Raw genomic sequence first — 72,089 nt, 5'->3', positions numbered from 1 at the left:
TTGGATGCTTAGATGAATAGATTTATAGATGGATAGGTAGTTGAATGTTCGGATGGATGGGTGTATGAATTTATAGATGTGTACCATACCACACTGCACGAGTTTACAACCATTTATGAAGGATAAAATTAAAAAAAATTTGTTTAGATTTGACATCAACTACAACATATTTGAGTATTAGCCAATTTGACCGGAAACAAATTTCTCTACATTTTGTGCGGGGTCCTTTGTTTCGTTAAATTTCCATAAAACTTGTTTCTTGTTTTTTAGCCCAAGTGGAAAAGTTCCCGGTAGTGACTACCGGTAATTCTTCTGGGAATTACAACAAATTTTGGTTGCGATTCTCGAAAAATTACCGGTAGTTACTACCGGTAGTCACTACCTGCAACTTTTCCACCTGGGTGTGGCCGTTGAATACGAATCTGAAGTCAGTTTTTATACATTCAGTATAGGAAATCCAATATGGCGGACATTAAATTAAAAAATTAGCGGATTTTAATGAAACATGATATTCAAGGTTGTTTCGAATCGCTGATAACGAATTTGAAGTCAGTTTTTAAATAATTAAAATGACGGGTCCAATATGGCAGCAATCAAGTTTAAAATTTAGTGAATTTTAATGAATCTTTGTAGAAAAGGTTTTTTGGGTACGTGGTTATAAATATGAAGTCAATAACTTCTTTTAGAATCTTGTAGAAATGTAATGAAATATTTAATTACAAGAAATAAAAAAACAAGTGTTTATTGCATATAGATAAACATTTTAATAAAAATAAATGGCCATTATAAAGAATTAAATTCATTTAATAATATTTTTGTGGTTACGTTGGTGTCTCTTTTGAAAGTATGTCATAGTTTCCTTTTGAATTAAAAGCTCTTTTGGTTAGAATCTATTCTAAATTTACCCATTTCAACACACATATACGTTATTATAATAATGTACTTATATATATATATTAGAAGTGCTTTTAACTACAGGTTCTTATAAACGTTCATTCACGGAGCAGACACACCATTTTCAATGATGTCTTTTGTTAATTACTTCTTGTTCAAAATTACCAAACATCATTTATATAAATGTGCAAAAATAAAAAGCAATTTCCTCTATTTTTAATATCAGAACAAAAGGAAAAACATTAACGTATCATCTAAAGTCAAACATTTAGGTCGGGAGTAGAAACTTTAATCCTTTCTACATTTTCTGATGAAACCTACCAATACTTACAATCAGTAATTGAAATACGCACCCTTAGGGCTAAACTATGTTTAAGCTTTCAGTCCGAGGTAATTTTCTTTCAATTGCATTGCTTAAGAAATTTTGCATGATATAAAAACATAATATACAATCATGTATATTTTCATTTAAATATATGTTTGAAACTTTTTGTTATCGAGCAGCACTAGTCAGTAAAGTTACCATGCATCGTAAATTGAAAAGTAACCATTCAGTAAAATTTGTATATATTAGTATTTATTAATTCAGAAGATAAAATAATTTGAGAAGCGTACTTCGCCTCACATATTTTTACCTCCAGAGTAACAGAAACAAGAAATGGGATCCAAATTTTATAAGAAAATTCCCTTATTTCTCGACGGCATAAAGTCGTAATGTGATTGATATTTATGCTGAATTCAATACAGCGAGATGTCGAAACGAATATCAATGGCGTGCGGATCAAGCGTTCTGTAAAAGCATTATGTAAATAGGAAAGAAAAATTGAGATCTGATTTTACCCTTCGCTGAATAAATCCAAGATAGATGTGAATATTTTTATGTTTATCTTTGACTTTATAGTCAAGGATCGTTAAGTTTTACAACAAACTACAAGGATTTTATCAAAAATTGTACTTCTTTATTCTCTTTTAGGTTTAATTAAACAATATCTAATTAGTTTAATTGTTAACAGATTTTCATCCATAGAATAACGTGAAGATTTTTTTGTGATTTAGTGAACTAATGAAAAATAATATACTGGATGAAATATTTAAAGAAATAAGAGTGCGTTTCTCTCCGAGTGCAATGAATTAAAAAAGTTGCTGACATGGTAGTTCCCGGGGAATATAAGTTCACTTTCCGAGCAGATAATAAGTGGACTGGAGTTAGAGTGATGGGGAAGAACTCTTCACGCCGTCCTTCATAGTACTATACCAACCGTCACTGACATAAACCTGCTAGCCAGAATTCCTTTACTCACGTGTTAGAGCATCCCTCCTGCTGTATAATTTCCCATGTCTTTGCTTTCATAATCGATATTGCACAGTTCTACAAATTCTTTTCCCTCATGTGGCTTCAAAAATTTCACTGTATAACTCGTTAAAACTCAGAGAGAAAACATGATGATTTTCCCGGTCTGAAACAAAATTATACTGGGAAAAATTTATTGAAAATTATTATTTTCAAGAAAAATTTATTATTTTAGGAAACTGGCTATTATTAAATAGTAAATGATCATCGTTAAAATTTAATAGGGAAAGACCTATTAAATAAATACGATCGTGACAACGACGATTTCTTATAACCCTGTTGAAAATTCCGACCTCGTTTACGACGTCGTATTCTAAGTAGTTTGCGACGTAGTAAACGACGTAGAAAACGACGTAGAAAACGACATAGTAAACGACATAGTAAAAGATATAGTAAACGACGTAGTAAATGAAAGCGGAATTTGGGATAGCAAATGACTTCGTTTACTACGTCGTTTACTACGTCGTTTACGATGTCGTATACGATGTTGCAATAATTATTTTAATATTATTTATTTAGTAATTTAGTAAGTACCCAATGGGAAAAATACCATAGGCGTATTAATGCAAACCACCATTTTATTATTTTTTAATAGGTATTATTATTATTTTATTTTTAATAATTACATTAAAATAAAAAAATGGTCATCAAAGTATTAGGGAAATCATTTCTTCCAAAAAAGAATTTGTCTCAAATCCAAAAAATAGGAGAGACATAGGGTAGAAAAAATTTCGACAAGAAAAAAATTTTCGATCACTGCTTATATACCAATCTAATGGCACCTCAACTGCGAGAAACAGTTATGATGTTCGCCCTCCCTGTGGCGTTGAGCGAACTAAAGTCCAGAGCTGAGCCATCAGCGCAGCGCGGAAACATTTGAAAAATTTGATTTTATTCCTTTTTTTATTTTATTTTAAATATGACAAATAATTAACTTAATAAATAATTAATGTCATAAATAAATATTAATAACATAATGTCATACTTAATAATTCATTAATTACTTATTTTTAACGAAAATTTGACAAAAAAAAAATTTGTGGCCAAAAAAAATATTACGATAAAGAAAATAATTTTTTTGTTAAATTTTCGTAGTAAAAAAAATTTTTCACAATTATTTGTGACCTAAAAAAATATCACGATGAGACACCCAGAGAAAAAATTTATTAGTTTTGAATAAAAACGTATATTTAAATCATTTTTATTTATTTCAAATAAATATTTTATTTAAATTAAATAAATAAATGTTTGTTTGAAATTGTCGTATATGTTTCTTACAAATAAACAATTTTATTAGTACTTTTTAAAAAGGTACATTTGTGGCAAATAAATAATATATTTAATTCAAATAAAAGTTTATTCGAGTTCAACGCAAGCATGCGAAAAATACTGTATACGATATAACTTTAAAGATGTCGGACGTAATATCACGATGAGAAAATAATTTTTTTTGTCAAAATTTCTCTGTAAAAAAAATTAATTAAATAATTGGGGCGGTTCAAGTTCTACACATTTAGATTCTATACCGTATAAATTCTACACGTTAAATTGTACAATGTTGTATTCTACACAAGTTCAATTTTGCACAATTTATTTGTTAAATTCTACACAGTTAAATTGCACACCGACAAACTCTACATACATTCATATTTAACAATAAAAATTAATTCGTTAAATTCCACACAGTTAAATTGTACACCGTTAAAGTCGACACACTTTTATATTTAAAAATAAAAATAATTTTGTTAAATTCTACACAGTAAAATTGAACACCGTTAAACTCTGCACAAATTTGTTTAAAAAAATGATAGTTATTACTATAAAATTCTACACAGTTAAATTGTACAAAATAAATTTCTTCGCAGTTTATTAGTTGTGTTAAATTCTACACACGTTTATATAATAAAAAATATTGATTTTGTTAAATTCTACACAGTTAAATTAAACACCGTTAAATTCTGCGTTATAAATTTATTTTGTAGAATTTAACTGTGTAGAATTCTACAGAAATAATTTTCATTTTTTAAACAAATTTTTGCAGAGTTTAACGGTGTTCAATTTTACTGTGTAGAATTTAACAAAATTATTTTTATTTTTAAATATAAAAGTGTGTCGACTTTAACGGTGTACAATTTAACTGTGTGGAATTTAACGAATTAATTTTTATTGTTAAATATGAATGTATGTAGAGTTTGTCGGTGTGCAATTTAACTGTGTAGAATTTAACAAATAAATTGTGCAAAATTGAACTTGTGTAGAATACAACATTGTACAATTTAACGTGTAGAATTTATACGGTATAGAATCTAAATGTGTAGAACTTGAACCGCCCCAATTATTTAATTAATTTTTTTTACAGAGAAATTTTGACAAAAAAAATTATTTTCTCATCGTGATATTTTATTTAGGACACAAATAATTTTTTTACTGAGAAAATTTAAAAATAAGTAAATTTCTCAACCTGATATTATTTTTGTGTTACAAATATTTTTTTTGTTACATTTTCGTCGTAAAAAATAAGTAACTAATAATTACGTCATTTAGTTAATGAATTTATTTACAGAGAAAATTTGACAAAAAATTATTTTCTCATAGTGATATTTTTTTTGAGCTACCAATAATTTTTTTACAAAGAAAATTAAAAAAAAATTGTTTTCTCATGGTGAAATTTTTTTTGTGCTACGAGTAATTTTTTTTGTTAATTATATTCCACCCAGAGAAATGTTTTATTTGAATTAAATAAAATATATTTGACTTAAATAAAAATGGATATTTGTCTCAGAGCCTACTAAAGTTTTCTTTGTCTCAATTAAATTTTTATAAATTTGAGACAAATAAATTTTTATTTGCTACAAATATATTTTATATTTAGGACAAATAAATAAAAAGTTTTTAATGTAATATATTTAATTGCAAAATTGCCTGGTATTTAGCAAAATATTCTGGAATTGATATAATTAAAATTTATGATTCAAATTGAAAATCTTAAATTTTTACATTTCGTGGTTATTTTTTTGTATGTTCCGTGGATATTGTTGAAACATAACAATTTCCATTTCTCTGTGTCAATGATAAGTTGATTTGAATTCTGCTTCACATTTGAGACACAACAGGGAGAAAGGCACACAAAATAAAAGGATAGTGTGATTTAATTAATAAACACTCGCGAATAAAAACATTCCTTTAATTATCCAGAAATTAGTATTTGTTTTAATCAAATAATAATCAATCCTTGTACAAACAACTGCTTGGTCGCGTTAATCTGTCACCTCGTTTTCACTACGTCCGACATCTTTAAAGTTATATGGTATACAGTATTTTCCGCATGCTTGCGTTGAACTCGAATAAACTTTTATTTGAATTAAATATATTATTTATTTGCCACAAATGTACCTTTTTAAAAAGTAATAATAAAATTGTTTATTTGTAAGAAACATATACAACAATTTCAAACAAACATTTATTTATTTAATTTAAATAAAATATTTATTTGAAATAAATAAAAATGATTTAAATATATGTTTTTATTCAAAACTAATAAATTTTTTCTCTGGGTGTCTCATCGTGATATTTTTTTAGGTCACAAATAATTGTGAAAAATTTTTTTTACTACGAAAATTTAACAAAAAAATTATTTTCTTTAACGTAATATTTTTTTTGGCCACAAATTTTTTTTTTTTTTTGTCAAATTTTCGTTAAAAATAAGTAATTAACGAATTATTAAGTATGACATTATGTTATTAATATTTATTTATGACATTAATTATTTATTAAGTTAATTATTTGTCATATTTAAAATAAAATAAAAAAATGAATAAAATCAAATTTTTCAAATGTTTCCGCGCTGCGCTGATGGCTCAGCTCTGGACTTTAGTTCGCTCAACGCCACAGGGAGGGCGAACATCATAACTGTTTCTCGCAGTTGAGGTGCCATTAGATTGGTATATAAGCAGTGATCGAAAATTTTTTTCTTGTCGAAATTTTTTCTACCCTATGTCTCTCCTATTTTTTGGATTTGAGACAAATTCTTTTTTGGAAGAAATGATTTCCCTAATACTTTGATGACCATTTTTTTATTTTAATGTAATTATTAAAAATAAAATAATAATAATACCTATTAAAAAATAATAAAATGGTGGTTTGCATTAATACGCCTATGGTATTTTTCCCATTGGGTACTTACTAAATTACTAAATAAATAATATTAAAATAATTATTGCAACATCGTATACGACATCGTAAACGACGTAGTAAACGAAGTCATTTGCTATCCCAAATTCCGCTTTCATTTACTACGTCGTTTACTATATCTTTTATTATGTCGTTTACTATGTCGTTTACTATGTCGTTTTCTACGTCGTTTTCTACGTCATTTACTACGTCGCAAACTACTTAGAATACGACGTCGAAAACGAGGTCGGAATTTTCAACAGGGAAGTTATTGGGTATGAGATGACTAACAACATACATAACAAAATGACTTACAACATTATGCATAAGGCACAAGATTTGAACTTAGGCTTAATACATAGACATAGGACTTAAGGAGTAAAACATTTACATTTTAGATCCTCTATCATACAACTTCCATACATAGTTCTATGTAACATTCGAAATGTGGCATTTTCTTGGCCACGGAACTATAGATGTAGTAAAATTGTATATGATTACTTTTTGCTTGTATCCTAAAGCCAAGACTGTGTTTTATATGATCTAATAGTTTCTAATTACAATTTGATGCAACTTAGCGACTCTTTGACGCTTATAGTGCGCTTTATGTATAAATTAAAAGACGACTTTCTTACTTTCGATTATGCTTTTCACTCTGTTTCCCTTACTTTCTACCTGTTTTCGTATGTAGATAATTCTGTCGACGTCATAGATGTTTTATATTCTAATAACGAATGATGATCGCGCAACGCGGAAGAACAAGAGAGTTTGTTGACTTAGGGTAAGAAGAAAAGGGTCAGCAACTTTAGCGGTACTGCGACCCTAGACGATCCTTTACACATGACTGTACAACAACTCTACTACCTTTCGCCATTAAGCAGTATGACGACAAATTTTTGTTTTTAATAATTATTTATTATTATGTGTGTTCAGTCATTAAAAAATCTAAAGTGTATTTCTTATGTTATCAATATTCCAAAAAAGCGTTATGTAATTCAAGTATGGCTCCTTATGTGCAAAAAAATGTTATGCGACAAGAACATATATAGGGTAGCATCGATAGATGTTGGCCACCGTGAGAAGTGGGCCACTAGCTATTTTTATTTTCACAATTGACATATCTGTCAACCGAATTTTTTTCTTATAATTATTGACAGGAGGTGAGTTTTCAGTACACATTCAAGTGTGCAAACGCACATTTGTGTTCTCCAACAATTAGTGCTAAAAAATACATACTTTTTTCCTTTTTCCTTAAGTTATTCATTGAATTTAATCGGGTAAGTAGCCTTTTTTATATTAATAGACCTAATCTTAAAAAGTGTAAAAAAATTTTAGCATATTGTCGCATGATGTTTTCGCCACGTTATTTCGCTTAAAATTATGCTTGTGGACAGAAGTGGGGCACTGCAATGACGTACTGTTTCGACAATTAGTGTTTTTGTATAAACTAAGGAAGTAGTTTTTTTAATTTTTTAGTGATTATGCCACCAAAGAAAGATAAATGGACTGGCTATGAGTCCATCAACTTCGATAAATTGCTTGGTGCTGTAAAACAACTAAAAATCAAGAAAATTTCGGAACGCGCTGCTTCTGTTACTGCCGGTATAAACCGATCAAGTTATCAACGGCCATTTATTGGAAAAATTAATCATTTAACATAACAATCATAATTCTTGATACTTTTACTTATTTTAGATGAAAAACTTGGGTGGCCCACTTCTGTACAAAAAATCGTGAATTTCTCTTTTTTACATAATGATGTAAAACAATATGTTAAAATTTTTAATTTTATGCTTGCAAAACATTAGGTAATCTCTTTCACTACAAATAGACGCAAAATTTTTTCCAAATTATAATTTTTTTAACATTCTATAGCCTAAAATCCAAAGTATGGCCCACTTCAGTCGGTACTACTCTATTGTTTATTAAATTTGACAATAAGGTTAATTGATCGAGGATTCAAGGATTAGTCAAAGAAATTTGTTATCTATACTTTGAGGTTATTATTGATTATTATTATTTCTTTTATTTTTTGAGAAAAATTTATTTTTAGGGCCAGGATATTTTAAGTGAAAATATCCAAAATCAATTTAATTAACTTCCAATAATTACCAGACTAGTTCAGAAAAATGTTAAGAAAAACTTCCTAACAAACCGCGGAGAGGGGAAAGGTAAGGAGAAAAAAAACATTAATTATAGTCACTGAATTTAATTTTACTGAAATTTAAATCAAGTGATTAATTTATTCGGCACAACGCCGAATTTACAAAAGAAAATTTTCGCATACTTTGCGGTGATCAAACACCACTTTTCACGATTTTCAAAAATAAACTTTATATGCCAAACTGGCGACAAAACTCAATCTTAATTTACTAGGACTCACCATCAATGCGATGCCGACTTCTCATTGCGCCTCGTCCCGTCACAGTACCATTTTTTAAAATTATAATTAATAATTTTATTATAAACTGATAATTGGCGTGATGCCTCTTATGACCATCAAAACAAGAATAATCAAAAATGTCTAACTACAGAAAAAGTGCGTCTCTACATGCGCGTTTTGTTTTTGTCATAGTGAGTCCCAGTTGAACTAATTAATTCTTTTTTACATTTTTACTTATCCAAAAATTACAAATTTGTCGGTCGATAAAGAAGAGCGCATTATTATCTAAAATCGCTGGTAATCTACTCAGGGTCTTTAATTCAAAATGGCGACTGCCAATGTTTTGACAGGAATGTGACGTCCTAAATTTAAAGGAACTATATTTCCGTTAGTAACTACTACCCCAAATGGGAGCTGCATATATCATAATAGGTCTTATTATCATTTTAAAAACTATTTCTTTATTTCGGGGACTCATGTTGCTGCTTCTGTTTAAAAGACAGTATAGCGATACAATGACTTTAAATGTTTTGGTTCTAATTTCTGTAATCTGTTTTGTGTAAGTAAGTTTCGTATCGTGGATCATGCAGAGATATTTAACTTTAGATGTAGGTAAGATTTCCTCGTCGTATAGTGTTAATTTGGGTATGAAGTCGTATTTGTCTTTGTGAGAGAAAATTATGAATTCAGTTTTATCCGTGTTAATCTTAAGCTTCCATTGTAGGTAGTACTTTTCTAGAATAAGAATAAATTTTTGGAGGCTTTTTCCTAATTGCTTCTTTTGCCATGACGAATTATACAATGCAGTATCGTCAGCGAAGATGGCAAGTTTGACTTTGTTGTCCTTTGGCATATCATTTATATATTATAGGAATAGAATTGGGCCTAATACTGATCCCTGTAGTGGGATTACGAATAGCGCTAGTCGCTATGTAGTGCTTTTCTATATTTAGGGTTAAAATTTTTGTTAAGTGAATGTAGCTTCAAATCGCTACGTAGCCAAATCTTCGTAGCGCTGTTGTAATCCCACTCCTGTAGTGGGATTACGAATAGCGCTAGTCGCTATGAAGCGTTTTTCGCTATTTAGGGTTAAAAACTTACATATTTTTAGTGAAATTTGTTCTAAATGATGTCCAAAATAAAATAGCGTTGACAGTTTTTTAAAATCTTAAACTGCAAGATCGTAATTCCAAAGAGAATATAAGCATAACCCCAGTAGATAAGACCTTTGACATAGAATTCATGTCAATTTCCTAAAAGAGTTTATCTACGTAGCAAACCAATACGACACGAAGGTGGAAACAATTCTCTAACTTCATGTTTGCCAACTGTTATTTTACAAAAAAATAATTTACAAAAAATTATTTGATTAAACATTATGATTATTCCAATAAATTTAACCTGAATTCATAATTTTTAACTTCATACTTGCCGCTTTAAAAAGTACTTATAATATAATTTCTATCTTTGAATTTTACCAGCAAAACAATTTTGCTAACCTGAATCTGTGAAACTGATACAATTTTTTTGAGTCAAATCGCTACGAAGCGAAATCTTCGTAGCGCTGTTGCTTTTCGTAATCCCACTCCTGGGTTACTCCCGCAGCCACATCTTTTGGCGTTGAAGTTTGGCAATTTATATCTACTATAAACTTTCTTTCTGTTAGGTAACTAGATATAATTTTAATTAAATAGCAATTTAGATTTAATTTATTTAATTTAACTATCAGTCCTTTGTGCCAAACCGTATCAAACGCCTTTTCCATATCGAGGAAAACAGCGCCGGTGCTTTTGTTTAAATTAAAGTTAGTCGCGATGTGGTCTGCTAATCTAGCTAATTGCTTAACAGTACTATGTTGAGCTCTAAAGCCAAATTGCTTAGGAATTATTTGTTTGTATTCGGATTCATGAATTTTGATTCTATTTAGGATAATTGTTTCAAGTATTTTACTTAAGTTGCACAGCAGACTTATTGGTCTGTAACTTTTTACTAATTTATTGTCCTTGCCTAGATTGGGTATGGGAATGATTTTAGTATTTTTCCAAGATTGAGGAAAATATCCTTGTTTTAAGCAAGCATTAAAGATATAGTTAGTTTGGACTATTGCTTTCTTAGGTAACATTTTTAGTATAATATTTTGTATGTTATCGTGCCCTGGGCCTTTTTTAGACTTAGTTTTCCTAATAATATTTCTAATTTCTGTTGGTGACGAAAGTTTAATATCATGGGGATTTATTATTGAATTTAAAATTTGATCATGCTTATCTTTAATTTTATTTTCAAAGTTAATGTTACCTAGTTGAGCAGTTAACTTGTGTACACTTTCAAAGTTATTTGCTATTAATTCTGCCTTTACTTTATCTTTAAAAATAGTGTTGTTATTATGTTGCAGGGGGGGAATAAAGCAGTTATTTATACCTTTTAATATTCTGGTTATTTTCCAGAGTGAATTATCTTTTGTGTTGAGAGTGTCAAGCTTTTTTGCCCATTTATTGTTTTTAAATTTATGAATAGCATCTCTAATTTTTCTACTGGCCTCATTTAGAATTGGTTTTAAAAAGCTCATATCTGCGTTTTTGATAAAGTTTTCGGAGTTTATTTCTTTGATTTATTTGTTCTATTATTTCAGGTGGGAATTGATACTGATATTTAAGTGGCTTGTTGATAGGGATAGCTTTATACATTGCACCTTCAATAATATTTGTTAATCGTTCCACGTGTAGGTCAATACTAGATGTTGATGTAATGGAGGTATCAATTTTTCATTTTTCATTTCTTTAAATTTACTCAAGTTTGCTAGTTTGTAATTGAGAGATAAGGGTTTAGTTGTGGAAGTATTAATCATGACATTATGGAGGGTGAGTAAAACAGGTTTGTGGTCTGAGTTAACTTCGTCTAAAGTGACGACTGATTCAATGTTATTAATGTTTTTAACAATGGACAAGTCCACCACACTAGGTTTTGCCTGGCAGTTGAATGGGTATAGTGTGAAATTGTGGGGAGCTTCAATATTAAGTGATGTAGTTTCGATAAAGTTAAAATAGTTATTTTCGTATCAAGGGCGCAAAATAGGTGATTGTGGCCAAGGCGAGATTTAGAAATCCTCGGCGCTTCGAATCCCCTCGGTTTCCTATATCTCGCCTGCGCCACAATCACCTTTTGTGCCCTTGATACGAACGTAATTTTTTGTCCTGCCTGGACGAAAAGTATGTCGTTTGAGGGCACGACTGTTTTGAAAAGTACAGATAAAAAAACAAGAAAAAGTATAAGTTGCATAAGTTGTATAAATGTGTGTATGTATGTACGTGTGTGAATATAATACTGTAATACATTATACAGTAAGAAAAGTTCCATGGTAGTCACAGCCCATGAGTGCGAGTGAGACAAACTTATGCGTAACGCATGCTTTCCTATGACTACCATGGTACTTTTCCTACTGTATACAGTAAAATTCCATTAGGTCTTCTTGACCAAAAGAAGCAGGCGTAAAAGTATTTTTACGCCCGCTTGTATGGCGGCAGCGGGCGTAAAAGTACTTTTACGCCCGCTTGCCTAACCCCGAGCGACAATGAGATACTTTGGGCCCGCTTTAAGTGCCCGAAATGACATATTTTTCGGGCAGGTAGGACAAAAAGAATTTTTCTATTCTTGTTATTGTTATAGCAGTTCCAACAAACGTTTTTAACGTTGATGTCACCTGCTGCGATAATTTTATTATTTATATTAAAAATGGAGTTAAGGTCTTGTTTAGAGATATTTTGGAGTGGAGCATATGGAGAAACAATGATAGTGTTATTTTCTAGTTTTATTGCATGCGCTTCTATAGTTTGAAGGTTATTAATTTCTATTTCAACACAAGGTATTTCTTTTTTAATAAAAAGGGCTACTCCTCCACGTTGTTTGTTTGTTCTATTTTTCCGATAGCATTTGTAACCAGGCGGGGACTTTGAATAAATATCATGTTTGAACCATGTTTCTCCAACTAGCAATATATCAATATCGTATTTTTGGAGGAAAATGGGTAATTCTTGCACTTTTGTTTCTAGTCCATTGGCATTCCAATGAACTATTTTTAATTCGCGATTGTTAACAGGATTATTATCCATTAGGTTCCTGAGCAATTTGTGATATGGCTATCACTCTATCTAGGTCAGTATTACAATTTTTTAATAAGTCTCTTAAAGTATATGCTAATTTGATTACCTTTTTTAAATCACAGATTTGATTTATTTCAGCAAACACGCTCAGCAACTCCTTGATTTGTCCTGTGGTGTCATCACTTCTGCTTTGATATGTGGTTGTAGAGGATTCATTTAAATGTTTCACAGCACTTGTCGCACTTTTGGTTCTAAGTTGAGGGAAGTCCTTTGCAGTAAATTGTGGCACTTCCTTGGTTGTTCCTTGCACTCGATGTAGTTGTTGTTTTTCTTCAATCAGTTGGCCTGATGAAAGTTCTTGCAGTTTGTACATTGAGGTTTACCTTCACTCTTTTTTGTACATTCCTTTGTTATGTGTTCTTCTGTGCATTTAACACATTTCGGGTTGTTTCAGCAATATTTGGAACCGTGTCCAAATTGCTGACATCTGTGACACTGAGTTGCTTTTCTTTTGCTTCAGAATTTTTTTCCATTTGATTTTGACATATATAAGATGTCTTTGATGTTGAAGGCATCACTTGGTTTCGTTGTGTCATCCAAAACGAGCATGTAGAATAGATGAAGCTGCGGTTTGTCAGTTGACGTCTTCATTTGCACACACTTGGTAACAGAAATCACTTTTTCTTTCAAGTCATTTATTATCTCATCAGTTAAGTAGGTGGGCAATCCTTTTATTACTAAAGTTTTGCTTTTTTCTTCTTTTGGGGCATATTTGTAGAATTTGGTTTTACCAACATCAAGGATGCTTATGATACTTCTGTAGTCGGTTATGTTTTTAGTATATATTGAGTAGTTGTCTTTTTTAATTGAGATTGAGAGTTCTTCAGTGCTTGTCATGCCCATCTTTAAACTGTTATATTGTTAAAATGTTAAAAGTAATTGACTTTTTCTATTTCTGATTTTTGCATGTGAAAGAACAACTCAAAATTTATCGATTTGCATCAAAAACTCGAAATTCATTTTTTGGAGCTAACAATAAGGTGCTTTTTGTCGTGTAGCGTCATATATGTATTCTAACCAGAATTTGATTACTCATTATTTTAATGTGTTATATCCTACAATAATTTAATTATTTTAATTTTTTTTATTTCTTTTACTTATTTACTTTTTTATGTGAAATATGAGAAAGGCATTTTATTTTTCTTCTTGTATCCAGTCTTTATCATTTTCTCGATAAAGACTTGTAATACATAGTCATGAGAAAATTAAATAAAGTTAATAAGATGTTTTTCTCAAATTTTACATATGTATACATATCTTAAGCCTAAAAATCAACAGTAGTTGCCTACTTTTGATTAGTCACATTCTCAAAGGTTTCAAACTCCCGACCCTTGTACTATTAGATAAAATATCTAAGAGGGTCCGTAGCGTGTGCAAGAGGGCAATGTACGAATGTTGAGTGATACCTTTGTATTTTTTTTATTTTTCTTTATTATATGTAAAATTAGTTAATTGTTGATTGATAAATATTAATTTATTAGTTATCAATTAATAAATAGGTATTCAATAATGTAAAATTGTAAATGCGAAATATAAAATTTTATTTTTACCTTTATTTATAATAATTAGTTTTATTAAATATAAAAAATTGTTTTAAATAAATTATAATTAAAATATTGTTATAAAAATTGTTAAAATAAAAATCTTTTCCTTTTCTAGAATATATTCTTTTTATAAATTCAAGTTCCCAAAAATGGTTCTGATAAACATTATATTTATCTAAAAAGTGGAGTGGGAATCATTCCCTTTAAAAACCAAGGGAAGTCCCATTAGCAGTTAGTAAAAAAATTTCTTAAATTTAGTTCAAACCTTTTTTTATTTTCAAGTACATAAAATTCAAGTGTAAAAAAAAATATTCTTCAAGTATCCAATATTATCAAACCCTCAATTTTAAGGAATTTCATTAATAAAAATTATTATTAATATAAAAAAAGGAATATATTCAAGGAAAGGAAAAACTAATATTCAACATCATACTATAAAAAAAACAACCATCAATAAAAAGTAAGTGAAATAATAATAAAATTTATTTTTTGCTTTTCTATTTCTATTTTCTTTTCCCTGATAGTATTAGTACAATTTAAGTTGGACCCATACTATCAACATTACATTTTTGATAGGACCTTTTCCAAATTTTGCCGATTCAATTTTAGTTGTATCGACAAAATTTAATCCACATAATTCCAATTTTCTTGTTTTTCCAAAAGAAGATTCAAATTCAAAACTATTCCCAAGTTAGAGGACAATGCGTTCCTGACTTAAAAACAATTAATTTAATTTCTTTGCTTTGTGCATCTTAGGATGTAACAAATGCTTATTTAATTAGTTTTATTTGTATTTAATTTCTTAGTTATTGTTAATAAGAGTCAATTATAATTTAGAAAAGTTGAAATACCAATTTTTATTTCGACAAATTATTTAGAGGTAATAGCTCATGGAAAAAAATTTTGAATGATTTATTAATAGGAAACCTTTATAATTTTTATTTAAAACTAATTACAAATCACTTCTAAACGAATTTTACATTTTTCGCGCTATGTTGTCGTTTGACAACAACGTGAAGTCACAATATGTGACCAAAATTTTATGCTACCCGTGTGGAAAAGTCGACTGGGCCCCAATGTGGGCCAGACTGGGTTTCCCAATGTTCAAAGTGGGCAACCCAGACAACGCCCAAACTGGGCGCGTAACGCTGATCCCAAAGATTTCCCAAGGTTGGGAAATCCCAGCTGGGGCGAGATTGAGTTATACCATTTTTATTTATAATTGTTAATTAATAATTATATAAATAATTTAACAACAAAAGAGTAAATTAAATGAATAAATATAATTTCCTTTTAAATAAATCTTCCTTTTTTGAATTAAATTGTATTAAAGATGACGACTAACAAACAATGTATATAGTAAAAAAAATATTTATATGATTTAAAAATTAAATAATAGGCAATTACACTAAGTGTATGTATTAGATTTTCAAGTTTTGATACAACTTATAAATTAAAATCTAGAAATAACGCAAACATACGAAATAAACAAAACTGCGCACGAGGTGAATCGAACCTACGACCTACGGACTAATAGATTAACGCTCTAATTTTTTTTTTTTTCAATTTATTTTTGAATAACAACCATATATAAATATACTGAGATATAACGAGGAATAAATTGATGAAACGTTTTAACACACTAATAAGTTACATGTATTATCGTTACGGCTCATGTAAGAGCAACTCGTCGACACCCTTCTTTTTATTTCTATTCACATTACGTAATTTTTTATCTTTACTTATAAGCTTTATCACGTTGTTCACTTAAACCAGCCTAAAAAGTATTTAAAAAAAGCTGTTGTCTTCAAAAAAATGTCGAAGAGCCTAGGCTAAACATTCAGATACGCTTACATAAGATGAGCAATATACATTTAACAATGGGATGAAGGATAATTATATTGTATTTGTATACACACGCATGCTTACACGTAATGTTTACATACACATACGCACACATATACATTTTCTAAGTTAGCTACTTATATTTTGTGGATTTTGTTCTGTAACTTTTTTTCGTGTCTATATCTGGTAAACTCGTTGAGTAGCGAAGAGCGATATTGGGATTATTTAATAGATCTATTGAATTAAATTTAATTATTCTGTCTCTGGCGTGTCTGTAAATGTGATAGAGTATTGGGACGTTATTTTCATTCTGTATAAATTTGTGTTTGTCGAGAATAGTGAATGTTTCTGGGGACAAATATCTCATTTTTATTAATTTGCTTATGGTTAATTCCCCCTTTTCAAATATGGAAGGAATTAATGGGTTTGTGCTATTGTCAATGGCCTTTGCGATGTGATCACGCACTAGGCCAATGACAAACACATCAATCCTTGGGATATTTGCCAAATTATATAATTTTACATTTGAGAGATGTCTTTCGTATCCTGTCTCAGGATCTCTATATTTCCCCAGGCAGCTTCTCAGACAATCTCTCTTAAATATTCTAATTTTCTCCATTTGGGAGTAAACTATAATGTCATCCGCGAAACCTATCCCTTTTTTGTTCCCGCTTCCGTTCAGACCATAGGCCCGTAATAGGTCGCTGATGTATATGTTAAACAGTATAGGAGAATTCACTGCTCCTTGCTGGAGACCATTATTTAATTCGTATTCCTTACTGTTTATCTTATCCCCTAATGAAACAAACATTCTTCTATTTTTTAACATATTCCATATTAATTTTATGAGATACGGTGAAAACCCTTTTTTAATTAAACGGAATATCAACCCCTTGATCCAGACTGAATCGAATGCCTTTTCTAGGTCCACGAGGCACGCCGCCACAAACTCCCCCCCGCTAAGAGCTTCGGCTACATCCGAGGAAAACTTCGAAGCCGCGTGTAACGTGGAATTTTTCTCTCTAAATCCGAATTGCTCGTATGGTATAATTCTATTTTTGTTGACATATTTTACTATTGATTTATTAATAAGTATTTCATATAGTTTCCCTATGTTTGGCAATAAACTGATTGGACGATAGCTGCTTACTGACGTAGGATCTTTGTTTTTTTTTTTAAATTGGTGTGATTTTAGCTAGTTTCCAACTGTTAGGGAAATGTCCGTTATTAATCAAATTGTTGAATAGTATCAATAGCAAAGAAACGATATTCGTAGGCAATTTTTTAATTGCCACATTTGGAAGTTTGTCAATACCACATGATTTTTTCGCATTTAGTCTACCTATAATTAATTTAAGTGAGACAATGTCAAAAAAATAATGTTCTTGTTCATTGTATATCGGCCTTGAAGATTTATTTTGTTTGTCAAACTTCAATATCGAACCCGCGTATAATCCTTTAGGATCATTGATACTTTCAACAAATTCATTAACCGTCCTTTCCACAATTCTTTCTAACCCTCCACTATCGGATGTGCGTTTCTTATTATTTATGTCTGCAAGAAATTTCGCCAGCAAGTTAGCCTTGTCCACTCTATCTGATACTATGATATTATCTCCTACTATGTAACCTTTGTTCACATTCATAACATTGTTATTTATTAATTCTTTATTATTTTTTGGTATCACCAGATTTGGCATAACGTCGATGTTTTTTTCTTTAAAAATTGATTTTATTTGAGGGAACATGTTAGAACTATCATGAGGTTTGATTTTAGCAATTCTGTTAATCCAATAGTTGTTTACAGAACTGTTAAAGACTGTTTGTAAGTTTTGTTTTATTATTACTAGGAGTTTTTTGTATGTGGATAAAACTGATTCTGGTGCACCTTTTCTACATTTGAGTGTGTGTAGAATGGATAAAATTTTTCCTTTTAACTTTTGAAGTTTTATTATTTCCGAATTCAAATACCTATCTATTGAGTCGTTTTGGGTGTGAATTGGGGTGACGTTATAAAGCTCGTTTTTTATTGTGCTAGTAAGATCGTTCAAATATTGTTCAATTTCTGGATTGGTTAGATTTTTTTCATCGTTTATTTTTAAATTAAGTTTTTCTAGATTGTTGGTAAATTTTTTCCAATTTGTTTTTGAGAAATTGTAATAATTTATTTTTGAATTAGGTTCGAATAAGAATTTATCTATATTTTCAATTTTTATTTTAAATGTAATGACGTTGTGGTCGCTATCGTAGTTCAGTACTCTGATTTTGTTGTTTTTCATATTAGTTATTTTGATTCTTGAGTCGTGTATGAGTAAGTCGAGATATGACTCTCCCGCTGGGTAGGAGGGGTATTCAGGGCTGACGAGCACCGTTCGAAATCTTATTTTGTTATCATTCACCCACCTCAATAAACAGTTGCCTCTGTGGTTTGCGACCTCATCCCCCCATTCTGTATTTTTTGCGTTTAAATCACCCGCTAGGATGTAGTAATCTTCAATTCTGTCTAGTTTTAGTTCTTTAAAAATTGCAGTCAAGTCATCGTCAAATTTGGCTGTCGTGTTACCTGGGGCATAGGCACTGATGATGTATATTGTTTTTCTATTTTGAAATTTGATTTTTATTATTGTGCATTCTAAAGTCCTTTTTTTTATTTGATAGTTAAGTTTAATATGTTCAAAATTAATCTTTTTTTTTATTATTACTGCAGTGCCTCCACCATTATCGTCCAATCTGTCGTCTCTAATTACATTATACTCATCAAAATACATTTTATGTTTGTTTTTTAGTTTTGTTTCATTTATCATGGCTATGTCTACTTTGTTTGTTCTGATAAAGTGAATTAAATTATATCTTCGGCTGTTTGCCACTATCGAGTTTACGTTTATCGACACTATATTCAAATTATTAGGTTTATAACATTTTATCCTGTTAAGATGTTTATTATTGTTTGCGCAATTATCCATTTTTTCGTAAATACTGAATAATAAATCGATCTTTTGTGAGTTAACATTTATATTATTTTTAACATCATTTAGTTGAGTTGTTAAATAATCTTTCATTTCCGACATAAATGACGAGAGTATTGTTTCTAGTCTATCATTAGTTTTAGGTGAATTTGTTCCGCCGGCTACTTCAGATATTGACATGTAAATACTATTTTTATTCTCTTTATCATTCTCATTCATGTTCTCATTCATGTTCTCTTCATGCTTTTCGGTCGATAACGTTAATTCTTTAATTTCATTTTTCTTTTTTTCATTTGATTCGAAATTTCTAACAACTGTTGCGTACTGTAAATTAGGGTTAACCATTTTTTCAAAATATTTCAATTTCTTATTTTTTAAAGTTAGAATATTATTTAATTTTTCGTCATGAATATTTTTGTTTTCAATTAATTTGGGACAGCCTCTATATGAGGCTGGGTGGCCTTTTTGTTTACAATTTATACAATAGATTTCATTTCTAGAAGTCTCACTGTTTAATTCAACTGAGCATTTACCGGGACCGTGACCTTCGTCGCATTTGACGCATCTGTATGAGCGATTGCAATAATTGGCCGTATGTCCGATGCGCTGGCAATTAAAGCACTGGATTGGATTTTTATGATTTATTTTTTCCCATCGTGTTATTTGGTTAGCTAATCTATTAATGTTTATTAATTCCCCACTGTTGCTATCACTAGATATTCCGACGAGAAAAGCATCTCTACCCCATTTCGCTTTAAAAAATTCTTTTAAGTTTATTTTCTTGACATTTTTAATTTTTACATTTTTGAGATTCAAAGTTAACAGTTCATTTAAGATGTCTCTCTCGTCGTAGTCACCCGATATTCCTTTCAGTAACCAAGAATTTGTTTTTTCTTCTCGTGGTGCTTTAGTGTGAAATTCTACTTTATTATCTTTTAAAGTTGTAAAAATAAGTTTAAAATTTTCATAATTGAATACGTACAAAGCTATTTTATTTTCTGTGAGACTTCTAAATATGAAATCTTCGACACATATAACAGACAATAATATTTTTACAATTTCAGTTACCTTGACATTTTGCAGTATAAACGGTGGCACCTGCGTGTTGAATTTTCTTTTTGCTTATTTTTTCGTTGGGGTCTTGATGTTTCCTGTTGCTGTTTCTGATTGAGTCTTCATTGTTGCTTGATGTTGATGTCCTCTTCCTCTTCTTTACTTCTCGTGTGGACGTGTAACTCTCCTCGCCTAATATTTCCGAAGTTTCCATTAGTAAATCCGATCTCTCCATTTCATCGAATTCTTCCTCGTCATCAATTGTTTTTTCCGATAGAATCGGTACGTCATTATGAAGATTATTTTTTGTTTTATCTTCTTGTCGTTTTGGTGTTTGTTTTTGTGTCTCGGCTGAGTTTTCTTTTGTTTGTGTGTTGTTATCAGTCTTGTTATTTGAAGGACATATTTCGCTTATTGTATTTGATGTAGTCACGCTTTCGTTTACACTTTCTAAATTATTTGTAGATGGTAATAAATTTTCTGGAATTATTTGAATTTTATTCTGTTCTTTTCTCAAACCGTCGATATTTTTATTGTATTTTATTTCCGCATTTCCTTGTTTTTTAGGCATCGTTGCTTGATTCGAAGTTATTGGTTTTCTTTGCAAGTGTTGAGAATTTTCTGCTGATTCGCTTTTAGTTGATGACGTTAAACTTTTCAGGATGGCGTCCATTTTGGCGGTTTTTGGCGCGCTTGCTGCTATCTCCTTTATGCTTTTTTGTAATATCAATTTGTCCTTTCGTGATATCACTTTGCTGTTTTTCGCTGTTGCTGGAATTTTTGGTTCCGTTTTTGCTCTGAGCGGTTGCATCTTTGAAGTTTGTATGCTTCTATTCTTGTGTAGTTTTGTGGTCCATAGTGGAATGACTACCACGTGCACTGTTAACTTTATGAGTTTTATCACTGCACTTGTATATTTCTGCTGCGGTATCACTTGACACTTAAACGCTTGTATTAGTTCTGATGTTATATAGCACACAAAATTTAGGGCACTTATTAAATATTTAGCAGACTGATCGGTGATTTCCTTTCTTATATCACTTTCGTTTATTAGTTTCAAACTGCCATTTTTTTTATTTCGACAATAAATTAAAATATAATAAATTTTTAATTATTATAGTAAAAATATCACTTACTTAATTTCATTTATTTTAATTTAACATTTTTACCAGTAATAATTTGTATTAATAAGTACCAAAGTATAGTTGTCGTTGAAATCAAAATTTTGTTTACAGTTTCAGTTTGTTTAAATAATTTATTAAATTAGAAAATTATGTTAAATTATTATTAATAAATTGAATAAAAATAGAAAATAAATGGCTTTTGGAAAAATCTCCAAACGGCATGTAAATGAAATTTAAATATATAATAAAATACAAATATAATTAACTAGTTTTATTATTTCTCATTTTTTCTTAATTTTTTTATTTATTTATAACAGAATATTGAATTAAATTTCAGTTTGGGAACACTTTGGGAAATCCCAGTTGGGGCCACACAGTGTGTTATTTTTGCAATTTCATGTTCAAAACCTAATTTCTCTTGAACAAATTGACCAAATTGAATGAACCTTGGACCAAAATAAAGCTAAATAAATGTAGAATAGAGGAAAATTATAGCGAACCCTTGATTTATTTTTTTGAGCCCCTGGAAGTCGAGTGAAGTTAGCATTTTTTAGGAAAAAATGATAAATTGAAGTATGCAAACCAGTATATCATGGTAAAACTTAATAAAACAACTTTTTTGTAAGCATTTAGGATCACTGAATACAAAACTAAAGTTCATTTTTCAAATTTCAAAATGGCGAATTCAAAATGGCGGACTAAAATACCGAAATTTTTAAAATAAAAATTTTTGGTTCAAACTGTGGTATTTTTATGTTTTTGAGGTCGCTGAATCCAAATATGATGTTAAAATTTAAAAATTCAAAATGGCGGACCCAAAATGGCGGACAAAAATTTTTCAAAATGCTTAGATTTCAACGAGACTTGGTACTTTAACGTTTTTGAGGTCGCTGAATCCAAATATGATGTTAAAATTTAAAAATTCAAAATGGCGGACCCAAAATGGCGAAAAAAAATTTTTCAAAATGCTTAGATTTCAACGAGACTTGGTATTTTTATGTTTTTGAGGTCGCTGAATTCAAATATGATGGTAAAATTTTAAAATTTAAAATGGCGGACCCAAAATGGAGGACGAAAATTTTTCAAAGTGCGTAAATTTCAACGAAGCGTAGTATTTTATTATTTTTCTGGTCACAGACTTCAAATATAATGCTCAAAATGATTATATAAGAAAAAATTTTAAATTTGTTCTCGTAAAAGTAATAGACCATCTAATAGACCGTAAATAGGTTACAACTATTATTACAACTGGATATTTGTTAAACTAAAATAATTCTTTACTTTTCTTTAATCTTCCGTTAAATACCCATCACTTAGAGAATTCGTGTCACTTTCGTAGGTATCTTCAACTGTAATATGAATTAAAATAAATTATTTTATATTTAAATATTTAAAATTAAAAGAAATAAAATATTTTTATACTTTGTTTGTTTCATTATTGTTATTCCTATTTATACTCACTTAAAATGTCCTGCTTAATGAATTTTCTCATTGTTATTGTAAATTTCCTTTTGACTGGTTTCTTGATCCTTTGCAAATTCGAGATACATGATATCTTGGGATCGCTCAAATATATTGATCTATTAAACACATCAAGAATTCTGGCTTCTCTACTTATTTGACGAGCATGTGAGACCATGTTTTTTCTATAGAATTTGTGCCAGGCTTCACTGGCATCCTCGGCATAATATGCCATTGGTAAAGGGAATTCTCGTGCTATTTGGCATCCGTGTTTTAATAATTTATGCAAAGAAGGATTCATGCGTGCCCAAGGATAAAGATCGTAATATAATTCATAAGTTTGTGAGCAAAAATTTTCTAGTTCATCCAAATCTAATTCCATTTTACACTTAAACAATGACAAAATAGTTGCAACATTCTTCACAAGTTGTTCATCCAGATTTAAACACGATGCAAATTTTTCAGGCTCTTGAAAACATTTTCTTGCCAAGTTTCCTGTGTTACTGTTACCACGTCCTTGTACAACTTGATCAACTCTTATACCAAAATCATCGTAAATTTTTTTCTGAATTAGGCTTTTTTGTTCTTCGAATTGTTCTGTGAAAACATTATTGTTACTTATATTTATTTAATCCTAATTATTTCTTTTATACTTATTATTATATATTTTTAAAAATTTATTTACATTTTTTTTAGTATGCTTTTTTCAATAGAATTTTGTCTAATTAGAAAATATTTTCACTCACCTCTTAGAGATTTTTTAATGTCCCATTGTTTTATTTTATCTGCGTTTCTATAAGCCAGATTTAAAAGATGGTCAAAACTGTTAATCTCACAGTGTAAAAGTCCTAATCCTAATTTTAAGAATTCAGTTGTTGGAGCAAAATCATCACTTAAGTTTCCGAAGCTATGTGATGTTCGATTACACATTGGACATCTGGTTGTAGCTTTATTCCCAACTATCGTGTTTACACATTTGCCATCGAATAAAGTTTTCGAAACGTCGAAATTAACCTTAACATGAAATCCATTTTCCATTTTAAATGTATGAGATACTAATTTTTCAATTTCTTTGTCCAATCGGTTATATTCTATCATTGTAGTATCGTCATCTTCTTTTTCGAATGCAATGCGCAATGGTCGACAAAATCGAGTACTTTGAGGAGTCGGATTTAACCATGAAAATTCACCTGATTTACTTTTTAATTGTATCACAGTAAAGCAGCTAGAAAATAAACTGTTCTGTGAATTCAAATTTTCGTTGGAAGGGTCAGCGCACTTTTGATGTGGATTATGATGTGAAGACGAACTATCGAATCCCAAAGTAACAAATAATTTTAAGTTTCGCAAAGAATGTTTGTCCCAATTCTCTGCTACTGCAGCACATAATCTTTCTGCAGTTTTGTTTAATATTCCTTGCAAAGAAACTGAAACTTCGATTTCCGAAATATTATACTCTTTTTGTTCTGGTCTGCATTCCATCATAGCCTCACGAAGGTAAGAATAACAAGGATACACATTACAATTTCTACTTAAACTGTCATTTACTAAAGCATTGTAAGATTTGGCACTAAAATTGTTCTCCAAGTAAAATGCTAGGGCTGATTCATTGGAATGTTTGATTATCTCGCTTGCTGTACCATCTTCTTCCTGACAATTTTCTGATTCAAAAATTTCGTTAGCCTTACTTAAATTTAATGCTATTTGCAAAACTTTTGTGTCATTTTCTGCAAATTTGATTACTTCCTTTGCTCGTCTATACTTTGTACTAATAGATGCTTTATTAACATCGACTTTTTTTCTACCACTATTCGGACGTATTCGCGATTTTCTTTTTGGACGTCCAGGATTATTCCTATTATTTTTAATTCCACACATTATAAAATTAACTATTTTATTTACTTACACGTCAAACACAGTCAAATACTAAGGTTAACAGATTACGCGTTTAAAAAAGAAGAACATCGAAAAAACAATTGAAAACAGAGAAATATTCAAACCTCTGTAATTCGATTCACAAACGAGAACATAGTCTCAAGGAAAAGAAACTTAGATATTTAAAACAGTTGTAGTGTTGTATTGGTCTAAATAAAACAAAAAAGGCAATATTTTCAATAACCACAAAAAGTTTCAACTTTGGTACAAATCAAACTTTACATAGGAAAATTAGTGTCTTATATACTGTTTAAGAACTTAAAATACCAAATTATGTTAAAATTCAAGCATTCTTAAAAAATGTTCTAGCATATTGTGTCCGCCATTTTGAATTTAAAAATTTTACCATCATATTTGAATTCAACGACCTCGAAAACGTTAAAGTACCAAGTCTCGTTGAAATCTAAGGATTTTAAAAAATTTTTGTCCGCCATTTTGGGTCCGCCATTTTGAATTTTTAAATTTTAACATCATATTTGGATTCAGCGACCTCAAAAACGTTAAAGTACCAAGTCTCGTTGAAATCTAAGCATTTTGAAAAATTTTTGTCCGCCATTTTGGGTCCGCCATTTTGAATTTTTAAATTTTAACATCATATTTGGATTCAGCGACCTCAAAAACATAAAAATACCACAGTTTGAACCAAAAATTTTTATTTTAAAAATTTCGGTATTTTAGTCCGCCATTTTGAATTCGCCATTTTGAATTTTGAAAAATGAACTTTAGTTTTGTATTCAGTGATCCTAAATGCTTACAAAAAAGTTGTTTTATTAAGTTTTACCATGATATATTGGTTTGCATACTTCAATTTATCATTTTTTCCTAAAAAATGATAAGTTCACTCGACTTCCAGGGGCTCAAAAAAATAAATCAAGGGTTCGCTATAATTTTCCTCTATTCTACATTTATTTAGCTTTATTTTGATCCAAGGTTCATTCAATTTAGTCAATTTGTTCAAGAGAAATTAGGTTTTGAACATGAAATTGCAAAAATAACACACTGTGGGCCAGGTTGGGTTGACCCAAACTTTGCCCAAGTACAATGAAAAACAAAAATTGTTTTGAGCTTATCACAGTTGCGCTTTTTTGTATATTTGTTTAGCATATTATTTAAATAATAATTTAATTACCTTAATTCTTTTATTTCTTCATTTTTCAAACTTTGGGAAGCCAAGTTAGGCCCAGATTGGCGCCCAGTCACACTCTGAACGACTTTGGGAAGATTTCCACACGGGTAGTAAAATTAGTAAGGAAAAAGCGGAGAGGTAAGCATCAGGAAAAACACCAAAATCATTATTTAAATTTTCATTGTTTAGTTATAAGATTTTCACGTGAGTCTAAAAATTTGACACGTAATAAAAAAATAAAGGTGAAAACAATATTTTAAATTGACAAAGTCGAATATATCCGACAATTAATAAATCTAGGAAAAGAGAGACTCACCGTTAATTCCACTCCGCCCTCTCAAAGAACCTCGGCTTGACAGCACAAAATTTGACAAAATTGAACTTGATTTATTAATTGAATTTTTTAGTTGTCAGTCACACACTCTGTGCACACCGCATCTAAGAAAATGTATACCAAATAGCGTCGCTTATCAGCGACCTTTTTTCACGGCGAGTCTCATATGAATTAAAATCAATAAGTTTATTAATTACATTGATAAATTATCCGATTGTCGGTAACATTATATCTTACGATGATAGTTTAGATTTTAATAGCCGATGGCACTGTAGGATACCACAGACGCTTCGTGTCTATAATAAATATGACTGCCCCCTTATTGTTTTGACAAGACAGGTCTTCGTCTTCCTGGCACTCTTGAATAACACAGCCCCACAAAAAAAGTGTCATGTACTTTTGACCGGAATACCCTAACCCTATGTATTTTGACGCGCTGAACACGAATCCGAAGTCCGTTTTGCTCCATCACGTCAGGATTTTTTTCTAACCTCAAAAAACATGTCGGATTTTGAAAAGTAGGCGATTTTTTAAAAAATTGATGTATTAACTTCAAATTTGATATCTGGGTTTTTTTTTGTGTCGCTGATTACGAATCTGAAGTTAAATTTTCAAAATCCTAAATGGCGGATCCAATATGGCGGACAAATTTTGAAAAAAATTTAAGATTTACTTCTTTGGTATCTAGGGTTTTTGGGTTGCTGATTATGAATCTGATGTCAGATTTCCGAAATTTGATATGTCTGATTAAATATTAAGAAATTATTTTTAAAAAATTGTCAGATTTTTATGAAATTTGGTATCTACAGGTTTTCTAAGTTGCTGACAAGTAACACTAGGGAAGTGCCGAACGCCGTTTTTTCTGAAACTTGGCAGTTTTGTAGTTTTTTGAAAACAAAATGACACGTATTTTTTTTTCCCCAAAAGTTGATTTAAGGCGGGAAACTACCCCTTGATTTTTTTGTAGGGGAACATTATTTTACGAAATTTTTTAAAAATTAATGTTCAATAGTGTATATAGGGGTTTTTTTGGGTCGCAGATTACGAATCTGATGTCAGATTTCAAGAATTCAAAATGGCATATTCAACATGGACTTCTGTCGGCCATATTAGATACGCCATTTTGAATTTTTGAAAACTGATATCAGATTCGTAATCAGCGACTCAAAAACTCCCAGATACACTATTGAACATTAATTTTTAAAACATTTCGTAAAATAATGTTCCCCTACCAAAAAAAAAATTCAAGGGGTAGTTCAATTAAACAAATATAAAAAATTTTTATCTATCAAAAGAATCTGTGTACAATTAAACTGTATGGAGTTGAACGTTTTATTATTTTTGAAATTCACTTGTGTAGAGTTGAACGGTGCACAATTTAGCCATATCCATTTAAACTGTATCGAAATAAACATTAAAAAAATTTAATCTCACTGTGTAGAATTGAAATGTGCTAAGTTTAACGTATCGAGTTGCCCCGTATAGAACTAAATTTGGTAGAACTGATACTGCGCCAAAAAAATTTCACTCACCCACACCCTCACAAAAAAATTTTCTCTCATTCTCACTCTCACAAAATATTTAACACTCCACCCTCACTCTTACTCTCACAAAAAAATTTACACTTTCACCCCCACTCTCACTAAAAAAATTTTCACTCTCACCCTAACTCATTTAAAAATTTTTTAAATTCAGTTTCACTCAAAAATTTTTTACTCTTACTCTTACTCATACTCAACATTTTTTAATCTCACTCTTAATATCACCTACAGTCGAGTTAAAATTTTTGTCAGATTTCTACCTTACCAACTGTTGGTAAAGTAGAAATCTGCATTACCAACCTAACAGATACCGACTGTTGGTACTTACAATTAGCCGAGATCAGAACCTGTCGGTGAACCCGTGTTACTATACTACTAGGTAGTAGTCACACTGGGTGGTTGCCACCCATCAATATTTTCAACTTTTGATATTTTTCAGGAAAGCATGAAAGATTTATAAAATTTTTTCGATAACACGAATTATATATTTTTATTCAAAACATAAGGTAACATATTTTTAAAGAAGTGAAATGTATCCACAAAATTTTTCTGGTTTCTGTAAATTATCCATTTTCAAATTACTGCCACTTAAAAATGACTAAGGGTGATATCCACCCAATGTGAACTCCGCGATCAAAAAACAAAGTGTGACCTGGAAGGGTTAATTATTGTATATATAGTATGATTAAAAATGTTATTAAAATATGACATGAACAATTTACTAAAGTATCAAGCCAATTCAAAATCTTCAAAATTTTTATGTTTTTTTTCTCACAACGGAAAGAAATATTGTTAGAATATTTAATAATTCTTAATAGAAATTTTTGATATTTTTGTTTTTTAATTGCGAAACATTCTGATTTGATAATAAAAGTTGGTATAGTTTTACGAATACCTTTAACTGAAAACATTTTACGAAAACTGAAATTATTATTTCTTAATTCAAATCTACAATTTTTGAATATTGAAAAAACTATAGGAAAAAACAGTATACACTGAAAAAGTCTTAAGCGATCAGCAGTTCCAACAGTGGAAATGCAGTAGCTCTTTGCTTTGGAGTATCTGGAGCATGATTTTGAGCAACCTCTATGCTAAATGTTGGGCGAGCAGATGTTCCACGTTATTGTTACCAAGATTTGGTGATGCTGCAGCATCAGACTTGGGCACTCAGAGCACCCAAGATGGGAAACAGTTAGCCCCACAATGAAGTTGTGCAGAATCTCTTTATTTGGTGCTTCTCATACATGCGTTGGGAATTCTAAACGCCCAAGACTTTTTCAGTGTAGGAAGTAAACAGTCTAGCACTTTGTTATTTACTAAATTTATACGAAGAACAAGAACCAACATTTCGTAATTTGCTAAAACTATACGAAGAAGCAGGAGCCGTGAAAAAAAGAAGAACGTCGGAACCACGAATGGCTCTTTTCTCAGGTTTTCTCTCCTTTTATATTCGAGGGTAGTGGGGGTCTTTCTTAATACACACATATAAGTGGTACCCTTTGATTGGCTTAAAATTATTCCTAACACATCCTAACTACAATACGCATACATAAACGCAGAATAACGCAACGCATATAGATATACATAATTCACGCTGAAATGAGAAAATGTGAACTTCTTTATATACTAAATAGACAGATTTTTCTGCACTTGTGAGAAGCTTAATATTACATTGTTAAATACTTAAAAATAAAAATAATTATTTATTAACCTTTATGGGACTGACAAGTTACCCGGGTACCTTTTCCATCTTCAAATTGATTTGTTTCGTAATTTTTAAAATCGTACCGACCTAAGGTTTTTTGACATATCAAATTTATCCGTATAAAGTGTTTTAATATTATTTATAATGTATCATTTTTATTTGTTTTTTCGGAAATAATAAACAAAGTTTCTTCACCCTTAAAAGGCGGGTACCTTTGTACATTTCATGCGGACAAATGTAGAAATTTCTATTAAAAAATTATGAAAAATTACATTAAACAATTTTTTTTAATTTTTATAGTAATGCACATAATTTTTTTTATAAAATGTGTGATTTAGTTACTATAATTAAATAATAATATTCATAAAAAATCTTCAGTTTTTAACTTAAAAATTATCGTAAAAATGAAGTTTGAATAGAACTCATTTGTATTAAAAATGAATTTTAAATAATAAAAAATAAAATTCTTACATTTTTATATTTGATTTCATAAATAATCTGCCTAAATATGCACCTGTTTTGCAATCCAGCAAATATTATATACCCATAAACATTTTCGTTCAGATTTGTCTATGTACTGTAAAATTCACAAAGTGGTATCAACGCCACCTTTTTTTTGTAGGTACTACACTAAAGTTAATTGAACTGCTTATTTTGATACAAAATCTTCAATAAATTAAATATAGGTACCCGGGTGCCTCGTCCGCCCATAGAAGGTGTTTTTTTCCTCAGTCTCATAAAGGTTAAGAAATAATAAAATATTCTATTACCTTTAAAAGAACAATTTTTATCATAAAATAATTTAATTTAATTATAGAAGCAAACTTATAACAAATATTCTATAATTATATTTAGAAAAAGAAATATAGAATAATTAAAAACAATTATTTATCAAAACTTTTTCTAGTCTATATTGCTGAAATAAAAATTATGAGCAAACAAATGAAGTATTTTATTATTAAATATTAATTAAAATTATTTTTAATTCATCTTGCAGTATCAAAAATTATTTTAAAATCAGGATGTCCAGCAAGACTTAAAGAAAAAAATCCACTGACTTTTCTCTGACATTTTTTTTTGTGACTACTCGTTAGTGATCAGTTAAACCCGATCGGACCAGATCGCTTAACTTCGTCAAACTTCGGTGATTTTTGATATTTTTCTATCATTTTTTGAATGAAAAAGTTTCTATTAGTATTATATGTAAATATAAGGAATGAAACTATTTTAACACCAATCCACTTTCTTATCGACTATATCAAAATGTAAAATGATTATACCAGTTAACAGAATTCTAAATAAAGAAAATGAAATATTTTATTCTAATACTTGTTACAGGGCGTATTAGAACTTAACATTTGGAGTTTTCATAATACAATTATGAATTTCGCAAAAACTATTCTAATTGTTGTTTCTCAATATATTAAACTTTATTATTTTTATTTTAGGCATTCTTAAAAAAAAGTAACGAAAGTTATTACCACCCCAAAATCTGCAAAATTTTCCGCAATTGTAACTTAATATACTAAATATGAGTGTCAAAATATTAAGTATCCTTACAAGATTTCTTTACGTGCAGAGAATTCCTTATGTAAAGGATACGTTAGTTTGACTACTATTTCCGTATCATACCTTAAGATTACACAAAAATTATCAAAATATTACACATACGTAGTTAATTTTCATATTTTTTTAAAGAAACAAGAAATGGTTGTTAACTTTATCAATTTCAGAGGAAGCAATTCGACTGCTACTTTTGGAGTAAGAAAAGGGCTATTCTGAGTATGCAATGCAGCGACTTACATTTGGTAGGCAAATGCTTGGAAACTGTGACATCAAATATTGAGACACGTACACAGGTACCTGCGTGCACACAGTCTGAATGCTACATACGTAAAATCCTGCCTTGCGAGATATTTATGTAAACGACAGTTCCCGGGAGTGTTGCGAGCGCACGTTTGCTTATATTTCCGGTATTTTGTGAACATTACCGTGGCATTCAGGTGACATATTCGCTTCTACTTTCCGCCCCTTGTCGTCTTCAATGCAGACGCGTTAGGTAAACCCTCATACCTCTCTCACAATTCCCAACAGTTGAGTAGTCCCTTGACTTCATTCTTTACGACGCTCTGCTTTCTTCGTCCTTGGAAACTCTTTTTTCCACTTCTTTCTTATATCTTCGCATCGTTCACATCCTTTTGTTCAACAAGCTAGTAAAATATTTCATAAGTGGATTATGCATTTTATTTTATAATAAAGGTACTATCAATATTCGTTTAAAGAATATATAAACACTGAAAAGTTTTATACACAAAAAAGAGCAAGAGGTAAAAAGTTAGTGAGGTAAAGGGTAAAAGTTGTTGGCACATGGGTTGCCAACAATTGTTTGAATAAGCCTTTTTTAAAATCAACCAATCCTCTCGTAAAATTTCAGACATTTAAAAAAAACAATTGGTTAGGGTAACATGGGCACGACGGACATACTTATTTTTTGTGCTTGAAATGTATTATAGATTGTGCAAAAATTTAAAATGGTTTATATTCAAACACTATTATAAATTTCAAATTCCTCTTAATTTGTGCAATTAAATTAAATTAGAAATAAATACAAAAGAATATGTAAAAGTGGAACCTTTGAGCCTCAAGCCAAGGGCGGGACGGGTTGCATGCTGGCGCGAGAAGGGTCAATGCGTAAAAAACTCGTTTTTTAATTAATTGTTACGTCGTAACAATTGGTGTAACATTTTAAACAATAATTGATAAAAATTTAATTTAATAAGAGTTTAAATAAATGCAAGTATTATATTTATATTCAGCTTATTATATTTATTATACTATAGAAAATGTGTTTTAAGATATGGTCAAATTCATATCTTTGTCAGAAAGTTTAGGTAATAAAAGCAAAATCTTGGAAAAAAAATAATATTTCACAAAGTAACAAAATATCTATAGATAAAAATTTATTACTAAAAGAACTAAATAAGGCTATAAAACTTGGTACGGTATGTACGCCTTACAGAGAATCAGGACTCAATTTTTATTGCTCGGACCCAACCTTGGGTCTTGTCGGATTAACTAAGCAATTAAGGCAAAATGTGTCGATGAGTTTTTTCATGTCATTTTAGCCTTTTCGAAACTTTTTCCAACGTTGCCAAATTTTAAATTTTTAACAGCGTTGCCATAATTTGTAAAACTTCGTTTTTAAAAAGAAAAACTTGTAGCAGAATCAAGCTAGCGCTCGTACAGACTAGACGTGCCGCTAGCCATAAATTTGTACTCCTCCCAAACTAACATTGTGTAAATAAATATATACGTATTGATTGTTCTCCTTATATTAACAATAATGAGTTTTATTTCAATGTACCCAATAACATTCTAAGCGAATTTGGCCTTGATAATTTAAAAATACATTTAAATGATATTAAAAAACTATTATAGAATAACATTTTAAGTGTTGGTTTTTACAACGAACATTAATAAATAAAGTTTTTATATAAATTACATGATGCGCTTGACCCCTAGACCTGTCCTGCCCGTGTTACCCTAAATTAATGAGATAAATAATCTCAGGAATTGCCCTCCTGAACCACTCCAGCTTAAAAAAATATTCAAAAGTTTCCTCTCGAGTTTTGTGTATGTCAGGAAATATAATTTTACAATAAGATATAAAACAGTGACACAGTCACATTGAAATGCAACTTGCACATAGTTTAGCCCTAGGGCTAAATAATTTAACCACGAAGTATTGTTAGGTTTTTTCAAAAACTGTTGGAGTTAGAGGGGGTTGAATTTTTTTGAAAAATTTAAACAGTGAATTTTTGAAGACTTGTAACTTTTAAACAGAAAGAAGAAAAAAAATGTGTATTGTATGTTTTCGAAAGGTTTTTTCCTGCTCTTTCGAATGGTGCAAAAAAATTAAAATTTTGACCCTGTTATTTGAAAATTAAACTTTTTCTTGAATTTTTTTTTAAGTTCGGTCCTTTTTATTTTTTTTATTTATTTTTTTTTGAAAGCTAAAAATGAGTATTTTCACCACAAAAAATATTGAGATGCTCTTTTTTGTCATTTTCGAGATATTAACTAATGGGGGTCATCCATAAAGCATGTGATACATTTTTCCGAAATTTTAACCCCCCCTCCCCCTTGTGATGCTTTTTCCATTTACGATTAAGGGGTCTACCCACTTTAGACGCGCTAAAATGAAGGCTGTTTTCAAGAATTTTTCTAATTGGTTTATATTATAAATATTGACATATAAGTTGTTAGACTAAAGAAATACACTTCCGAAATACATGAAAAAATTTTTGTTATTTGTTTTTTTTAAATTTTATATGCATGCAAATGGTAGTTGAAAAAAAATCCCCCAAAAACGATGGGTCCACGCTGTTGATGAAATCTCTGACATGGATTGTCCGAAACCAAAAAATCAAAAAGTTTTGGATTCAGTGTGGTAATAGCTATAGCGCATATCAAGGGATTTTTTATTTTTGCAAAATTGACAAAATGGCGGACATTTTTCGAAAAAACTAACACACGGTTTTCTTTAATTTTTCGAAAAATGTCCGCCATTTTGTCAATTTTGCAAAAATAAAAAATCCCTTGATATGCGCTATAGCTATTACCACACTGAATCCAAAACTTTTTGATTTTTTGGTTTCGGACAATCCATGTCAGAGATTTCATCAACAGCGTGGACCCATCGTTTTTGGGGGATTTTTTTTCAACTACCATTTGCATGCATATAAAATTTAAAAAAAACAAATAACAAAAATTTTTTCATGTATTTCGGAAGTGTATTTCTTTAGTCTAACAACTTATATGTCAATATTTATAATATAAACCAATTAGAAAAATTCTTAAAAACAGCCTTCATTTTAGCGCGTCTAAAGTGGGTAGACCCCTTAACATGTAGTGTGATATTTTGCTGACTCCCACCTACCCACTAAAGCATCACATGCTTTATGGATGGCCCCTAATTAATTAATTAATGTTAATAAAAAATGAAATATTTCACAAATAAATAAAGTTATTGCAATCCTGAAGGTACAATTGAAAGCTGACGTTATTCCGCATCCAACGAGCCCTATATGGATTATTTTGGATTAGAGGATTTTTTTATGAAGAATTGCCATGTTAGCCATTTGTTTATTAACAATCCACTAACCCAAAGTACTTCATATAGGGCTCGTTAGATGCGGAATTTTTGTCAACTTTTATTTAGTAACGTCCGAATTACAATACCTTTATTCGTTTATGAAATATATATAAATTTATATTAACATTAATTAATTAATTAACTAATATCTCAAAAATAACAAAAAATGACATCTCAATATTTTTTGAGGTAAAAATGCACATTTATAACTTTACAAAAAATAATAAATTTAAAAAAAAGATCGAACTTAAAAAAAAATCAAAAAATTTTTTGATTTTCAGAAAAAGGGTCAAATTTTGAATTTTTTGAAATTTTTTTTTACCAATCGAAAGAGTACAAAAAAACATTTGGAAAACATATATGTCAAAATTTTCTTTATTTAATTATACAATATTTACAATTTTTAGTTAATTAATTAACTATTAAGGTTAATAAAAAAAAATATATTTCATAAACGTATAAAGGTATCGTAATTCGGACGTTACTAAATGAAAGTTGACAAAATTCCGCATCTAACGATATAGGGCTCGTTGGATGCGGAATTACGTCAGCTCTCAATTGATACCTTCAGGATTGCAATAACTTTAATTATTTATGAAATATTTCATTTTTTATTAACATTAATTAATTAACTAATATCTCTAAAATAACAAAAAAGGGCATCTCAATATTTTTTGTGGTGAAAATTCACATTTTTAGTTTTCAAAAAAAAATTAATAAAAAAAAGGACAAAACAAAACAAAAATTCGAAAAAAAGTTTAATTTTCAAAAAAAGGGTCAAAATTTTAATTTTTTGAATAATTTTTTGCACCATTTGAAAGAGCAGGAAAAAACCTATCGAAAACATACAAGATAAATTTTTTTTCTTCTTTCTGTTTAAAAGTTACAAGTCTTCAAAAATTCACTGTTTAAATTATTCAAAAAAATATAACCCATTCCGACAGTTTTTGAAAAAACCTAACAATACTTCGTGGTTAAATTACTTAGCCCTAGGGCTAAGCTATGTGCAAGTTACAGCCCGATCCGATGAACTTTTTTTTCACTTATTGTTAGTTCGCTACATGAATTTTACCCCTTATATAATATAATATAATAATAATAATAATAATAATATAAATTATCTTAATACAAATAATTTATTAATTTTAATTATTATATATTTATAAGTTAATATTACAAATTAAAGACAAAAAAAAATTTAGAACATAAATTAAAACTGATAATACATTATCAGTTTTAATTTATTTTCTAAAATTTTTCATTAAACAATCCATCATCAATAAAATAATTAATAACAATTAAGATAGGGTAAAAGCACCAGTTACCGAGGGTGCACCAGTTCTCGATGATTTTAATTTTATTTTTTCTGTAAATAATATATTATGAAAATTTATAGACAAAAATAATTTGTAAATATTCTTTATACTTTTAACTATAGATTCACTTAAGAAAATTTTATATAAACGCCACTAAAATAATTATTCAATTAAAATTAAAATGCATTGCTGTCAATTTTAATCGATTAGTCATTTTTTTAATACTTCAGGTTTATTTATTTATTTATTTATTTATTAACAAATCCAACAGTCTCGAAGACCAATAACAGGATTATCGCAATACAAAGTAATAATAATATGGCTTTTATATGTTATACGCGTACAAGTAATTACAGCGTCAAGATCTCTTTATAGTACTTAATAATAGCAGACAAGAAAGAACTTATCGTTTGGTCAAATATATCTAGTGTTGTTGAACAATTAGATTGAATTGTATTGTAAGTGTCACAGATTTTCAATACAGGTGTTGTCCCATCGGTAATCGCAGTGTAGAAAGGCCGTGACTCCCGAGAAAAGAATTGAGGAACAGAAATAGGTATTTCAGACAACAGATAACGACTGGAAACTAATCCTCTGATTATTTTAAAGAGAAACAAAACCGAATCAATATTTCTTTGATTTTCTAATGAAAGTTCATTGAATCTCCTACAAAGTTGTGAGTAATCAGAACCCTGGGGTAACAAAACACCATATTTTTTAAAGTGTAAGAATTTTAAAAATCGTTTTTGACAATTATCAATGGCGTTTATCAAATATGCTGTCTCAGTTTTCCAAACAACCGAACAGTATGTAAATTTAGATTTAACTAGTGAATAAAAAAGAGATTTAACAGCCGATACATTTTTAAATTTACTACATGTTCTGAATATGAAACCCAGGGTTCTATTAGCTTCACGAACAATAGTGTCAATATGAGTGTTAAACTTCAGCGAGGATGTAAAGTGTACTCCTAAATCTTTAATCAAGTGTGTCCTATCCAAAATTGTCCCATCTACAGTATATGTGTATTGGATAGTCTCCTTCCTTCTCGAAAAAGTCACGACCTTGCACTTTTTCGGATTAATATCCAGCGAATTAATTTTACACCATTCATTTAATCTATTTACATCTCTTTGGAGATCATCACAGTCATCAGTATAATTAATTGGCTTAAATATTTTTGTGTCATCAGCATACAACAAAAATGATGAGAATGGAATTTTAGAAATACAAATCAATTATATTATTAATTATTTTTTCTGTGAAAAAATATTTGTATATTATTGTAGAAAAACTATATTGAGTTTGCATATAAAAATATATGTTAAAATAATTATCTTTTTAAAAACAAATCATCGGTATCTAGTTCCATATTTTAGGTTTTCTCCATTTTTCGAGGTAATAACTCGAGAATTGGTGAATTCAGTGTTTTTGCTAATGCACCAGTTCTCGATGGTTCGAAACAGAAAAACAAATAAATTAGAAAGTAGGTTAAGTTATTGTTTATCAAACGTCAAACAGTGATCAGAGATGCAAAATACTAATAGGTAAGTTATTTTTTATATTACAAATTAGAAACAAGGAGGGGGTCCTTTATGTTTATTTCATAAACATTATGCTTCCTCACTGTGTGAAGCAAAAAATTCGCTTCCTCGTGAAGGAAGCAATGAATTTGTCCAATTCAATTGATTGATTAAAAAAATTTTGAGTTAAAAATGTTTTAAATTGATTAAATTTTTTGAAAAATAAAGAAATGTTTAATTAATTTTGAGTGTAACATAAACTTTATATATACGAATCGATTCGTTTTAATGCAAGGAATACAATTATTTTATTCATCAACTTGAATTTAAAAAAAACACAAAATTTTTTAGCTAAAATATGAATTTTCGATTTTTCAATTTTTATTAATTCTCAAATTTTAAATCAAATCTATACTTTATATATACCAACCAATTCGTTTCAATGCAGGGAATAAAATTATTTCATATATAAACATGAATTTAAATAAACACATCATTTTTTAGCTAAAATGAGAATTTTTGATTTTTTAACTTTCTTTAATTCTTTAAATTTCAATCAAATCTATACTTTATATATATCAATCGATTCATCTTGACATAAAGAAGACGATTATATTATATATTACCTTAAATTTTTCGATTTAAAAATTTTTTCAATTCAAAAAAAATTTTTGGAAAAAAGACGATAAAATTTTTTTTTGGTATTTTTAAAAATCCTCTCTTCATTTTTGAGAGATTAATGTGTTAAATAAGCCTACCAAATTTTATCCAAATCCATTAAAACCTGTTAAAGATATCGTGTTCACAAAAACGATCCACACACACATACACACACACACACACACACACACATACACACACACATACATACATCCGGACAATTGATCAGGATCTTATATAACATGTTTCTATATAGAGAAAAATTTGTTTTCACCATTTTTAAAAAGTTTATAAACGAAAGGACTACATAGCTTCCTCCACGAGGAAGCAAAAACATGTTAAGTTTGAAACATTTATTTTTCTATTTGTCAGATTTATAATAAAAAGTGTGTGCTTAACATATTTGAGCTATTTTTAAATTTTTTTAAAAAACTTGAATAATTTTCTACTTATTAATGTTTACCAAAAAAAGTTTTCAATTTAATATTTTAAACTAAACATTTACAATTTAAAAAATATATTTCTTTCCTGGTAATTTTCTATGATATTTTAATCTTAAAAATAAATACACACTCGACTTTTTAAGTTTTTGTAAAGGTTAATTGTTAGGTTGTTTGCTTACAAAATGTCACCCTCGAGAACTGGAACCGAACCTCGAGAAATTGGTTCGCGACCATCGAGAAATGGTGATTTTGCTCAATTGACATTTAATTACAATTTTTATTTATCAATGTAATTTAATTTATAAATATAAATATTGAACATTATTAAATTTTTTATCCAAATATACAAAAATCAAATTTTGATATATATTTACCGCTGAGAAAAAAATATCAAAGTCAGGCGTCGTCTTAAATTTGCGAGAACTGGTGCTTTTACCCTACACTGATAAAAATTACTTTTTTTTTATTTGTTTTTAAACTAATTATAAACAATTTCCAGCAATAAAAGTTACATAAAAGTTCTAGAATATTAAATAATTATTCGAAAAAACCATGGTGGCGTTACTATTTTTGAATGAAAATTCAACTTTTATGCATTATTAATAACAATTAGGTTGCTTTGTTCAAAAATTTTATTTTTCCACCTAATTTCTATATTAATTACGAACAATTTTCTACCATATAAGTTGCAAAAAAGTTGTAGTCTATTAATTAATTTTTGATCACAGCATTTTCATTGTTATTAACTATGCATAAAAGTTGAATTTTTATTCAAAAAAGGTTGCGCCATCATGATTTTTCGAATAATTAATTAATATCCTACAACTTTTTTAAACTTTTATGGTTTAAATTGTTTGTATTTAATATAGCAATTATTTGGAAAAATAAAATGTTTGATCAAAGCAACCTAATTGTTATTAAATAATGCATAAAATATGAATTTTTATTCAAAAAAGGTTTCGCCAGAATGGTTTCTTCAATAACTAATTAATTACCTAGAAATTTGTTTTAACTTTTATTTCTTAAAATTGTTTATAATTAGTTTAAAAACAAAAAGAAAAAATAATAATTTTTATTAATGTATTTTATTTGCTATTATTAATTGTTTTATTAATATTTGATTGTTTAATAAAAAATTATTTCTAGTCTCTATCTATTATCAGTTTTACTTTATTTTCTATAACTTTTTTTGTCTTTAATGTTACAATTTAATGTTAATGTTTAATATTAACTTCCCAAAATCTAATAATTGAAATTAAAAGATTATTTATATTAATGTTAAATTTACTGCAAATTTAATGTAAATATATTCATTATAATCTGAAACATAACACCTTTACTAATTAAACAAGTTGTAAATTCAGATGTTCATTACATGAACATTTTGCTTCCTCGTCGAAAAAGCATTAACATTGAAATAATTTCATACATTTGACTTAAATTTAAAGAAATAATGGAAGTTAAAAAATCAAAAATTCATATTTTAGCTAAAATTTTAAAAAAATTAATGAAAAATAATATATAATTTATAATTATTTACAATTATGTCGATTCGTTTCAATGTACGGAACACAATTATTTTATATTTAAACTTGAATTTAAATAAATACAAAATTTTTCAGCTAAAATGTGAAATTTTTATTTTTTAACTTTCATTAATTTATTAAATTTACCTCAAATGTAAACTTTATATATACTAATCGATTCGTTTTCATGCAAGGAATACAATTATTTCATCTATAAACTTAAATTTAAATAATCACAAAATTTTATAGCCAAAATGTGATTTGTCTTGACGTAAGGAATACGATTTTATTATATATAACCTTAAATTTTTCTATTTAAAAATTTTTTCGATTAAAAAAAAATTTTGGAAAAAAGACGATAAAATTTTTTTTCTGGGTATTTTTTAAAATCCTTTGGTCAGTTTTGAGATATTAATATGATAAATAAGTCTACCAAATTTTAGCTAAGTCCATTAAAACCTGTTAAAGTTATCGTCTAAACAAAAAAGGGATCCACACACACATACATACATCCGGACAATTGGTCAGGATCTCATATAACATGTTTCTATATAGAGAAAAATTTGTTTCTGCCACTATGAAAATTTTTATAAACGAAAGAACTACATAGCTTCCTCCACGAGGAAGCCAAAAATTAAAGTTTTAATATATATACTATTTTTTTATATGTCAGTTGGTTTATTTTTATGTTTTTTATGTTGAAATGTATAAATAACTTTATTTTTAATGTAATTTATTGAATTATATATCTATTATCATTTGGGATATTCACCTCTTGCGACGCCTATGCAAAACAGCTTGCGTGGCGCTGCGAGCGTTTTGTGAGATGAATTGAGACGTCTCATACTTCAGCTACATCAGATATTCAACTGTGAAAATATCTACAGAAACTGCAATGCGCATTTGAGCAACCTGTTTGAGCCTTGTCTCTATTTAGGATTGGACTAATGTTTACCATGTCTCTATTAGAGATCTCCATGTTGATAATTAGTACGTCCATTTAATTACTGAACCGAAATCAGTTATAGTCTTTAGATTTAATGATTATAAACGTCATCTTATTCCTGTTCTTGCAATAAATATACTAAGTAAATAAAATATTAAAACAATTTTTTTGAAACGTAAAATTTAAAAAAAAAATTGATGTCATTGTTACAAACACCATTTAAAAAGTTATATTAATTAAACATTTAAAAAATTGAAATCAGTTCTATTTCCTTCCTTTTCGTGGAAAATTTAAGATTTTGAGAAATGGGAAAAATGCAAATCTGCTTCTAAGTAGCAAGTCTTTGATGACAACTTAAACTTATAATGGTAGATAAATATTAATATTTTCTATTAACTCAAAAATGTTAATATGAAACATCTCATAATATCAAATCAATATTAAATCTGGTATTTACCTGGAATAAAACTTTAATTAATTCCTTTATTTTCTTAGGAAAGATCGGTGCAATGAAAATTGCCATTCTGCAACCACAAAATTGATGGTGATCATGAGAGTTTGCTCTACTAATTGGTGCACTAATGAATATGACGGGAAACCGAGGGAGCGAAGTACTTCCGATCTGTTTAAACCCTTGTCTTGGGAATGTAGATATTTCAGGTATATGTATGTAACTGTGATCCATTCATTCCTTCCCTGCTTCATTATTTCACTCCCTCTTAGGGTTTTCCATCCCCTTATATAAAACGAGTTGCGCAAACGTTTCTCAGCTTCCTCGCGATGCTGTCTACATTTACTCCTGCAATTACGAATTTTTTATACCCTTAAAGAGGACATGTAATGCGTTCGTTTTCTTTTCCACCTTTGTTTTACACTTGAATACAGAAAAATAATGCACGAGTGGCAGACGCGACTGGCTTCATTCCACAAACCTCGTACATTAATGCTGTTTCCATTGTCACCAAACTCTCAAGACTTTTCAAAGCAGACTTGTAAGAAGGGAAAAATTAAAAATATGAGAAAAAGAAGTATGTTTTTATGTATTTAGAGGTCTTTTGCCTCAATTTTTTCTTAATTATGTAACTTTCTTTTTTTTTCTTTCGCTGCTATACGTTCTGTAATAAATGTTTATTTAAAAGAATTTGTAATTTAGTTTTATACAAATTCTTTAAAATGTTAATTAAAACTTTTTATCTAATTTGTATTAAAGTTTTTGCTAATTAAAAAAAATAATAAACAATATTTGCTAAGTCGAGTCTTTAGAAATTTGTCACGTCTTCGTCATAAAAATTAAATTCTTTCAAAATTTGTAAGTTAAGAACCGAATTCATTTCAAATCAGACAGGCTTGACTTGGTTGGAGCTGAAAATAATTTTCACCTTCAAAATGTTGTTCTTCAATTTTTTTTAGACGACACGTATTTTTTTATTTTGCTGAAAAAATTTTTTTCTTTAAGTTATAAGGAGTTCAAATATATAAGTCGAGAACTTGGTTTTCTTTTTAAATGAAGAGAAAAAATTTTTAAAGTGATGTAACTTTTTGAGTAATTAAGATAATTCACTTTTTCTTTTGTGTCTGAAAGGACTTTTATTCTTCTTTCGAAATCCATTGGAAAATTTAAAAAATATTTAAAAATAACAAAATTGCGACCATTTTACTAAAAAACTTTAATTTGAAATTACTCAAAAACACCACCTTTTTTATGCTCAAAATTTTTTTGGGAATTGTGTTCATAGGGAGGAATATTGCCCACAAAAATTTAACTTGTGCCCGATTCTAGCACAAGAGAAAAATTTTTTTTTATATTTTTTAAAAGAAAAACATTATTTTTCTCAAAAAATACACTAGATATAAAAAAATGTCTTAGATAAAAGTTGTTCCTCGTTAAAGGACCTAAAAGACCATTTTATATTTAAAAATAGTAATAGTGACATTACAATACAAAAATTATATAAACATACCTTATTTTGCTTTTTAAAAAATAATAACAGATATTTAACTTGATATTTAAAAAGCAATAATTGTGAACTTTTAATCCATGTTTTACAAATATTGTTGAACAAACACAAGATGGACAAAAATGACAACAGACATTTTTTTAGGTCTTTTAACGAGGAACAACTTTTATCTGAGACATATTTTTATATCTAGTGTATTTTTTGAGAAAAATGATGTTTTTCTTTTAAAAAATATAAAAAAAATTTTTTCTCTTGTGCTAGAATCGGGCACAAGTTAAATTTTTGTGGGCAATATTCCTCCCTATGAACACAATTCCCAAAAAAATTTTGAGCATAAAAAAGGTGGGGTTTTTGAGTAATTTCAAATTAAAGTCATAATCTAGAATAATGTATGGAAAATTTTGACAATTTTACAACATAATCTTTAAGATCTCACCTTTAATTTGCATTTTTGAAACTTAAAAAATGTTTTGTGGTTCCTGAAATATGTTAAAAAAGGTCCGAGCATGTTTTTCTACAAGTCAGCCGTCGATCATCACTTTTTGCCTCCTCGCTGCTGGGTTGTAGAAACATATACTTAAACATTTTTTTAACATATTTCAGGAACTACAAAACATTTTTTGAGTTTCAAAAAATCAAATTAAAGCTAAGATCTTAAAGATTGTGTTAAAATTTAAAAAATGTTTTGTAGTTCCTGAAATATGTTAAAAAATAAAAATAAATGAAAATTCTAACCATTCATTTTTCTGGAAAATTTATACGCACCGTAACAGATTCATTTAATCAGTAAATTTTTTTAAATGTTAAGACATAACAATTTAATTAGTGAGATGACCTATTACTATTGAATGGAAGTTGATAAATTTCTCTTTTTCTTAAATCTCATTATTATAGTTTATTGTTGGAATTTTGTAAAAAAAACACTATATTCTTGAAGCTTTTATGAAATTGTGTTACACAAGAGACAGTAAATCGACGAAGTAACTGAGCGATACAAAAGGAAAGTGCCAAGTTGGAAAACGAGTGTGGAGATGACAGAGGGAAAGACGGTTGAAAACGAATAGGGTTGGAAATGATCGCCCGGGGAAAAGTTTTTCCAGTTATACGCCTAGGACGTTTATCATCCTCTCTACTTGATCAGATATACTATACTTCATTTTGAATTGACTCCCAGATAAGTTAAACTTTTTATTCGATATTAAATACCAACTATTTTAATTTTTTTAACAATGTCACGTCGCCGTAACTTTTACATTCATAATTATAAGAATTCTTTTTTTTAATCAATACTGAGTTGTATGTCTCTGCGACAAACACCCGTGTTTTTGTTACGCATCTAAAATACCTTCCACTTAAATGTAAAACTCCCACCCCTTTATCGCGTGGCTAAACATATTTTCTTTTATATATAAAGACCCCTGCGTTTTGTATCCTTCTACGTTCATATATTGTATTTCTAAACATATATAATTGGAAGCGAGAAACTTAGTGTTTCCTTAAAAGGGGATAAACGAATGTCCCTTTTCTACAGCTGCGATTTGACACGAAGGCGCTATCTTTCTAATATACTCATATACCACCCCTGCAGTGTTTCTCGCTTACACCTGCGATTTCATGACAGAGGTGTGCTCTTTCTAAATTATGTATTTTAATCAGACAAACCCTCTTTGTGGGTAATAAAAAAGAAAGAGATAGAACTAGTGTCACAAAACAATGGAATTATATAGTTTCCCTTATGAAAATTTGATATAAAAGGACTATATTTTTACGGAGAGTCCAGTTCAGAACTTTTCATCATACACGTTACTTCTACTTCATATTTGGTACCAGTTCACATACGAAATCTAGTACAAGCATTGTTACTCTGCTCGATTTTATACTCAAGTTCGACTTAGAAGAATCTCTGTGTCAAGTGTTAAAAAATTTCTACGTCAAGAAGAGCTGATTCAAGTATTCAAGGATTTGATTTCCCATAATGTTTGGAAATCATTTTTTCTTCTGGAAGAATTTAACTGTTTGTGTTTCATTACGGTCAACTGAACTCCGGACCTGTGGTCATCACCAAGGCCCGTCAACCTTCTTGTGAGCTCTTAAACTATATCTGATACCAGAAGTTCCTATCATAATTAGGACACAGCAGTGGTCCTTTTTCAGACATCTTACATCTAAATTTTCAAGGTAAGTTGTTATACTTTTTATCTAAATCCTTTCTAACTCCTTATAAAAATTTGTAGTAACCTTTACATTCCTTGTTCCAGTGGAATGCTGACTTCCCCTTATTTCAAGAATGGTTGCTTCAGGATACTCTCTCTCAAAGATCAATTTTATAAATCTAAATGTTTGTCTAAATAAATTTTGTAACCTTGTCATTAAAAATCACTATTCTCTTTCTTTCCTGTACCTTTAGCTCAGAGCCTTCTGCTCTGTAAATGAAACAGGAATTCACTGAATCACCCAGCGGCCATAAATAAAATAAAATATTATTTCGTTTGTTATTTCTCTATGTAAGACGTAACAACAATTAGTTTTCCATACAAATTAATTTTTGATATAGCAATATCTCTTGGTTTGAATAATTTACAAATTACAAAAATATTTTAATATTGTTTGAATATAAATAATTTATTTGACGAATGTTATTTCCAAGAAAACGGAATCATAAACGATGTTGCGTTATCTGAATCTACCAGGATTGTTAAAATGACAACACTTTTTTATTACCTTACGTTTCATCTGTGAAAGAACATTTATCGGGAATTGGTTTTTTTAATGTATATTTATGAGTTGCTAATGGAGAATCCCTAGCGTAATGGACCATAGATTTTGGTTTTTTATTTCATACTATTAGGACTATAATAAGGTAGATTGTAATATTACATCGTTATTTGGATGCTTTATAACTAAAATGTTCGGGCTAAGTTTCGCCAGTAATGGATAATCTGCAACATAAAAATTGATTTTCTCCATCTTGTATATTTAGGGCCGTTCTAGAATGAGCTTGACACGACGCATCCCCATTTAGATTTTAAAATTGAGTTACGTTGCGTTAAGCTCATTCTGGAATGGCACTTAAAAAAAGAATAACACACGATAATGTCTCAGCACGTTAAAGTTTTCTATAAAACTTTGCCGTCATTGAAGGAACCTGGCACCGACGTTTCTCAAATAATGAGCAAATAAGCTCCCAGTAAATCATATCCTAGTTCTAATCGACCAGAAGAGAACTAAAAACTACTGAAATTATTTCCTGGACTTAACTACCTTGTCAAATATCATAAAAAATAATCCACTTCTCTCGATTTCAATAATTGACGTACATTTCTTCATCAGAACAATTTGAAAACACACAATAAATTGTTGGAAAATTAAGATTAAACCTGGTTAATATACATAATAATTATATGTTTTTAAATGAAAATTATTATTAGCATAATATATTTCAGATGTTCTACAGAATTTATATACCTTACTATTAAAACTAAAATAGATTATTTCAAAAATTAATTTAACATAAATATTAAATACAGGCTTCTGATCGAGTTTAAGGCGCAAAGGAAGTCGTTTTAGTCGATTTACATTCGAAGAAAAGTAAAAAAATCGATTTTTTATTTCTAAAAAAATTTAATTAGTTAATGAATATTTTATTTTAAATAACTATTGTTATTAGATATTAAATTCATTTCATTAATTCCGTAATAAAAATAATTTTATAAAAATATTATCATATTATTTCAAATATTTCAGAATAGAACTAAGACAAATTTTCAAGATTTAAAAAAAATTAAAAATTTGAAAATTTTTATTTAAACATTTTTAAATAATTTAATTTAAAAAAAATTAAAAAGAATTGAGTTTTGGAAGAGCTGCATCGTATATACTAAAAAAAAGTAGCATTTTTTAGAAAAATTGTTTAGAAAAATTTAATAAAAAATGTTGTGAAACAAAATCGAAAGAAATTGATTTTTTGAAAAAAAAGTTATAAAAAATCGTACAATCCGAGGCCTGTAAATATTGACAGGTGATATTAAACGAACATGAGATGATTAAAAATTTGCGTATGTATTTTTGTTGCAAAATCATAGCAAACGCAGTAACTACGGAGTTTCTCTTTTTTATGTTTGGAAAAATGATTCAATCTACTATGAGTATGTATATAATTTTATATTTATCGTAGAAATCTTTAGAGTTTATAAAAAAAGTATGAGCTTTAAAATCAGTTACTAGGTCGTTCAATGTAACATTTATATGTATATTACTTAATTTTTTTAATAACATTGACAATTACAGAAAATATGACAAAAAAAATTTTTAACGAGCCGCGTATTAACTAGAGCTGAAAACGTACTTCTTTATATCACAGTGTACTTTTTTTGAAAGTTAAAATTGTATAAAAAAGTAATGAATATGTAATAATTAGAAGAAAAGTTAAGTAAAACACGAGCTTAACGTTGAGATTTCACTTCTGACTGTTAAATTTTCCATCCTGCTTAGTTTCATTGGCGTAAGTTTCAATCTAGGTTGAAAGAACCGTACAGGATAAAAAAGTTGGAGAAACTAGATTCTCTTGTTCAGACCCCATTAAGGCTTTAGCGCAGAAAAAGTACTAGAATACTTTTAATTGGAAAGGGAGAACGTTGGATGTAAATAAAATAAAAGGATTTTGATCATTGCAGAATAAGTGGATTATTCAGATAAACGTGTTCGTTTTTCTACACTAAAAAAAAGTACATGACGTATTATTACCGTGTTTAAAAGTTTTATTTACCTTTAAACTTTTTACTTAATAAACAATAAGTTAATAAAGCTTCTTTAATTGAAATTATTATGCATTATTTGTTTAAACAGGTAAATCTACTCGACAATCGTGTATGTATTACAGAGAGTGATAAAATCGAATCTGCACTCGTACAAATCTCTACACTATTTGAATTGCGCATGAAAACCAAGTATGTCTTAGTCTTTGGCCTCCCGAAGCTACAATAAACAATACTTGACTCAATTCAAGACAAAAATTAATCTTTTTAAACCTGTTTTATTTACGAAGCGGGTAAAACATCAAAATTGGCAAAAAACAAGCTGAAGGTTGCGATGACCCAATATCAGCGGAAAAATGGCTCAAAACTGTTGGTGACCCAATACTTTTGGAAGAATGGCTCGAGGCTGTCGACGACCCAATATTGGCAGAGGAATGGCTCAAGCCTGACGATTAGTATAAGATTCAGGAAAAACTGGATCAGCTGGCGATCGACGTTGAACTTGTCAAAGAACAATAGGAATTTTCTTGAAGAAGAACTGATGAAAGTGATACACAAATAAGTACTGCTTTACTCCTAAAAAATTTGTGTTTATATAGTGAAAAATAATCGATAGTTTGGAGATCGGTATTTTTTGGCAAGGGCCAGAATCATGTGATTACAATACCATATTTGGTCATCTTTGTATACATATTTTTAACAGAATCGACGGTTAGTGGCACGTGTGAAAACAGGGTTCATTATCGCAGCAAACACGTTCTATAACTGTTATATAACAGTGAGGACACAGTTTTATAGAACATTTGTTTCAAGCTGGTTATGAATCTGTTATATAACCTCATTTTAACAGAATTCTAGAACATTGTTACAAGGGAATTACCGATCTGTTCTATATTATGCTAACTTCACAGTTTTGTAACAATGTAATGTAACATTTCTGTAACACAAGCATCACAAATGATCTGTAACTGACGTTCCAAAGTAGTTCTAGAACTGTGTCTGAAAAATGTTATGTAGCTGTTCTAAAATTTTGTTGCAGATTAGTTCTGGATGACATTTGTACCTAAAAATGGGAACAATTCTGCAACATTGTTACATAACATTTCTATAACATTCCAGCCACAAATTTTTTGTAACTAATGTTCCATCGCATATCTAGAACTATATCGGAACAATGATATGTAACTGTTCTAAAATTTTGATGAAGTTCAGTTCTGGAATATATTTGTACCTGAGATTAAAAATTTTGAAGTGTTCATAAGTACCTTAACTATTTTCTATGGAATTAATAAATAAATAGTTCATTTTACTTAAGTATGTAGTTAATTTTAAAAAAACTCTAAAATTTTTATATATCACATAGTCTTATTGTTTTTTTTATATAAGCAATACAGTTTTTAAATCCTCCTCAGTCGCAAGTTATCAAATCAATTTTGTATTTATATTCCCAGGTTAGGGTAGCTATAGAACAGTTAAAATTTGACACTGTCCTAACTATGTTTATTTCAGAGTTTCCTTTTTCTATTACATCAAGTTTTAATAGTTTTATGAAGAATAAAAATATTTTGCATGTATTTTTAGGTAATAATCGTGCGATAATAGTTATGTACCATTTTATGGTTGTTACAATGCAGGTCTAGAACTGTTAAAAATACATTTGTAACTCCATTCTAGATCTGTTACAAAATCTTACATATCCGCTGAGTACGACATTTTGCGTTACCAGTGACTCACAGGTTCTTAAACAGTACTTTACAGAAAATGTTCTCAAAAAATTTGTAATAGTTTTATAACTGACCTCTAACAGTGTTTTCTGGGATGCCACAGGTCGATAATTTGTAGACATGATGTCACGAGGACGTGACAATTAAATAAAAATGATTGTTCAAAAAAAAGAATTAAAAAATTAATTTTATTTAAACTTTTAAATTTTAAAAAAACAGAAATTTAAAATGAAACTACTGGAGAAAACAGTACTACAGTAATCATCCTTTTAATTTTCAGATTGAAAGAAAACAAAATAAACTTTTAAATCTCTTACATTTTAATTGTTTTTTAATTAAACATTTTTTTTATTTGAAAAGATGAGAAGTAGTTTTCAAGTTAATATGCAACAAAAAAAATTAATCTGAGAGTTATGTATATATATATATATATATATATATATATATACTTGTACATTTTATAGAATGAGGTCGAAGGGTATTCAAGTAGAGGATTCTATGTCGTACTCTTATTGTTTTCACGCTACGCGAAAGTAACAAAAAAGTAGTAAATGTAAAATCTGCAAGACGGCAAAATACAAGTAACGCCCCTGTTCAGGGATGTTGGCGCAAATTGAATGGCCGCAGAAAATGCGAGCATAACGCGTCATTTGCTATACGACAGTGAGCAAGCCATTTCACTAGCTCGATGCTGAACAGGTATGTGTATATATGTTGGTTTTGAATTTTCTCGCGTGAAAGAAACTGGAAAGACTTGAAAATATAGGTCATGCATCATATAATGTATTCAACAGACATTCAACTCGGAGAAATATATTTTTATTCAGAAAAAAGGCATATGTACATGATAAATTGCAAAATAACTGCGGTAATATCCACTACCGTAATCGACATGCAAGAACTTCTAGTCCAATACTCAAGTGACAGTGTTATAGAAAAATATCTTTTTAATTTATTTACCTTCTTTTATGTATTTTTCATATTTTCATAATTTTAATTTTCTCTACAGATTAAAATATATACTTGACTTTTATTTTTTAAATACTTGTAGGAGAAAAGTATCATTAGCCTTATTCGAAAGTAAAAGTAATAAATATTTTTAAAGAGGTAACATCACCAAGAGAAATCAAAAAATAAAATATTTCAATTGAACCTCCCAATTTTGTAACTCGTTTAGAGCTCGGACGCTCGCTCTATTGATAGTCGGGTAGCAGCGAGGGAGCCATTCACGCTCGCTGCTACCCGACTACTAATAGAGCGTTCGTCTGAGCGCTAAACGAGTTACAGAATTGGGAGGTTTAATTTTATTTATTTAAAAAAATGGTATAGTAGGGCTTTTTCGACTGGGGTAATTTTGGACTCAGATTTTTCATCAGACTTGATCCAGATTAAACGAAAATAGTTCCAAAATGATTAGGAATAGTTCAACGGTTTTACTAATTATGATTGGTCATATTGTCGTTATTATCATCATCATCATATTCTCCATCATAATCCCGATCACTTAGATTGAATAAATTAAATAAAGACATTATTTGTTATGTTTCAACGACACAGTCGTTATCCTCAGAAACTGAAAGTTTATTAAAAAAATTATTTTTATCAAAAATATACATCAATGACGTCCACTCATATAAATTGTTGTACATACAGTAAAAAAACATTAGGTGATCTTTTACATAAAAACGAATTTACAGTATTATTATTTTTTTGAGTATTAGATTTAATAGAGCAAATACGTTTTGTAATATATTTGTCAATAAAATCAATTGAAGAATAATTGTTACGCAGGAAAATTTTGTTAACTTAGTCAACATTTTTAAAATACAATTTTTTATGTGAGATTTTTATCGTTCTGACAGTTAAGTAATATACAATAGCAATTATTGCTTTTAATTACGAGTACATATAAAAAATTAATTGTCCGATTAATTTTAATTTTATGAGTAAAATGCAGTCTTTCGTCATGACCGTTGAAAATTTCCAACATTTCTTGAATTTTGTTTTTTAGTATGCATGTAATCATATCATCAATTTATCTATAAAAAAATGTCTTAAAAGAAAATCTGTTAATACAAATAGTTTCAAGTTTAAAATAGTTCAGAAACAAATGAACCCATAGGCGATCCATAAAGTTTATATTATTTAAAAGATAGTTTTAAAATGAAGACTATTTTGCGAATATAAAATTTTTGTTTTAGTAAAGAGTAATTCAAAATATTAAAGAAATATTTGAATAGAAAATATATTGGTTAACCAATAGTAGAAACAAGAGGTCTAAATAGGCAGTATTTTCTATGAAAGAAACCTTTATAAGAATACAGCAAATTTACCAAATGCTTTGCAAGAGTACAATTGTATTAAAGATATTTCTTGACAGATAATTACACCTACCGGTGATCTTCAGTCATTTTTTATATTCTGCACTTGACCCAAGGGTAAATTACCCGAGACATTAACAAACTGGTAATGGCATTGTGAATATGGGACGTAAAAAATGTTTCATGAAACTGCACGACATATGTAGAGAGATAGGAAGTGAGGCCATGTGGAGGCAAGTACGGAATTATCCATGTCGGACCGCGGCCGACCGCGGTCTCCGTTCCTTTGTCCAGTGGCTGGTTGAGGTTTCACGCGGTAATTGAATAAATATTCATTAGTATAATTAGCACACACGTACGATGCCCGGTGACCACCTTTAATTGCGGCCGGACGTTTTCCAAGCATGCACATATATTCCAAGCGTTGGCGAACCCCGACAACCATGAAAATTAAACTTAAGGCTTTTGTTTCCAGATTGCAGAATCATCTTCTGGTTTATACTGAAAATTTTTATTCAAAAAGAACAAAAGAAAATTAATTTTTCTTGCTATAAAATTTCTATAGAAATCATAATGTAGTTATGGGTTTATCCAACTTCTTAAGAAATTTTTGATCACAACTCAATTAAAGTTGACGAGATAACTTTCTTCCTCGGGAACTAAAATTTATTTTGACCGAGACATACGATACGGGAGCAAAATTTTGTTTAAAATTAGAACAGGTATTAAGCGTGGATTTTCATTGAGGCCGTTTTGTATGAAGTTTACAGATCTTGTAATGGATATAAGTAGTGGTAGTGGAACTTTTCGGAGGATGTCGGAAATTATTGTGTTGATAGGAAATATGAAACAGAATGACTTGGGTCGTTGAAGATTGTGTATCATCCGTTCGGGGGGTAAGTAAGAATTTTCTATACAATATAATTTATTAACACTAGTAGATATTAAAAGAAAATGTTATTTTAGTTTTTATATTGGGGATCTCAATATTGAGAATATTATATTCAAAGAAAAGAGGTTCAAGTGTGGAACTAATAAATAATAACGATATGATGCTTGTCGTGCGATCACTATATACTTTTTGACGCCATGTGCCCTACATGTGATATTCTTAATTTCACTTTTTAAGGAGATCGACCAATGGAAGATTGTTTGATTAAACAACGATAGAGGATCTTCAATCAAATAGCTTCAATTTTCATAAATAAAGAAAAGTTAACGACCTATTTTTTATTGTTTCTAAATTTATATTTGTAGTGTGATTTTCCATGTTTGGTATCTAATTTATAATGAGAAAATATTAACTTTATTATAAATTCAAGAATAAGTTTATCGAGACACGTGGTTGTATATTATTAATTGATTGATTAAATAAAATTATAATTGAGGGTCCCGATCAAATAACTCTACCGACGCTCGGACGAATGTCCTAATGGTAGTCGGGTAGCAGTGAGCCGCACACAAACTGTCAGGGAGAGTCCAAGAGTGGGATTGCGAACAGCAACAGCGCTACGAAGATTTCGCTACGTAGCGATTTGAAGCTACATTCACTTAACAAAAATTTTTAGTTACTGAGTGACTCAAAAAAATTGTATCAGTTTCACAGATTTAGGTTAGCACAATTGTTTTGCTGTTAAAAATGCATTTGCATTTAAATTGCATTTGATTCATTTAAATCTTTGTAGTGTTGGTTCAAGTAAGTAAAGATTTAAATCAAAATATGATTTACATTGTAAGAAGAACGCATGTTCTTGGTCCAAGAAAATATGCACGGAGAAAAATGGAAAAACGAATAAAGTAACTTTTACTACTTTAAAAGTAAAATTAGACCTGTCCGAAGTTTCTGCGCATCTCTGGCAACTTTTACTCGAAAAATAGTAAAATTGACTATTTCTGTAGTAAATTTTACTGTTTCCGTAGTAATTTTTACTATTTCTGAAGTAAATTTTACTATTTTTGGAGTAAAAGTTGCCAGAGATGCGCAGAAACTTCGGACAGGTCCAATTTTACTTTTAAAGTAGTAAAAGTTACTTTTTCTTTTTTTCCGTGTGAAATTCATCTAAGAAGTTAATTAACTTCCAAGAAATGTAAAATATATTAAGTCAAGATCATATAGGTATATATTAAATCAAAAAAATATTTTCTTAACTTGAAAAAACTTGTGGACTTTAACCAAAAAAATATTTTCCCAATACATACAAGTAAATATTTACTTGAATTACCCCCCCCCTCTCCTGCACCCCTTCCTCATCCCACCATGTCTAATTCTTAAGTCAAACATTTTTATTTATTATTATTGACATTCATATTTTTTATTATTTATTTAAATAATGTTTATTTTACATACATATTTGTATTTAATTAATACACATAAACTAAAACTAAAACAAGAATGAAAATTTTTCACGGTCCGAGGAACTGAACCCGGATTGCGCGCACCAGAAGCAGTAACGTAGACCACTATGCCATCCTGACTCAATTGACGATTTTCAAAAACTCCTATTTAAGTTTCATATCCATTTGGAGAGAAATATTTTCTTGGATCAAGAATACAGGTTTAGTATTAAGTATAAAATTAATTCAAAGCAAATGAATAAAACTATTTTATTCAAGAAATGAAATTCTTCAGACAATATTTTATTATTTTGCTTAAGAACATAATATTCTTGATTGAATACTTTTTAGTACTTCGGGAAAATAAAATATTATTTGCATTCTCTTGACTCAAGACTATATTAGCGTTGAATTAAATAAAAAATATTTTCAAGGAAACAAAAGAATGATTTTATTCAAGATTATATCACTATTTCAACTGCAAAAATAAATTATTTCATTTAAGATAATATAATATTATTTTTAGAAATTGAATGTTCTTGAAACAATATAATATGAAAATGCTTCAAGTATATTAAACACTTGGATTGATTAATGTTTAATTTAAACAATATAATTTTTAATCAAGTTGAAACAAGTACACGGAGAAACTTTGTGTATTACTTTTTGTTAAACTCATATGTATTTTTAGTAAATTGACTACTAAAGTGGGGAAAAAGACGAAATTTCTTATTTAATAGAAGTCTCTTTAACAATATATGACTTCTTTTTTCCAATATTTAGTAATCAAGTTGAGAAAAATTCGACGTGGACAGTGTCGTAACTAAAAAGGGTTAGATGAAGCCCCGACTTAATCGCAACAATTATTAATTAACTTTTAATTGAATCATAAATAATATTAAAGAGGCTTTACTTTAGGTTATTTTTCTTTTTCTGTGTTTAAAATTTCACAATCCGGTTAGATTATACATCGAAAATACTGTTTTTATGAAGTTAGGGGCGCTTAAAACATACAGTACTCTCCTGAGCACATGTGAGCTTGTCTATGAAACCCCCCCCCCAAAAATATATCATGTCATGTACATCTCTTATCCAAGCATATAATTCTTTTAATTATTGAGAATCGGTTTCAAATGAACACTATTTTTGTTTTTTCTTTTTTTGTGAAGTTGAAGTGTATTTGTGTTACATCGTGTCACTAAAAGTGAGGTTAGGTGCGATACAATACTTATACGACAAAGTTATTAATCAAGACAAGACAGCGGAAACACCAAGGCGAAGGAACAAGTTCTCATCAGATCACGGAAGTTAAGCAACGTTGGACGCGGTTAGTACTTGGATGGGTGACTGCTTGAATTGACATTCGACGATATGTTTTTTCGTGAAATTTAATTTTCGATCAAATGCCAAATTTTAGTAGTCAGACTAAGAAAAATTGATATCGTTGCAGTTTTTCCCCACTTTAGTAGTCAATTTACTAAAAATACATAGTGAGTTTAAGAAAAAGTAATACTAAAAGTTTCTCCGTGTAGCTACTTCTATTAATCTTTTCATTTTCTTGAATCAAGACTATGAGTGTTAGATTAAGTAAAAAGTTGTTTTGAAGGAAACAACAAAACGATTTGAACCAAGAAAATAAAATACTCAACGTAAATCATTTGACATGAGAAAATAATATTCTTGACTCAATACTTTTTCGGTTCTTGACGCAAGTAAAACAGTTCGTTTGAAACAGTAAGATATATTTACTTGTATGAAACTCATATTTTCTAATTTCAAGAACATTGCTCAATGCTTAAAATTACTTGACTCAAGAAAATAAATTTTTTTTAATAAGAAAATATCGTCTTGTTTCAAGTAAAGTACCTCAAGTAAACGCATTTACTTAATTCAATTAACTTTTTATCAGTGTATATATTTTACTAAAAATAACATTTTTTATATAAAAGTGGTAATGGGGACAGGTCATACCATGACGTTTTGGCACCTTATAACAGCTTTTTAAGCTAAATTATAAACTTTTAAATAAAAACGACTGTGAGCTTTTGTTTGTAAACATAGAAGTTAGTTTTTTCCGTTGCATTTATTGCAATATGTGCAGTTGATTTTTTTTAAAAAAAACGATGGACATTAAGTTGTGCGCTACGCGGAGAATCACCCACATATTTTTTATTTTTTTGTTATTATAAAAATAATAAAAATAAGGACCTTGTGCCTTATGTCTGAGGAGAGCGTGAAAAAGTTATTTACCAAGGAATGACTGAGGTTGGAATTTTGGGATAACTTGAAAAATTTCACAGTATTTTTTCTTTTGAAAATTTTTGTTTATTTAAATAAAATAAATTTTAATAACACTATTTATAGAATATATATTAAACTTTACTGCATTTTATAAAATTTTTTCGCATAAATTTTGTAATTTTTCATGCTGTTTTAAAACAGTTAAAATAGTAATAATTTTTTTCGAAATTAACATTTTCATTTTTTTTTAATCATTGTAAATCAAAAACAGATACTATTACATTTTTAATGATAATGTGTAGCGTCGACGCGTCATCGTTAAACTTATTTTGAACAAACCAAAGAAAGTGAAAGCGTAAAACGTAACCTAATACAATTCTTTTCCTAATATTATTAAATAATATATGAAATTTTAAATATCTTTTCAAATACTATATGTAAAATTTATGAGATTTATTTAATAATATTAAACCTTTTTTTAAATTACTTAATTGCAGAGAATAATTCTCATTTTTGAAGCATAATTACAAGTTTTTTTGAGAGCATAAATTGTCTTGTTGGGAACCGTCAGTTCCTGGATCTAGTAAATTAAAATAATTTTTGACTTTAGCTCTCTTGGTTGTTGGGACATTCCTGAATAAGGCATTCAGTTATGACACTTTATAACAGTGAAATTTTTTAAATCTTTGTTATTAAAATTAAATTAGTTACTTTTAATCTATATTTTCTTTATGATAAAGCCAAAATACATATTTTTAGAATTTTTCCATAAATGATATCACCTTAAAGCTGTAGAGCAATCCAAATTTGAGATTTAGAGATTACTTTGGTATAAGGTGAGAAATGATGCGTGACGTATCAGATGCTCGTTGTAAGGTATATAACCTGTCGAAGCAGGTCAACCATAAGCCAGAGATAAACTGACCGGCGTTCAATCCTGATGATAGCACCGATGCATAATGTTAATCTCGATCATCCTGCAATGGGTCGTTCAATGAGATGTAAAGTATAAGTTTAAAAAACAAAATTTCTTTGTTAAAATATCATAAATTTTTTTCCCTATAATAAAAAAATTCTGATTTTAGAACAATCAAAATTATGAAATTATTTGTGATTTAAGATAAATTTTTAAAAAATGGAATTCCCTATTTCTCATCTCTTAAATTTAAAACATAAAAAAACTTATATTTATTTAAATTTTTTTTCTGTATCCCCTAACCGAAAGTACGATCTTCCCGTCCCAATTTTCTTTCGGGAACAGCGACTTTTGTGGCCTGGTCGAGCCAACGCGCGCTCTGATTGGCTACGAGATTTTCGTGGCCAGCTAGCTTAGCAACCACATTGCTAAAAACGTTTCGAGAGGTGGCTACGAGAGCGCGCTAACGCAGTCCGCTACATTATTAGACACAGTATAGAAATGCTATTAATGACATTTTATTAATTAATACTGATTATTGAACGTACTTTCGGTTGGGGATACAGAAAAATTGTATACGACACACGACCAGAAAGTTAGATTTCCTAGCAGGCGATATATAGAGCCTCGGCCCTATATATCTCGCCCGCCAGGAAATCCAACTTTCTGGCCTAGTATCGTAATATACTATTTATATTTTCATTTACCACATTCAATAATTAATTATTATAATCATTTCTTATATGCCAAGTTTTACAAAAATTGAACGTCCGTTAGTAGATATTTTCTTATAATGCAATTACATTTTATGCGTAATTGTTCGGCCTTAATTTTTCAAGTAATTTTTCAAGCCTCATAAATAAGGGAAGGTTATTTCTTAGATGCTCCATGAACATTAATTACTGAATGTGAAGCTGTACAGAAATGAACACTTCATAATAGTCGACCATAACCTAAGTAGTATAGTATATTAGTATATAGTATATTTGTTCAAAATTCAAAGAATTTATACAAAGAGGTTTCAATACATCAATCGTGTGCGTAGCAATTAACATTAAATTTCGCAATCTCTTTCAACACAAATCGTCTTCTAATAATTGAGCGCGTATAACAAATAGATCACTTATAAAAGTCACAAAATTTTTGAGTTTTTTAATATCGCCTGATGACAACAGATTTGGCCAGAACTCTTTTGGGTTTTTTATAGCTTCTTGACTTCTAAAGTATCTTTTTCTTAAGGTCTTTCTAGAAGACCGTCAAAAAGAAGTACAACTCCAACGCCAAGAGCAATTGACTTGGAGTTGGATGCGCGCGCATTGCGTTGCCAACTGTCGCGCAGCGGAAAATAAAAACCTGTGTTTTGTTGTGGTTTCGTTTTCATGTGGTCGACTCGATTCGAAAATTTTTCTTCCATACAAATTTTTTTTTGTGAAAAACTTGTAATAAAATTGTGAAAAATAGTTCACTGCATTTTTTGCGCTTTTTATTTGAGTTGGAAAATTAACTGGTAGGTAATATATATTTTTTCATACTGTTTAGATGTCACGTTTTTGTACATCCTAACCTAAAATTTGTACGCATATTTAGAAAATCACGATTTTCTATTCATTTATTACTAAATTTCACCTTGGTAATTATTTTATTTGTTACTTTTATAATTTTTAAAAAATAATTTGTAATTTAACAAATATTTTTTTAACCATAATACAGATGTATTGAAGAAAATTACGAAAAGTCAAAGTAAACAATGTATATAATAAAAAACAATTACTTTTTAAACAAAATATTGAATGAAACATTAATAATTTATTTAATTCTCAGCTTAATTATCAGTCGGGAAATACTTTTTGTATATATATATATATATAAATCGACCACATGAAAACGAAACCACAACAAAACTCAGTTTTTATTTTCCGCTGCGCGACAGTTGGCAACGCAATGCGCGCGCATCCAACTCCAAGTCAATTGCTCTTGGCGTTGGACTTGTACTTCTTTTTGACGGTCTTCTAGAAAGACCTTTAAAGCTGAAAACGCGGGGCAAATGGCTAACAAGTGGTGTAAGTCATCCGTGACTTCAAGATTGCAAATTCTGCAGTCTTCGTTACTTTTAAATCTATATATTTTGCCCTGGTGTTTAACTCTGTAATTGTCGTGACCGAAAAAACGAAATTGCGCAATTAATTGTGTGAAAACTATAGGCATTTTCAAATTTAAATATGGCGCTTTCTCTGTAAACTGTTTGAGATGTGGATAAATCTGCAGTCTCGACATCGTTGATATTCGCGTGTGATCTTTATTTTTTAGATAGATTTCGAAATCATTTAACCAGGATTCCTTATTATTTTCTAACAAGGTCAAAGTCAGATTTTTCCATTGTTCAGTTTTATTTATGCATTCAAAGAAGTATTTTATTTGAATAAACCAATTGTATTTGTTCGTAGCCGATGGGAGTTTAGACAATTGTTTTAATCGAAAAAGGCAAGTTCTAGGGAGTCTATCTTCTGACATTTTTAATATTTTTTCTAGCCATGAGAGTATTCTTTTAAAGAGTAAATGCTCCAAGGGCAGTCTCCCGATCTCAGTTCTCAGTGCGTAACCCGGGGTATACGGAGGGAGGTTCAGGATTCTCTTAAAAAAATTATTTTGAATTTTTTATATATCTTCCATATAACGTAGACCCCAGACTTCCGCACCATAGAACAACGTCGAGATAACTACACTCCAGAACAATTTATCTTTCGCGTTCCATGAGTCTGACTTTGACCTTAATAAAATATCGAGTGTTTTACCCGTTGCCATTTTTTTCTGCCGTCGTCGCATTCTCACAAGCACCTAAAAATAACCCTGAGTTTAAAAAAGTCATCCCCAAATATTTGTACTGTTTAACAATTTCTATTTTTTCCTTGCCCAAATGAAAAGAAGTTTGTTTTCTTCTACCCCCTTTTTGGATTACTAAAATTTTTAATTTGTTACAGTTTGCCGACAGAAAATTTTCGTCACAATATTCTTTCATTATGTTAATTTTTTGTTGTAAATCTCTCGGCGATTCGGGCAGAAGCACAAAGTCATCGGCATAGGCTAACATTATTATTTCTTTTTGCGAGTTGATAGAGAGGAACTGCAGTCGAGGAATTTTCATTAAAATTTTTTAGAATTCTGATTAATTTTGAACTTATTCCCATTAAGAAAAGCCTTTCCCATAGCTTATTCTATAACCTAAGTAAAATATCTTAATTAATTTTTTTAAGTATTTTTTAATTTGAATCACAATCATTTTTTATTTCGTCAAAGAATTTACTCTTAGAGGTAAATTGCGATGAAAAGTAAATGAAATTTTTTATGTAAAATCTAATTTAAAATTTGATAAAAATTTCCTTTAGGTTTCATTCTTTTCAGAATGCTTTTAAGGAAGTTTTTTTACGTATTACAATTATTATAATTTTATGAAAAATTTATCAAATGTTTTTGTAATGTTACTGAATATTATGGAAAAATTTATGCATGAATAAGTGTCTAAAAAATTGTTTGCAAATGTAAGACAAATGTGATAATTTTTTAGGGAAACAGTGAAAAGACGGTATATGCCAGGAATCATCAGCGTCTTCGTTGGAAACTGCGTAATCCCCTCACGTGCTTTTGCAAGCCATAAATCATCAACGAGAATACTTTCCCGACTTTGCACACTAAAGCGCAAGGAAAGATGTTCCGACAGGGAAGAATTTCATAACTCTTTAATTGCACATACCGCAAAAGCCCAGCTCATTTACATTTATATATAGCATTCCAATAGCATAGCAGCTCTTATCTCGGCATAACTGAGCTTTATTTTTCTCTGAGTAGATCCCATTATGGACTAATATCACTTGTCGAATTCAATTTTTCCTCAGGTGAATCGAGATCGTTAGCATGAAACGAAAATTCTCATAGACTCTTAAGTAGAGTTTTTCTATTTCTTAAATTATTGTTCTAAAATTTTATTATAAATAATAATATGTGTTAAAGATAAAAATTAATCATTTATATTAATCCTAACAGCGTCCGGATATTTAAAATATCCTATAGACGTTCTAGGGATGTCCGGAAATTAAGATATCCATAGAATGTTCCAGAGATCCATATATTATATCCGGAGGACGTCCATAGGATATCCTGTAATATCCGTTGCTGTTAGAGAATTATGAAAAGTTTGAAACAAAAGTTAAAGAACCATTTAATTATTGGAAAAATTCCCTTATTTGATTTACAACTACAAAGAATAATTATATTTTTAAATAAAGAAAAGAAGAAAATAAAGTATTTACATGATTCAACAATATTTATATTTTCGAACTTCTTATTATATGTTAAATAGTTCGTACTTTGTAGCGCTTTCATTATATCGAAATAATTTATGTATGTTTAAATTTGAACAATAGCAATTATTTCTTTTGTTTCCAAATTTATGTTATGTGGGTTATAATTACCAAAACATTTAAGTTCATGGTTATTCAACCGCACATGTTTAAACTCATTTAGTTCTCAGAATCAGTTCGTATAAAAGAGAAATATAAATAAGAAATATTAGAAAAATTTAATTAATTCCCGGTATGAATCCTTCATTTTAAAACACTTTATTAGAGACAATAAAAATATCAATCAATCAATAGGTTGCTTAGGTTGCTACGGAACCTATTCATTTTTACGTCTTTTTCAAAATGTCAGACCTAACAGACTGCAAGATCAGTAATATAATAATATTAATGATTATTTAGAATTTTATTGATTCGTAATTTTCGAATAATATTGTAACGCGTCGTCATTCTAGATCAGGTGGTTATATAATGTAGACGTATTAATTATGGTGCTCTCTTGAGTGGTTGCTTCGCGACCAAGTAAATTTAATATTCGGTGAAGTAAAGTTAATTAAATTAATTCTTGGTGTAAACTAACAAGGATGCTTATCCGAGATTTTGACGTAGCCATAATCAACCGCAAGGTGAACTCTATTATTTCTTCTAATTTTCAAAGTCAGTTTTTTCAGACCACATTTGTAATGCTTTTTAAATGGTAAAATAAATTATTATCTTTTACATAACCGATCGTACATACGATCGAAATATTTCAGCGTGAGTTTTAAAATTCATTAATTAAAAATTATAAAGAATTGTAATTGTACTAGAGGTATTCCACGGGTAAAACGAACAGTTGTCGGTGACAAGTTATCGATTTGGCTCAAATTTTTTAGGCGTATTCTACCTCTAAAAATACTCAACTAGCCAAAGTTTCAAGCTCCTATCTCATAAAGAACACTCACAATCGTTAATTTCGTGAAAAGTGAAATCTGTCAAAATGAAGATTGAAAAATCCATTTCTGCTCGAAAAAATGTTAATTTTGGTCAAAAAAAAAATTGGAAAAGTACTAGTCGATGGGAGATTTTCCAAAGAATCCAATGTCGTTGGAATTTTTGAGCTATCTCTAAACGCATGCGCAGTAGATTAAAAAAACTGTTTGTTTTTAAAAACTTCATAACTCAAAAACACCTATTTCGATTTGGCTCTAATTTTCAGGAAAGATAGCTGAACAGCTATACTTTAAAATGGTTATACCTAAAATTTGCATATTTTGAGTTTTTAACCATTTTTATGCAAAATACTGAGGTAATTTAAATTTTTTCAAGGTTTCCTTACAGTATTTCCTTTTTGTGCGCATGCGCAGTTATATAGACAAAGACTAAGCCCAAATTCAAATTCCTCGATAAATTTGCAATCAGTTATCTATATTCAAACTTAATTTTTATATATTCTAAACAAATTTTAACAGAAAAAACAAATACAAGTTATAATTAAGAGCATTACCAATATGAGAGAATTTAAAAAAAAATTATTTTTTACGTTTGTTTTTTCAACTAAACATTTTTTTCAGTTTGGGAAATTATCAATTTTTGATGAAAGATATTTTGTACTTTGTGCGTAAAGTAAATTTCAGTGCGTAAAGTAATATTTCAGTGCGTAAAGTGAATCACTTTACACACCGTTTGAAAAAGAGCTTCTTTACACACACTCAAAATATGCAAATTTTAGGTATAACCATTTTAATGTATAGCTTTTCAGCTGTCTTTCCTGAAAATTAGAGCCAAATCGAAATAGGTGTTTTTGAGTTATGAAGTTTTTAAAAACAAACAGGTTTTTTAATCTACTGCGCATGCGTTTAGTGATAGCTTAAAAATTCCGACGACATTGGATTCTTTGGAAAATTTCCCATCGACTAGTACCTTTCCAATTTTTTTTTTGACCAAAATTAACATTTTTTCGAGCAGAAATGGATTTTTCAATCTTCATTTTGAAAGATGTCACTTTTCACGAAATTAACGATTGTGAGTGTTTTTTATGAGATAGGAGCTTGAAACTTTGGCTAGTTGAGTATTTTTAGAGGTAGAATACGCCTAAAAAATTTGAACCAAATCGATAACTTGTCACCGACAACTGTTCGTTTTACCCGTGGAATGCCTCACTAAGTACACGGAGAAAAATGAAAATTGAGATTTCGGACTGAGTATAGAACAATTGGAATAACTTTTATTACAGTAGGAATAAATAGAAAATTTTAGGTTTCTATCCCAAAAAGTTTAGTAATGATTTTCAAGTAAAATGAAAATGAATATAGATTTGATTCAACATGCAAAATCTCAAATTCATCCCATTTTGCTTCCTCTGGAGGAAGCTATGTAGTCCTTCAAATTATGAAATTATTAGAAATGCACCAAACAAATTTTTTTCTATTTATAAATGTCATATATAAGTCCCTGATCAATTGTCCGGATGTATGTATGTGTGTGTGTATGTGTGTGTGTGTGTATGTGTGTGTGGATCCATTTTTTTGTGAACACGATAACTTTAATACGTTTTAACGGATTTGGCTAAAATTTGGTACGTATATTTGTCACATCAATATCTCAAAATGGACACAATGATTTTAGAAAATACCCACAAAAAATTTTTTTTGGCATTTTTTCAAAAAAATCAATTTTAATCGAAAAAATTTATTGAAAGCAAAATTAAAGGCAATACATAGTAAAATCGTATTCCTCATATCAAGACGAATCAATTGGTATATATAAAGTTTATATTTCATTGAAATTTAAAGAATAAATTAAAAAATTCAAAATTCAAAAATTCATATTTTAGTTAAAAAAGTTTTTGTGAACACGATATCGTTAATACGTTTTAACGGATTTGGCTAAAATTCGGTATGTACATTTGTCACATTAATATCTCAAAATGAACACAACAATTTTAGAAAGTACCCCCTAAAAAAATTTTTTTTTTACTTTTTTTCAAAATATAATATAACATTATGATATTTTTTATTTAGTTCAATACTTTTCATATGTTCTAATTTACGAATATGTTGACATCGGTCACTGTAGAGGGAGTAACTGGGCAACGGCCAAATCTATTTTGCTTCATAACCAATGGGGAGTTTTTCAAAGGTACAGCGAAATAGTGGCAAAGTAACTTTAAATTCATTAAAGTTGGGTAAAGAGAAAGAGAAAAGCGATTGTTTGATGGTTTAATTTAAAAAAAAAGTACTTTGTACTCTAATATCGAGAGGAAACCAACTCGATTGTGTGTATCTGTAGTATAGACGAGAGAAAACCAGCTCGGTAATGTAGGTGTGTAATGTATCCGAGAGGAAAACCAGCTCGGTACTATGTCGCACAATATACTACTATTGAGAGGAAAACCAACTCGACATAGTAGTGATGTGTGAGAGGAAAACCAACTCGACACTGTGTATGTGTAGTGTTCCGAGAGGAAAACCAGCTCGGTATTATGTCGTACAATATACTACTATTGAGAGGAAAACCAACTCGATATAGTAGTGATGTGTGAGAGGAAAACTAACTCGACACTGTGTATGTGTAGTGTAGCCGAGAGGAAAACCAGCTCGGTAATATGTGGAATATACTGATATTGAGAGGAAACCAGCTCAATATAGTATGTGTAGCTAGGTATCGAGAGGAAACCAACTCGATACCGTGTGTGTGTAATGTATCCGAGAGGAAAACCAGCTCGGTACTATGTTGCACAATATACTACTATTGAGAGGAAAACCAACTCGATATAGTGATGTGTGAGAGGAAAACCAACTCGACACTGTGTATGTGTACTGTAGCCGAGAGGAAAACCAGCTCGGTATTGTGTGTAATATACTGATATTGAGAGGAAACCAGCTCAATATAGTATGTGTAGATAGGTATCGAGAGAAAACCAACTCGATTTTGGATTGTTGAGAGGAAAACCCAGCTCAACAATGAGTTTAGAAAGGCTCTAGTATCGAGAGGAAACCAACTCGATACGTAGATTGTTTTGCGTCTGAAAATGTAAAACATTAGAGTCGGGGGGGGGGGGTAGAGTTGATTGAAACGAGTCAATGTATGAGTGATCGTTTATTTCAAAATTACAATGTGTCGAAAAAGTTTAAGTCCCACAAGGGCGAAAATTTCTAAGTATCAATATCGAAGAAATATTCTAAGTCGGAGATTCGGAAAAATTTCTAAGTTCGATGCTTCAAAATTTTTCTAAGTCCAACAACTCAGAAATTTTCTAAGTATTGAGTAGTGTTAGCGGTAGGTCAGGCTAGGCAGGGGAGGAAAGCCAACCCCAAGTGAGCTCTAAGGAGAACTGACGTTTTGGTCCAGTGCATGGACTTTTATCATCCGCGACTTTTCCAAAAACGGCAAAGTGGGAGAATTTTAGAGAGAGGGCAAAATCAGCGTTCGCGTTTCTTAGGCCCGGCGCAATCCGAATGCGCGTACGGTTCACGCGTTTCGCTTGAGCCAAGGGTCAAGTCGCGCGTCTTTTCGCGAGACTTGCTCTATCTTCAAGATTCTCTCACATCCCTGCTTAACCATTCCTAATTAACCTAATTAATATATCTAATTAATTATTAATCTTACTTAATAAGTGTGATATATGATAATAATACATTTATATTAAAATATAGTTTATTAATATAATATGTTACAAATACCGATATGTATGTGTAACATATTACATATTTACTATAAGTTAACAATATAATATTATCCATATTAACACACACACACACATATATATATATATATATATATATAACATTATAAATTATAAATCACTATAACAATAATATCTACCATTAACAATTAACAAATTATAATTATTGTAATAACAATTATAATTAATAATTAGTTAATAATAATTTATTATGATACAATAATTATTTATAATAAATTATGCTATAAATGATCTACAAGATATAAAAACCACATCTAACTTCGAACATAACCTTTTATTTAAATAAATAATTGAAAATTCGGCTCGGAAAAGTATCCGGCGAACAGAGGATTAAAAGAAGTGGCGCGAGGAAAGCAAAGGGCCTGTCGCGTTGAGAGTGGGAGGTGCAAGGATGAATAGAGATGGGCCGTAAGGCGAAAGTGGAGAGAGCGAATGGGAAAAAGAGTGGAAAGCGTAGAGTGAAAAAGGGGCGCGCCGATATTTGGAAAAAGTATAGAAAACGCGTTACCAATGACTCGGCTAAGGACAAGAAATTCATGAAGATATAGCAACGTGTTTTGCATTCTTCATGATTTTCTCGTTACCCTCATCAGTGACATGTATGTAAATGTTTTTTAACTGTTTAATAAAATAATCAAGTTTTGAGTTTACATTAAAAATAGTTTTAATATTGAATTTCTTAAGAGATCTTTTAATATTTTTTGATATTTGTCCATAATACGGAAATACAACTTTTTTTCTTTTATTTTTATTGTCATCATCATTATTATTATTATAATATTATTATTATTATTATTATTATTATTATTATTATTATTATTATTATTATTATTATTATTATTATTATTATTGATATTATTATTTATTTTTGATGAATTTTTATTCTTAACTTCTAAAATTATTTTCGTGACGTGTTTTTTTGGTAAATTCATCTAGATATTTGTTTAATCTTTTAAAAAAATTTTGACCAAATCAATGTTCTTTTTGTGAAAATATTCATCAGAAAGAATAATTGCAGTATCAGTGAGATTTTTAATTATTACAATTTTGTACACACCTGGATGGTTAGAATAATAATTTAAAAGCCTACTCGAATAAGTGTCTATTAATTTTTAAATAATTTTTAATTGGATACCAAAAATTTTTTCAATAGATCTAATGTATAGGGAATATTCAGGCGTCTCTAAAATCGGATAAATTTGAACATTTGATATGACATTTGAAAAAATCCAAGATGTGCCCTTTTTTTGAAATTTATACATTTTGTAAAAAAAAGTTAACTTGGAGTGGAGAGAGGCGTGGTGTCGAGTTTGACATTCGGAAATCTGTAGCGATTGGAAAAATGAATCAATTTTAATGATCAACCTCTCATTTAAAAGCTTGATTTTTTCACCTTCCACTTTCCTGTGGGTCATTTTTATTTATTTTGTATATGGATTAAATATACTGAGTTTGTTTGTCTGAATTTAATTATTATTTATACTGCATTCACAAATTGTACTCAAGCAGCATGGTATATTCCCTGAATATCCGTTAAATACCACAGTGGATTATTCTCATGATCTTCTAGGAAAATTAAAATGTCCGCATCATGGGAATATTCCATAGTGACATTCAGGGTATATTCCAGTGACATTGAGGAAATATTCCTCGGTGACATTCATGGAATATTCCAGTGACATTAAGGGGATATTCAGGTGATATTGTGGAAATATTCCAGTGATATTGAGGGAATATTTCACGGTTACATTGAATTTTTTTTTAAATGTGTTTTTAATCTTCCTGCTTATTCAAATAACAATTTATAACATATTTCTATTATTTCAACACATAAAAAAAATTCAATATAACCGTGGAATATTCCCTCAATATCACTGGACTATTCCTTTAATATTACCCTCAATGTCACTGGAATATACCCTGAATGTCACTGTGGAATATTCCCATGATGCGGAAATTTTGATTTTCCTGGAACATGATGGAAATATTCCACGGTGGTGTTCAAGGGATATTCAGGGGATATACCGTGCTGCTTGGATACTTAATTGTAAATTTTATAACTGTTCTTTTGAAAGCAATATTTATAATATTAATGCAATATTTTGATTATATATGTTGTGCTATTTGGAACTTTACTGGTAATATTTTTGTGACAAATTTTTTTCATGCAGAAAAAATCTGTTAACCTCGATTTTAAATTCTTGTTAATTGTTAGTAAAGGCGAATAATTAAGATGTTATAATAGTACGAGCTACAAAATTCTTTTTAAAATTACGAGAAGCTTTTACCCAGCACTTTTTACAAGACAGTTATAACGAGTATCTACAGGCTGAGGGATGTCGCGCTGACTTTTAAAGACTTTTAAAGTTGCGTAGGTACTTGGTAATTAAACGAGCGGGCGAATACACCAGAGAACGAGGAACACCAAGTATTTTCTTTCGCTTGAAGGTTTCTTTATACTTAACATCCATTAGTTCTCTACTTAATAAATTTAATGTTACTTTGTGGACTTTTCTGAACGAAATGGGAATAAATTACAAAATGTATCTCCGAATTTAAAATGTATTATTACTTAATACAATCAAGGAAAAAGTACATTAGAATTAAATTTATGTTTATTACAGCTTGTTGTAATTATTTATTTACAGTACAGATACTTAATAATTATACCTAGAAAGTAAACAGTTATTTAGATTCTATTAGGTTAAATAATTCGAAGTATAGCATTTACTTTTGTTTGAATTCTGAGAAAACAATTGAAACTGGAAAACTTGGCTCTTTTATCTTTAAATGCTACTGCAGAAAGTACAGTAAAAAATTCTATGAAATATCATGAGTGAAGTGTATGAGTAATATTATTCAAAGTAAATTATATAGCTTCGAGCGGATTGAACGACAAGTGAGCATCTGCCAGCATAACTAAAAGAGCTGCGACAAAAACGAGTTTTGTTCGCAAGATTGCAGTAGTGTGTTGATATCACACGAGAAGAGTGAGAAAATGGAGAGGAAGTTGTAAAAGAAAGATAGACACTAACATAAATTTTGCAAAATGAGTCAAATATTTTAAAATACATTTTACTTGTTTTCAAAACATTCCTTTGGAAAAAAAATTATATATATATATATATATATATATATATATATATATATATATATATATATATATATATATATATAATAATCTTTGTATTCATTCATTGTTATGAATATGTTTATTTAAGAAATTAACTATTGTTATTAATTTCTTCTCTTCAGTCATAACATCCAAAGTAAATACAAAGAAAATCAAATCTCATATTTATTAAGTTTTTAATTTATGGGATCGTTTCCTGGATCGATAGAATATCATTATCGTTTCTCATATGTCTATCTCTATTGATGATCAAGGATAGGCTGAATCAAACAACTCTATAAATTTACTTGTGTTTATTACATAAAAATGAGAATGTAATTAACTTTTCAGAGATTCTATTTCAATTTAGTTTTTCCTTTAATTATCAGTTCATTAAGAAATTAAACATGAATTTAGTTTTTTTTTATGCTTTAAATTTGTCGTAGTTTGATTTTCTACGAAAATGAGTTTTATAAAAAATAACGATACAATCGTGACTTACGTAGTTGTTTCCTTATTTTGTACCGTATTGGATGATGTAAAAAGTGTCAAAACTAGTCTTTCCTTTAATGCGGGCACGACCTGATATCAATGAGTTGAATTTCCCGTGTCTCATCCGGAAGAGTAGTGTCGAGTTACAATTGATAATTAAGTACACATTTTTACCAAATTTTATCTTGCAATTTTCTGTTCTTGTAACTTTCATAAGGTTATTTAATTCGTTATTCACTATATTGATTTCAAACTTTTACATTTGAATGATGTAAAATAGTCAATATAGATCATATTATGACAAAAGATACAAATTACTTGTAAGATACGCGTTATTGCTTAAAGATGAAATTATGGTTATTCTGTATAAATTCTGTATAATTGGAGCACGACACTAGTTTCACAGAAGACAATCACAGTACACGTTCAACTTTTAGTCTTTGATACCGGCTTTATGAGATTCTTACAATTGAATCTCATGCGTTTAACGTATGCCCGATAACAATTATTTTTAGAGAACTTTTGGAACAGCCGAATCTCACGGACAAGCGACATCACGATACACCTTGTACCGGATTTACAATCGCAAAGAAGCAGTTGTACAAGGCGTGCATCGGTTTTAATAATACATGAAATTTAGAACGTTTGGAAGGGTATTTTGATGAGTTAAAAATTCGTATGAGGTAATGTATTTCTCAATACACTTGTCAATCTCTGATGCTTTATAGAAATTATTTGAGGCCATTAAACTTTACTTAATAAAGTAGGCTTAGCTGTTTTTATGGTTGCGAAACAAGGTGTTGCAACCTTCAGTTTTCCATACGAAAACTTAAAGTCTTTTATTTTACCAAAGAACTGCATTTTAAGTCATTGACGCAATATGAGTTCTTGGTACTTGTTTTAGCTAATTGTTGTACGTATGTAGTTCCATTAATTCAGCATGTTAGAGTCGACTTGCATTTATCATCATAATGAAAGTGGAAAACAAGGAATAATGAGGGATTATTTTAGTTATTTAAAAGAACCAACACATGCCAAATACACGCGCCCCATGGAGTAGTCGCGCATGTACGAGATTCAGACTTTCAATAAAATTTAGGTTATGTAATATCAATTTAATTGTTAATTTGATATATTAATTAATTAGTGAATTTTATCTGTAAGAAGTTGTTGACCATTCTTGACACTTTTTACTTTAATTTTCTTATAAATTTCGCTTGAGTAAAAAAAAAGAAATGCTAAGGCAGCAATAATAATGTATCTCATTCATTACGAAACAATAAAATAACGAATGCTTATTACAATGCAATATCAGCATTATCACGCATTTATGTTTTAAATAATAAAAATTTATCTTTCTGAAGCGCGGATTGAATTAAAAATAAAACGACATCATTTGGTTCGTTACATTCATTCTACCTGACACATGAAGTTTTTCATATTTACGTTTGCTTTTGTTTTTTTATAGGTTTTGACAATTTCGTATTTTGTAATGTGCCCGTGTAGAAATTTCCCTACCAGGGTCATGGTAGGGAATCATAATCATAATAAAATTATGAAAAGATCAAATTATTAAAAATTCGAGTTTCACCCTTGACTGGCACCATGGGTCCAGTAGACCCGATTATTTTTTCGAGCTCAAATTAACTGCATGTGTAGCTTTTGAAAATTTTTTATGTTTTAATATATTAGTTTGACATATTATTAGTAATTTTGTAAATTTTTTGATACAACTAATTCTATACAAAATATAAATTAGCTTCAAACACTAATAACACAGGCCTGCAAAATTCGACTTTTTTTTTATTTTTGATATTAAAGTCGTTTCCTATGTAACTTTGTGCGCTGAACACGATCCCGTGTCCCAAAATGGCCCAGCACGTCAGGATTTTTAAAAAAAAGTGGGGGTGAAGAGACCAAAAACCGTGTTTTTGGGTGTTTTCAAGAATTTTTTCTCCTTAACCTGACGTGCTAGAAACTTCTACTAGGTCTTAAATTAAAGCTTAAAGTGTGCACTTTAAGACCCATATGCGCAAGTAA

The sequence above is a fragment of the Leptopilina boulardi genome, unplaced genomic scaffold (genome assembly GCF_019393585.1).
Source record: "Leptopilina boulardi isolate dan_hultmark-lab unplaced genomic scaffold, ZJU_Lbou_2.1 LbouV2_332, whole genome shotgun sequence".
NCBI classification, from domain to species: Eukaryota; Metazoa; Arthropoda; class Insecta; order Hymenoptera; family Figitidae; genus Leptopilina; species Leptopilina boulardi.
This window is presented reverse-complemented; position numbering follows the sequence as displayed.